Genomic DNA, 72,089 nt, shown 5'->3' on the forward strand with positions numbered 1-72,089 from the left:
CCGACTTGCTTATCAGATCAAGAATTTATGAATCTCCTACATAATACATACCCGCCTAATTATCGATTTTTCCACTCAGGGTTTTAGAAAACTCAAAGTCAGTTATTTAAGTCAGGTATTATTAGTGAGGGTTCATATCCTCATCGGCTCTTTAAACGCATTTTTTTTTCCAAATTAGTTATGTAATAAATATTTGTGTGTCCATGACCATTAGTGACAGGAGTCCCTAATATCAAATGAGGCAATATTGTTTATCTATTCAGAGTTTTAGGATTAAAGCTGAAAAACCAATAAAAGCAACAATGTAAGTAGTTGATCAATTTATTATGTTCTTATAACTAAATCTTTTGTTTTATTGCTTTGTATATTCTTGGTGAAACTGGTTATTTGGTTATATATATATGTCACTAGGTTGATGTTTAGGCCCGATCTGTGTACGAAGTACATTTGATTGGAAGCTAACAATTACAAACGAACATCCCTTGGTATTCTGTGGACCTTACTGACAGAGAAGGATATATAAAGATATATAAACCAGTCCGTAACACCTGGTTTAATGCGTGTTTCTTACACCTCTATCTGTACGTATATTTAACATAATTACTGTTGAATGTTCGGAGTTTTAACACGAACCGTAGAAATAATCAGTGATGATGAGAAAACCTGCAGAAAGCTGATTCTGTGGGAGAGTGTTAATGTAGTAACAGAAACGTTGTGTGGATTGGTGTTAATGTGTTAACAGAGACGTTATGTGGGTTGGTGTTAATGTGTTAACAGAGACGTTATGTGGGTTGGTGTTAATGTGTTAACAGAGACGTTATGTGGATTGGTGTTAATGTGTTAACGGAGACGTTGTGTGGGAGGTTGTTAATGTGTTAACAGAGACGTTATGTGGGTTGGTGTTAATGTGTTAACAGAGACGTTATGTGGGTTGGTGTTAATGTGTTAACAGAGACGTTATGTGGATTGGTGTTAATGTGTTAACGGAGACGTTGTGTGGGAGGTTGTTAATGTGTTAACAGAGACGTTATGTGGATTGATGTTAATGTGTTAACGGAGACGTTGTGTGGGAGGTTGTTAATTTGCTAACAGAGACATTATGTGGGATGGTGTTAATGTGTTAACAGAGACGTTGTGTGGGAGGTTGTTAAGGTAGTAAGACATTATGTGGGAGGTTGCTAAGGTGATAACAGAGACATTATATAGGTTGGTGTTAATGTGGTAATAGAGATGTTATGTGGGAGGGTGTTAAGGTGGTAATAGTAACAGCTTGAAATAAACCTTCTTTATAAATTCTTCGGTGTAATATTTGGTTACTAAACTACTAACCATTTTATCACCTGAAAATTCCCAAAGCAGAAAATAAGTTGACGAAGATACTGTCCATGTCTCGAATGTGATACTAGAACGTGTTGAAACTCGACAAGACATGTATTTAAGTATAGTGTTGTGGTATGTCAAGACATATCCAAAACTAAGAACCGCTACGGTCATGTCGGAAAATTTCCATGCAAACAATGTTATCAGTATTTGTACTTTCAAGGATGTAAATTATAAACGATTTACTGTCCATAACTTGAAAAGAACTACTTAAAGATGACCGAGAGAAAAACTGACTCAGTCCAGTGCGACCTGGACATCTGTTTTTCCACGTTATACCGTTGTTAAGATTGTGTCTTATTTTACTTTATTTGGAGAGTATTTCAACGCTAAGATGTGTGCCAAACAAGATGGTAACATGATGAAATGACAAAACATCACAGGTTCTGAAGGAACAAACGCGCTCTAAACTTTAGAGATGGCGTCAGCTGGTATTAGGTTTGGTCGTTGTATTGATTTTATGTGTGCTTAAACAAAAAACGATATTTTAACTAAATTTATTCACTTAGTTTTCTCAAATGAAAACGTGCGTTAAAAACAAATTCAGGAATAAGTGGTGTGTTTTATATGCTTGCATATATTAACTGCCAGTCACTCAAAGAAATACAAATACTCGTGTGATGTTTTACAATTTAGACGAAAAAAGTCAGTTTTGCTTCGCTTAAACAGAAATGTTTGTAAGAAGTTATGTTTTTGTGAACGAATGAAATTCGGTTATTTTGTTACATCTTGTTTTCTTTTCGGTGCACGAGTGGTCAATAAGTTCCGTCTTCAAAGGAATGTTTTTTCTGCATGGATATCCTCCACCTTTAAAGGACCACAAGTGAAGTGATCTGTCTTCTAGCATAATAAACTGATATGGCCCCATAAAGTAAATATTGAATCTGTAAGAAAAAATTCTTTATGAAGGTTGTGTCGTGCAAAAGGATGAATAGAGTAAAATTGTTAAAGATAAAACTGACATTTCGATTGGCAATAGACGAATGTTAGGTCCCCGAATGACATGCTGGTTTTGTAGTTTCTGTTGGGAATATTAGGTCGGAAAGAAATGAGCTTTTAAACTAAGGTTAGTTATTTTTCCACATATATACATACAGAAAATGCACTTAGCGATATATATATATATTTAAGTCGTATATTTAACTTTAACTATCAGAAATATTGATATTCAGTCAGGCCCGACATGGCCAAGCGTGTTAAGGCGTGCGACTCGTAATCTGAGGGTCGCGGGTTCGCATCCCCGTTCCGCCAAACATGCTCGCCCTTTCAGTCGTGGGGTTATAATGTGACGGTCAATCCCATTATTCCTTGGTAAAAGAGTCGCCCAAGAGTTGGCGGTGGGTGGTGATGACTAGCTGCCTTCCCTCTAGTCTTACACTACTAAATAAGGGACGGTTAGCGCAGATAGCCCTCGAGTAGCTTTGTGCGAAATTCAAAAACAAACAAACAAGATATTCAGTGTCGGTTTTAGCACGGAATTAAGTACCAACCAGTTGTTTTAACAACATCAGCAATGTTTTATACATCGGAAGTACAGGCGAACATTTAATGTAAAAAATGAATAGCGATAACACATTAATGTAGTTCATGATTAATACGGGAACGTCAGTGTTCCAATTACTAGATCACCTCTTGCTAAGTGAAGTTTGCACGACATTCAACCAGTTACCGCAGTAAGACTACCCTCGCTGGGTTGTGTGGCAGTTGTAGTTGCCAAGTGGGCGGAGTGTAAACGTGCAGGATTGTCATTAGGATGTAGGCAGCTTGTTGTAGCACCTAGCGCCAACTCTTGGGCTACTTCAATGAATAAGTACGTTGGAAATTTGAAATAGTGTTAAGGAATTCCTAAAGACTGGTCACATTACGAAGTTACCCTAAAAACGACTACTTCGCTATGAAATAATCAAATTGAATTATCTAAAGAAAAACCAGATAAAAAAAAAGTATTTATAGTCGTGTATTTGTAATTTTTTTTAGATGCTCCTTCAGTGGCAAGTCTGAGGGCTTACAATGTAAACAAACAGACAGCCCAATGTATGGCTTTGTGTTTAACATTAAACAAACTTTATTTATTTAACAAATGTTAAATTAATAAAGCAGCAAACTGGCTTTTAATTACCGATATTCCCTGCTAACTTTAACTAAAAATTAATAGATAAAATGTGTTTGGCATACTTAAGTTGTGGATGTGAGAGACGGTAATCCGGCCAGACAACAGTCTGCTCTTTCACAAATAAATAAATAAACAGGTTAGTACTGTAGTAACAGCACTTCATGGTTTCCATAGCAATCTTCTTTGTCAACAGATAGCAAAATTACAAGTGTTTAATGCACCCCGTTATTTATGATCATATACTGTACTCAGGACCCGTTTTACTTCTATCAATCTGAACGATTACTGGGTACTAGAGACGGAATGTGATCTATAAAGATAAAGCGCCTTCTGGTGGCAGTATGATACTGTCGTTAACAAGAGCAGTAACAAAAATGATTTAGATCTAGTAAGATAGAAGAGGAAGAGGTCTTTAAAGAATGGAAGCAGGGTGGAAGATACAGAGAAATATTTTCAGATAAAAGAAATACGAAACTCACTTGAAGTATTTACCATACCATACCATATTTACCATACGGAAAGACAAGAAATGGACGATACGAACAACAAATATTAAGAGAGAGTTAAAAGATGATATCACACGATATCCAGGATCGTTATGAACGAGATATGTCCAGGATAGAACAAAATGAAAATATTTGACAGAGGTCTAAATTATGCAGCGGATGGATGAAGCCCGGGTGAAAGGTGAAAGCTAGAAAATTAATTTCGTGGTAAAACGTAAGTAGATTCAATAAGGTAGTTTAGAGTACCTAGTTTATATAGCTGTGTAAAAGGAAGTTTTAACATGATGAATGGTTCATATAACATTAATTCTGAGTAGAGAAGGTTCTTAATTTTCTATACCACAATCTCTTAATGTTGAAATCGGAGCTTCATCTAACTGTATGTAAAACTCTTGGTCTCCTACTTGTCTCTGTAGTTTTTAACATAACGATAATGATACTTCTGTCTATAGACATCGACTACTATTCTCATTTTAAAGTCATCCACATTTTTGCTCTGACTCCGTGTCTGGTACGCTATCTACAATTACACTGGGGAACACTCATTTTGTTACATTTAAAAAAAGTCCTTTCTATAGTCAATTTGAGTGTTGATTTCAAATCTGAAGTCGGTTTTTGTCTGCAAGCTACAGATGTTATGCAATTTGACATTTTTATTTATTTTTTAATTTTTCGTTATTATAGGAAATTATAGGAATAGCTTATCAATTTGTTTATGTATTTTATTCAGGTAGGAATTTGCGTTTGTAACTTTTGCGCTTGTACACTTCATCTGGACAATCTCGTTTAATGCTCCAGCAGTAGTCAGCCATCATACTTTTGTCCCAGCGCCCTTGGTAGCGTTCTTCCATGACCTTTAGGTCTTGGTGGAATCGTTCTCCTTGTTCGTCACTCACAGCCCCCAGGTTGTCAGGGAACTTATCAAGGTAACTGTTCAAAAAATGAAGCTTGATGCTCATGTTGCACCCGAGATCACGAAAAGCGAGGAGCATTCTGTTCACAAGTTCACTGTAGTTCTCCGCCTTATTGTTTCCAAGGAAGTTCTGAACGACTGCCACAAAGGATAACCATGCTGCCTTTTCTAAAGCGGTCATCTTAGCAACAAACTGTATATCACGAATTAGAGTTCGAATCTGTGGGCCATCAAACACGCCTGCTTTGATCTTCTCAAATGATAACCCTGGTAAAGCTGTGATGATGTGTTGGAAACACTCACCTTCGGTTTCCAGTGCCTTGACAAATTGCTTCATAAAACCTAATTTGATGTGAAGAGGAGGAAAGATTATCTTATCTCTGCTTACAATTGGGTCTTGTATGATATTTGGCATGCCTGCTTCAAGGGTGTCACGAATAGGCCAGTCCTTTTGGACCCAATACCCAATGTCTGTCTCGTGCTCGGCTGTCCCACATACAGAGGAAACATGGAAACTTGGTGAAACCTTTCTGTTGTCCAAGAAGAAAGTTGACCATCTTTAAGTCTACACAAATGATCCAATTGTGCTCATGATATTTTAATAAGTCCATGACCATTCTCATATCATCATAGTCTTCCCGCAAGTGCACTGAGTGACCGACAGGTACTGCTCCATAAACATTCCCATTATGTAAAAGAACACATTTTAGGCTGCGTTTTGAACTGTCTAAAATGAGTCTCCATTCAGCAGGACTATAGTAAGGTACACCCAGTTCTTTGAGAAGCCCTTGGATGTCATGGCAGTAAACAAACTGTCTGTCTTCTGAAAAGAAGGTCACTAAAAGCTGGTCACGCTTTCTGAAATATGATACTTTAACAGAGTGATCAACAAGATTTCTGCCTTGTAATCTTGATGCCAAAAGCTCTGCTGCTTTCTTTGAAAGACCTAAATCCCGCACTAAATCATTCAGTTCAGCCTGGGGAAGAGGCTTGGGGACGGGGAAAGGTTCAGTGTCTGAAGAACAGTTCTCCGATTGTGAACACTTTTCTGACAATTCACTGTCATAACTGTCTTGTTCGCTTGTATCATGTCCAATGTCTTTATCGTCCAATGAAGGCAAGCCTTTGAAAACTGGAACAGGAACTTCTTCAGAGTGCGGAGCAGGCCGAATAGCTGAGGGAATGTTCGGATACGTAATCTTATGTCGGTTTTTCTTCCCAACACCCGTTGTGTTTACCATGCAGAAATAACAGTCAGTTACATGGTTGGTGGGTTCGCGCCAAATCATTGGAACATCAAAAGGCAGACCATTGCGTTTTCCTTTGGTCCAGTCTTGAAGCATTTTCTCACAATTGTGGCACACAACATGAGGAGCCCATTGCTTGTCTTGATCACCAAGATGAACTTCAAAATATGCCTTGTAGGCACGCTTGACGAACGAGGATATGTTACGTCTCTGACGATTGAGTGTGTAGCATCCACATATGTAGCAGAAGGCATCAGGCTTGTTTCTGCAATGATATCTATTTTTGGAAGCCATGTTTGATCTGAAACAAAAGAAGAATGATCAAAATATTAGAAGCTATCTATATAAATGGACGTGAAAATGCTTATACATGGTTTTCGCAAGTTCACATTTGTACAATTTCATTAACCTCAAATTGCATACAAACTAGAGCGTGTAGAGAAAAACTAATTTCAGATTTGAAATCAGCGCCTAAAACTCCTTCAGAATCAGTAAAATATCCAATGCAACTAAAAGTTACTGAAAAAGTGTTCCCCAGTGAATTATTAGGCTCAAGCAATCGCGTGATACATTAGATGCAAATATTCTATAGACGTTGATGAAAATGCTAATGAAGTGGCCAATCGAGGTATGGAGATCAAGAAACTAATGACTGCATTGTTTGTTGTTTTTAATTAATATTTTACTTAAACAATGAATAAATTAAAAGATAACGAAGGAGGTGTTTTGAGTTTGGTTCCATTTAACATTGATAAATTATAAAAGTTTTGATCATTTTGGACAACATGTCACATTTACATTACTGTACAAAGGTGTTAGGACAAAGTAAAAAAAATAGATTTCAGGCTACTTTCAAAGAATAGTGAAAGGTAAGTCACAGGTGAAACATCAAAAGTTTATCAATATTCATATTTAGTACAACAGAAACTCGGTGGAAGTGCTTGGGGTCAGTAAACTGTGTATTAATTTGGGTGTACCCTTTTGTTTTAATAACTGCAGATAGTCTTTCAGGCATTGTTGTAACATATTTAATCAAAGTATTCTTAAGGATTTTACTTTAAATGTCTCTAGTATACTCCAATGAAGTTTCTTTGGAAGTAAATTTTGATTTCTCTGTTGTTTTTTTATCTACTAAATCCCAGATCTGCTCAATTGGGTTGAAATCAAGGCTCTGTGGAAGCCGTTAGATCATTTGAATGATTCCAGCAGCTTCTTTTTTGGATAAGTAATTTCTACATAAATTGGATGAGTGTTTGGGGTCATTTTATTCTTTGTAGTAGAATTATTTACCATAATTACCAGAAAGCATATAACACCAACAGTACAGTGCCAATTGTATGATAACATTAACACATGTCAATCACGATCGTTGTTTTGATTTCGGCGTTATAAAGACATAAAATAATATATTCAACTCTTGGGCTACTCTTTTACCAAGGAATAGTGGGATTGACCGTCACATTATAACGCCCCCACGGCTGAAAGGGCGAGCATGTTTGGCGCGACTCGTTGAACTATTTCATAAACCATACTTGGGCCTAACCAAACACGATTTTTGATTTTATATAATCGGACGTTAAGTGATGATTTCGTTATACATTATGAAAGTTATTATTTCTTTCATGCTCTCCCTCATAACTGTTTGATACATGACCTTTGACATTCGCACACTTTTTTTTTAATTTAAAATTATTTTTACTAGTTGGAGCACCCATCCCCAGAGGGAAGTTATATAAGTCATGATTAGTGAAAGGTTGCTTTTCTTAAAACAGAAAGACGTCCATAAATACTACAAAATACAAAATGTGAAATCACAATTTTCCAGATATCTTCAGATGGACCCGAAACCTTCATGCCAAGTTTGGTGCAGATCTATCAGTAACAGCCGAAGTAGTGGTAAAAACACAAAAATAACAAACAAACAAAGCCCACAAACACCGCAATACTGAATATTTGTGTCTCCCTATAAACCCAATGAACCTTCACACCAATTTTGGTAAAGGTTCATCCACATCTTATGAAGTAGTTATAGCAATATACAGCAGACAACAAACAGTACTTTTATGTTTGTATAGATATAATATATTTTTTCTCACTAAAGGTTGAAAACGTCACAGATTATGTTTTCAGTTTTACCTTTGGAAAAAAGAAGTTTCTACATATAATTATTAAGTTATTGGTACGCCGTATAATATCGAATAATTTTATTATTCAAACACTTAAAATAACTTAATATACGGTTAGTCAAAGAGGACTTATAAACATCATAAATGTATTTCTGTTCTAATCATTTGACGTAAGTCATCTCATTATGTCCAATCAACTTTTGCTCTGTGAATCCGTAAAGAAAGGAACCAATAATCAATTAAAAATGTTTCTTTCAAATCCAAATAGTTCTTTTATTTTATATTCAAGCAAATACAAAAGATACAAAATATGGGCAAATAAACGACTTTTTCAAAGAACTATGACAATATTAAAAACAAAGCATCCACTATAAGTTAAAACGCGGTAAGACGTTTTGCCGGCGAACCATGGTAATAATTATGTTTATCATAATATAGCTATATTAGGCTTATTGTATTTTTGAAACATATGGGACCGAATAAAGAGTACAGTGTTTAAAAATACAATAAAGCTTAATGTTATTATATTGTGACAATTATAATTGATTTTTAGAAAACGGTAATTTATCCGAAATATTTGTTCACGACGAGTATGAAGATTATTCAAGAATTGCCGTTGTGGTTAGGCCTTAATAAGTTTAATAGCAGCTAGCGAAGTCTTTAAGTTATATTTAATAAAGTCTTATGCATTGGTTCTTCAGGGATATTGAAAAGAAATTTGCTATCAACAAATGGTTTAATATCGACGACTCGCAATAAGAGAATTTTTTAAACAAAAGCATTTGAACATCTAATTCTCCACACTTCTTCAACATCCCAGAAATTAAATAAATATGATGATTTATCTGGAATTTAAAACATTGCCGTTTAACGAAATCTGGAAGAATAAAACTCGTTTATAGATGTGGTGACTAAATGTGACTCCTAAAATTAAAGACCTAGTAAGAAATTCAATAAGAGCACGCGACTTAGATGAGTTATTCAACAAATGTTTTAAAGTCATCTTTAGGTACGTTTGTCGATGCAGAAACTATAGGCTTACTCAACGATAAAAACCAAACAACAACCACGAACATGTTTGTTAGTAGTTAAGATTTTTGTGCATAGCTGAATAACTGCTATGTCTAATTTTGTAAGGACGGACAAGAACGAAGGCAGTTAGTCAACAGCACCTACCACCAACTATCAGGATATTGTCTGAATAGTAGGATTAAGCCGTTCCTTATACACTGTGCCCCCAGATAGAGTTCGTAAAGAGTTTTCGCGAACCATGTATTCTTTGATTCACAGCCTGGGAACCCTACTCCCTAAAGCCTAACATCTATCAGAAGACACGTGTGGGCTCGGCATGGCCAAGCGTGTTAAGGCGTGCGACTCGTAATCTGAGGGTCGCGGGTTCGAATCCCCGTCCCGCCAAACATGCTCGCTCTTTCAGCCGTGGGGGCGTTATAATGTGACGGTCAATCCCACTATTCCTTGGTAAAGAGTAGCTTAAGAGTTGGCGGTGGGTGGTGATGACTATCTACCTTCCCTCTAGTCTTAGACTGCTAAATTAGGGACGGCTAGCACAGATAGCCCTCGAGTAGCTTTGTGCGAAATTCAAAAAACAAACAAACAAACAAGATACGTGTGATGTGGTTACGTTAAACGTCGAGAAAGGGGGTAAGTCAAACTCAGACATCATGTGATACTGGTGTAATTTATGGGTTATCAATAAAACACGAAAATTAGGCTTATCTTTTTATCTGTATAATATGAATCTTGGCCAGATGTTCCCACAATCTTGACTTAATACTCATGAATTTTGAGCTCGAACTATTATAAAAAGTATTAATTTTCGACGAACGCCCTTTTTCGTAAAAAAACGCATAAACTGTAGCGAGAATTGTTGTTATTAACACAAAACTACACAAAACAAAGGGCTATCGCTGCTTTGCTCATCACAGATATCGAAACCCGGTTTCTAGAAGCGTTAAGTCCAAAGAAATACCGTTGTACCACTAGGGGCAGTGAGAATTGAACAAGACTAAATGTTTTACCATCTTCTATTATCTATGGGAATACGCAAAAAGTACATTGTCAACAAATGATAAGAACTATTCCAGAAAAAGATAAAATAACAAGGATTATAAAAAGAAAAGGCTTTGTCGGAGAAAGCTAAACTTCAGTTGTATTACAATAACAGATCCTTCAATCTCAAATTCCAATAAATGTTTATGTAACTATGGTAACAAGCACAAACTTTTATTTTATTTTTTCCATCTAAAACCCATCTTCTGTTATTTAGAATATTGCAATGAAATATGTCTTTATGAGGCACCGGATTTTGTTTGGTGAATAACTAATTAGACTAGAATTTCAGCATTCTTCTCAAGTACTTATAAAATAATATACCAGAGGAAAAATATTAATTTATTAAAACAAGTATACCAAATGTTTTACGAAGACTCTATTTTACTTATTTGTATTACTCACCAATAATATGTCAGGAAATTCAAACTCTCTTACTTTTCACCTTCAGTGCTGTAAAAATATTCCAACGCTGACCGAATTCTTTGGATTCCAAAGTCTGGTGATTAGGGATCTCGATTCGCAGCTTGCCAGTCGCGGGATTGAATCTCCGTCTTCAAACGTGCTCGCCTCTTTCAGCCAGGGGAAGGGGCGTTATAATGTGCGATCAGTTTTAATATTTGTTAGTAAAAGAGTAGCCAAATAGTTGGTGGTGGGCGGTTGAGACTAGCTGCCTTTCCATTACTCTATCACTGCTAAATTTGCTTAATAAAAAATTAGAGGAAATCGAAAATTCTCGCAAACATTCTTGTTTTGAATTAATATGACAGCTAATATTAATAAAAATTGGAAATTTAATTTACTAGCTTAATTTATTGTACATTAAACCTCATTGAATCAAAGGTTATATATGTGTGTTCTGTGTTTATGGCAAAGCTATCAAAAATACTTGCCATCGTTTATTAATAGTTTTCAGCTGTTTGCTAGAATGAATACAGCCAATCAGTACTACCCACTATCCAAAACAAGGGATTGTCTATTCCTTTTATAACGTACACAACACAGTACACGTAAAGAATATCTTGTTGCAACGCACAGAATTGATTTCCATTTCGCCAACTTTCAAATCCAAAGCTCTATCAAAGGCCAAACTTGATACGCAGTATTAATACTTGTAAGTTTTAGGCTTAACATAGCTTTTTTCTTAACGTTTTTGCCGCAACTAATTGAACTTTCAGTGCCAGATATGAAAAAGGAGGAGATTAAAACCATTTTAAAGAAAAGGTCAGTGAGCTTCAATTTAATAGTACTCTGTAGGTGTTGTTTTTTCAGTTTCTCTACATCTACAAATAGGTAATGACAACAGCTAACAGCAGGTGGTGTTCGGCAATATACGTCACGTAACTAATTAAAGTTTGTTAAACAATTCAAAAGACAGAGAGAAGAAAACGAGATTTCTGTTTGTCACGTGATCGTTTGTCGACGTGGTTTCTTAAGATGTAATGGACACACCCTTTTTTATAGAAGTGTATAAAACATAGTTTATGTGAAAAAGAACGAAATTGGTAATTAGAAAATTTCCTGAGAGGTCTGGAGTAGTGACACTCTAGATGGGAAAGAAAAGTATACTTGAGGCCGTTTGTTGGTTAAATTTCTGTCGAGTTGAAAGCTTTTAGAAGTGCAACACAGGAAGTTAAAATTTCGTGAACGCTTCAGGTAATTTATTGGGTTGAGGAATAATTCGTGAGCGTTTTTTCAAGTTAAAAAAATATATTCATAAATGAAACGCTTTCGCGAAATATTTCGTGTCATTTGGTAGATAATTTTTTGCTCTAATAGATGGTGTGTTTGATTTTCATATGTCTTTAATTTTTGCTTTCATTTTCAGCTCATTAAATGGAATGTAAAGTGGACAAAATCGAGCATTTTCGACACCATCTGCTTTTCGCATTTAATTTCTGGCAATTTCGTTTAAAACAATGCATACTATATACCTAGGTATTACATGATATAACGTATCATAATAAATGTTTTGGGTGTAATGTGTTCATGCATTGAAGTATTGTATAGTCTTGCATGTAATGCTTGAATGAAATTATTTAAAAACGCTCACGAATTATTCCTCAACCTAATAAATATTTTAATTAGCCAATATATTTGTTTGTTTTTTGGCGACAAAGTGGATGTTCCTAATATCTGGAACGTTATTACACTACTGTTAGTTTCGGTGGTTTTCAAACTATTATTTAATTACCGAAACGTCTGGATTAATTAGTTATATCAAAGATTGCGTTGAAATATTCTCAACAGAATAGAAATGGGTTGTTAGAAATCTCAACATAAATGGTCGGAAAACCTGGTCTTTTAGGTTTTGGTTTTGTACCAGAACCAAATAACTATAGAAACATTCGCTTTCTGTTGAGAATAAGAATTTTAACAGAGAAAACAACACTCACCGCTAACCCTAGGGCTAGTCGTAGCTCACTAAACAGATGGATTTGCTTATATTTTTACCATGCTAAATGGTGCAAAGTGAGAATTGCAATATATGTGGCCCGGCATGGCTCAGTATGTTAAGGCGTGCGACTCGTAATCTGAGGGTCGCGGGTTCGAATCCCGGTCGCACCAAACATGCTCGCCCTTTCAGCCGTGGGGGCGTTATAATGTGCGGTCAATCCCACTATTCGTTGGTAAAAGAGTAGCTCAAGAGTTGGCGGTGGGTGGTGATGACTAGGTGCCTTCCCTCTAGTCTTACACTGCTAAATTAGGGACGGCTAGCACAGATAGTCCTCGAGTAGCTTTGTGCGAATTTCAAAAAACAAACAAGCAATATATATATATATATATTTGCACAAAGATTTATAGCTGCAAGATTTTCTGCGAGCAGATGTTAGGCCTCGCCTTGCCCCATGGTACTTCTCTTCGACTCATCATGTTCACTGTGTAATGTAACGCGAGAGGCCTGGAGTGGTGATACTCTTGATGGGAAAGAAAACTATACTTGATTCGGTATTTTACTTATATATACAGTACTGTCTTACTTATAGCACTCAAGCTAGCCAGTGAAAAATACAAACTTTATTTATGTACAAAAAATATCAGAGATATAAAGTAAACTATTCCGTGAATATAAGACGTTTGTATATAGAAAGTACAATTCTTAGACCAGCAAGTTGATTTTGAAACACCGTATTTCCCGTAAACTTGAAGTAATATGTTATATATTCTTAAAATTTTATTATTAAACAGGACGTATAGTCTTAGACCTATTACTGATCAAATATTTCAATAATTAGTAATAATCTCCATTTTTTGTTGATTCAAATAATATTTAATAATTACAATAAAATTACAGTCGCCATATCAAGCCTTAGATATTGAGTGTGATCAATAGAAAACGAGATGGCGCTATTGTGGGTTTTAAGTTTGTATACAACGTCATTAAACTAAGTAAAGTTGTAGTTTACGGAGGTCGGTAAAGTAAATCACTGATATAAATATGCTTATTCAGAAGTTTTAAGTTTGTATACAACGTCATTAAACTAAGTAAAGTTGTAGTTTACGGAGGTCGGTAAAGTAAATCACTGATATAAATATGCTTATTCAGAAGTTCTATGTAAACTTTTAATACGTTTTTTTGACCTGAGCTCTTCATATGACACAAATATGGGATTTAAGTGGTTTATTAAAATTTTTTGTTTAGGACTGACTGTTTTGTCCCTTATAACCTTAATTCAGGCCTACCATATTTAGTAGCTTCGCTTCCTGTATAAGCTTGTTATAAATTGCATCTTCAAAAAAAGAATTTAGTGTTGTTTAAGGGGGAGCATTATTAGGATTTTATAGAGGCTCACAAAAAGAAAATACCGTTGTCTCTGTAGCAATATCGAAAAACTTCAGACACAGGATTCGAAAGCTTCTTTCTCATACAACAAATTCTATGTTGACAACTTGTTTTACGATTTCGTTAAGATAAAACAAGTATGTTGAACAAAATATCATTTTATCTGCAGGCCATAATATTGATTGTCACGACACTGAAACACGGATTACCCTGTAGAAGGAAACATGAATTACTCTGTTAAGGTAAAAAAACAACTTAAACTCTATATAAACAAAAAACATTTTTTCATTCATGTATCTCAGTTTGCACTTATTAGGGCGCATGCCATCGTTTATTTTCCCCGTCTGATCTACGGGCCAGTGTTTAAACACACTGCACCATAAAAATACTGATATTAAGATATATTAACTGTTATTTTATAAATGACTTATACAAAGAGTGTTTAAACTAAGACCTGAGGAACTCTAGTATTGAGCAAACATTTAGGTTTATGGTCGAGATACTTAATTGTAGATTTCCTTCACCAAAACGTAAACTCTACTGAATAAAAGATGAAACAGAGGCCTAATCTGTTTTTGTTTTTTTATTTACTACATCTGTTACAAAATTCTAGTTTCTCCGAAACCACACTTCATCAGTCCTGTTTGGAATAGCGAAGCAAATAAAGTAGGCCTCATCTCACGTGCTATATACACACGACATGTTTTGTTATTTTATAGATCAGTACAGCACTGTATGTTTAGATCGATCAAATCGAAATAGTAATGGGTCCATTTTATTTGGTTTGCTGACCCAAGTTACGCTCATGAGCCTTAAGTAGGCGAAAATGCAGTCTATGGAAGAGGGTACAGTCAGAGAGTGCAATTGATTCCTACGTCACAGATTAATTTTTCAATTTCATTTATGGTGGAAAAGACAAGAAGGCAACATATTTAGACAAGTCGCGTTATTATTGTATGTCCTCTTGTCCCGTTTTAATACGTCAGTAAAGAATGATGAATATATATATATGAATTTAGGTCTAAACTTCCTAATCTGGCTGAACAACGTGAGATGTTATTGGGAACTTTTTTATTGTTACTTTAGTATATAGATTTAGGCCTAAACCTACTATTCTGGCTGAACAAGGTAGGATATTATTGAGTAATGTTTGACGTTGCTAATTAGTGTATGGATTTAGGCCTAAACCTACTATTCTGGCTGAACAAGGTAGGATATTATTGAGTAATGTTTGACGTTGCTAATTAGTGTATGGATTTAGGCCTAAACCTCCTAATTTAGCTGAACTGTGTGAGATATTGGGAAACTTTTTTTTATTGCTAGTTTAGTGTATGAACTTAGGCCTAAACCTTCTAATCTGGCTGAACTACGTGAGATATTATTGGAGAATTTTTGCATTGCTAGTTTAGTGTATGAACTTAAGCCTAAACTTACTAATCTGGCTGAACTACGTGAAATATTATTGGATAGTGTTTGGTATTGCTAGTTTAGTGTATGGATTTAGGCCTAACCCTTCTAATCTGGTTGAATTACATGAGATATTGGAATTGGTGCAGAAAGTACCGGTTGTAGAGAAAACACCTACATGATGAATCAAACGTTATAAGTTTACGCTTTTTTTTTTTATCATTTTTTGGTAATATTACATCTAGAGAAGTATATAAAATTAGTTACCTTACTTATGTAATTGTATTTATTTCTGATCAAACAAGTTAGCTTGTTTGATCAGAAGTTACTGATAAAGGTTGTTTTTATACACGAAACCCGATTTATTTTTACAGACTAATAAATAATATTGATTCAGTTTTCAAAACTCCAATGAATCATGTTTGCTCATACAAGTCTTAAACGTTGTGCAGTTAGATACTCTGACTTACAACAAGCTACAAGTTTGTCCTGAAGTATATAAACTAAAGCATTTCTCACAATTAATAATAGCAAGACTTTAGAAACTAAATGAATCTGCAATCTTATACTACTAAAGTTAGTAGTTATGCTACAGCGCAACGCCACACAGTGAGTTATTTATACTAAATGGGGATCGATCCATGGTTGTTAGTAAACGTTTCACTGATTCACTCGGGGGATAAAGATTTCTAGGGAAAGTGACAATTCAGAGGAACCAAAGCTGTGAAACCGGATATTCTTGATGATTTCTTTCTTTCTTTTTCCAAAAACTTAAAGGTAGACATTTAGTAACAGCCATCATTACGAGACATACACGAAGAAGATTGATATATTTTCATTGTCTGCATTGACTTTCTAAACGTTTTCCTTCCATATAAATGTATCAAACTGATTTAAGAATAACTTTTATCGGATGTTTCTAAGCAAGAGCTTGTAAAAACATGTACAAAAATTGTATAAGTACTCCGTTTGTATTACAGAATGTTCTAGAGCATGAACATTTTTGAAAGAGAAATTAATACAAACATTCCTTTACAAAGAAACGGTAAAGCTGGAGTTTATATGATGTGTAGAAAAACCAATAAAAAATGTTTCTTCACTTGGTCTGGTTCGACATGGTTAGGTGGTTAAGGCGTTCGAGTTGTAATCTGAGGGGCGCGGGTTCTAATCCCCCTCACACCAAACATACTCGTCCTTTTCAGCCGTGAGGGTATTATAATGTTACGATTAATTCCACTATTCGTTGGTAAAAGAGTAGTCCAAGAGTTGGCGGTGGGTGGTGATGACTAGAGGGAAAGCAGCTATCTGCGCTAGCCCTTTTATGGCTTTGCGCGAAATTCAAACAAACGCTTGGTCTGTTTTGCAATTACTAAACATCAAAGATAAGGTACGGATATAACGTCTGTTATATTGAAAGTGTTTTATTCTTAACAGTAAGCCAAGGTACAAATACAATGTTAGTGTTATCCAACGTGTTTTAAACCTAAAAGTAAGATAGATATTGGTATTTTTAACTTGAACGGTTCTTTAATGACGCATGGGTAAAAGCAATGAAGTCCAAGGCTCAAGCACAGCAGTCCGTAATTTTGAGCTGTTTATCAGAAGACAATCAGCAGGACCTGCCGTTTTTCAGGATCCCTTTAAATGAATAAAGAGAATTGACTGTCACTTTTATAACGCGCTCACATTTGAAAGCATAGAGCATGTTTTTAAAGATGTATTTCTGGCCCGAATCCAAAGCCTAGATTAAAACTAATTATGTTTTATAATAGAACTCGTTATAAAGTGTAGGGTTTTTCTAAGGGGAATAATGTTTGTTTTTTAACAAAATGGCATAACAGTATTACATTTGACAGTGTAAAGACCTTCAATATGTTTGTTAGTTTTTCGAAAGGTAGGTAGTCAATAGCGCCCACCGCCAACTTTTGGGATACTTTAATCGAATGGTGGAATTAATTATCATCTTAAACCGTATCAGCAGCCCTAGAATGTAACTGGACGCGAAGAAGGGTCTCTAAGACCCATGTTTCAGCATGCTAGCCACCAAGCCACAGTTGGCTCATTTGTTGTCATTGTTTATTATTAAGCACAAAACTACAAAAAGGGCTAGCTATCTGTGCTCACCCCACCACAGCTAACAAAACCGGGTTTCTAGCGGTATAAGTTCCCAGACAGACCGCTGTGCTATTAAATAGCCGGGAGGCTGACTTATTGTATTGTAAAATGAGAATGCAAAAATACGATAAAGATTGAACTATTTCAGAATATTCCAGAAGGATCTCCAGATACATTTAGAGGGAGCAGTAACTGTCAATTTACTTAGAATAATTTAAATTACGTTTCATCCTATAACATAGAAATATGTCCCTTGTCATATAACTAAACAACAAACCAAATTCAAGTCCTCTTACAGCTAGGGTCGATCAAACAAACTAACAAAAACGAAGCCAGAATGTCTAAATCCAAAGTTACAGAAATCATTGTATTAGTAGCACATTCTAATTTTTAAAATAATTCAGTTATTAAACCATAAGGTGACACAGACCCGTGATGGTTTTTATTGTCTTGAAATGTTTACGTGTTTTACAGTAATTCCTGTTCGCTGAATCCGAAAATGATACCCTCATTTCTCCATCATGTACGTATTTTTTCACAATATATCATATATACTTTTACATAAGCGAAGCATATTTATTGAAGCCGGGTTACATTTTGTTAGGCTTAAAATGTTTACAACCACTGGCTATAGATTTCTCTAGACCAATCGCGACGTCAGTCTTAACGATTGTTCTGAAACCCAAACATATCAAACTTATTAATAAAAATGTTCATTGTGGTGAACGAAATAATAATTTGATCTAAGTAAGAGTTTGTTTTTCGTTCCGTTTTGTAAAATAAAATCCTTAGGTGATGCAAAAAAAAAAGTTATTATTTTCAAATTCTGCGAAGCTGAATTATGGAAAATCTTATATTAAAATCAAAACAACTTTTATGAAGTTTCAATTTGCAGGCCTGTGTAATTTGCCTTGAAATATTTCAACCTGCGTCTGCGACGTTGTAGAATGCTAAGGGACACCACAATTACGTAAATAGATGTGTTTGAATGCAAATTTGTAGTCAAAATGTTGATGAAGAATCAAAACACAATACTAAAACTGTGAGCATAATTATGTTAATATTACGTAATTCGCTTTAGAATATTTTCTAGGCACTTTCAATGATGTATTATCTTTACCTTTGACATCATTCCTATAGTAAGTTTATAGGTTTTGCACTTAAGAATATATATTGAGACTTCAAACATTGGTTGTAGTAATTAGCAGTTTATTCTGTATGATGAAATAATTAGTTGAAATAGTATTGTTGGCTAATTTTGTGATATTATCAAGTTCAGATGAAAATATACGTGGAAGATATATTACTCCATAATGCATACAGAAATCAGCACGACTTGTGAAAGTTAGGGTTATTGGTGATTCAAGTTAACTCTGAGATGATACACATATTTACCAAAAGATGACGACACAATCTTTGGTTTTGAGATTAAATAGTATTTCAAAAGTAACTTATCCACAGACTATTACATGAATAATTAAACTTGTCATAAATGAAACTAATTTTACTTTCTTTTTAATATTATTAATTCATATCCAATGAAATGTTGACAAGCTGTACTAATTAGAATAAGTACGTCAAAGAAACTGGTGAACTTTCATATGGTAGGTAGTATTAATACAATTCATGTAATTACATACTACAAGCATAAATTATTAAGTCTCTATGCTGGGTTTTCCAATCATAATAAAGCACTACAATTTACCATACTTTCCTGGATTTAAAAACTGATTTTATTTGACTAAAGGGAATTAATTTTCTTAAGCGACATTCCAATTTATTGGTATTATTGTTGTATCTTTACAATTATTCAGTTAATATATCTATCTACAGTAAGAGTCATTTAAATATTTTATTGGTATTATTGTTGTATCTTTACAATTATTCAGTTAATATATCTATCCACAGTAAGAGTCATTTAAATATTTTATTGGTATTATTGTTGTATCTTTACAATTATTCAGTTAATATATCTATCCACAGTAAGAGTCATTTAAATATTTTATTGGTATTATTGTTGTATCTTTACAATTATTCAGTTAATATATCTATCCACAGTAAGAGTCATTTAAATATTTTATTGGTATTATTGTTGTATCTTTACAATTATTCAGTTAATATATCTATCCACAGTAAGAGTCATTTAAATATTTTATTGGTATTATTGTTGTATCTTTACAATTATTCAGTTAATATATCTATCCACAGTAAGAGTCATTTAAATAATTTATTGGTATTATTGTTGTATCTTTACAATTATTCAGTTAATATATCTATCCACAGTAAGAGTCATTTAAATATTTTATTGGTATTATTGTTGTATCTTTACAATTATTCAGTTAATATATCTATCCACAGTAAGAGTCATTTAAATATTTTATTGGTATTATTGTTGTATCTTTACAATTATTCAGTTGTATATCTATCCACAGTAAGAGTCATTTAAATATTTTATTGGTATTATTGTTGTATCTTTACAATTATTCAGTTAATATATCTATCCACAGTAAGAGTCATTTAAATATTTTATTGGTATTATTGTTGTATCTTTACAATTATTCAGTTAATATATCTATCCACAGTAAGAGTCATTTAAATATTTTATTGGTATTATTGTTGTATCTTTACAATTATTCAGTTAATATATCTATCCACAGTAAGAGTCATTTAAATATTTTATTGGTATTATTGTTGTATCTTTACAATTATTCAGTTAATATATCTATCCACAGTAAGAGTCATTTAAATATTTTATTGGTATTATTGTTGTATCTTTACAATTATTCAGTTAATATATCTATCCACAGTAAGAGTCATTTAAATATTTTATTGGTATTATTGTTGTATCTTTACAATTATTCAGTTAATATATCTATCCACAGTAAGAGTCATTTAAATAATTTATTGGTATTATTGTTGTATCTTTACAATTATTCAGTTAATATATCTATCCACAGTAAGAGTCATTTAAATAATTTATTGGTATTATTGTTGTATCTTTACAATTATTCAGTTAATATATCTATCCACAGTAAGAGTCATTTAAATATTTTATTGGTATTATTGTTGTATCTTTACAATTATTCAGTTAATATATCTATCCACAGTAAGAGTCATTTAAATATCTTATTGGTATTATTGTTGTATCTTTACAATTATTCAGTTAATATATCTATCCACAGTAAGAGTCATTTAAATATTTTATTGGTATTATTGTTGTATCTTCACAATTATTCAGTTGTATATCTATCCACAGTAAGATTCATTTAAATATTTTATTGGTATTATTGTTGTATCTTTACAATTATTCAGTTAATATATCTATCCACAGTAAGAGTCATTTAAATATTTTATTGGTATTATTGTTGTATCTTTACAATTATTCAGTTGTATATCTATCCACAGTAAGAGTCATTTAAATATTTTATTGGTATTATTGTTGTATCTTTACAATTATTCAGTTAATATATCTATCCACAGTAAGAGTCATTTAAATATTTTATGATGTTCTGTGTATAAATGGACAGCTTATCATCATCATCTGTCACTAGATTCGTTAAGGAACGTAGGGCTGCAATCACTGCGGTTTCTGTAACAGGCTGGTTTTTAAGTGAGTAGGTTGTTAGCCCACTGCACCTAGGCGTCCCTAATTTAGTAGTGTAAAACTAGAGGTAAGGCAGCTAGTCATCACCACCCACCGCCAACTCTTGGGCTACTCTTTTACCAACGAATAGTGGGATTGAGCGTCACATTATAACGCCCCCACGGCTGGGAGGGCGAGCATGTTTGGCGCGACGCGGATACGAACCCGCGATCCTCAGATTACGAGTCGCACGCCTTACGCGCTAGGCCATGCCGGGCCGCACAACTTATACGTATTATAGATATTATATTAAAGGTTTATATTTAATTAACCACACAGTTTGATAGCCACTCTTAACAAATTAACACCAAGATTCTGTTACATTTCTTATAAGTTTAAGTAATACATCTTAGGATGAATCAAATAGCGTAGGGCAATCTTAAAGGAGAGTTTGGTTTGGTTTGAATTTCGCGCAAGCCTACACGAGGGCTATCTGCGCTAGCCGCCCCTAATTTAGCAGTGTAAGACTAGAGGGAAGGCAGCTAGTCATCACCGCCCACCGCCAAATCTAGGGCTACTCTTTTACCAAGGAATAGTGGGATTGACTGTCACATTATAACGCCCCCCACGGCTGAAAGAGCGAGCATGTTTGGTGTGACGGGGATTTAAACCCGCGACACTCGGATTACGAATCGAGTGCCTTAACTACCTGGCCATGCCGGACCCTTAAAGAAGAGAGGAACCGACATAGATTCAGTTGCTATCGTGAGTTGAGTGAGAGTGACCTTTTGCTGTCGTAAATTTGAAGAAATGCCTTAAATAAAGCGTTTTCTTAAACAGTATTTACTTGTAATAACTATTAAAATAAGATAGTTTTTTAAAACAAGCCCGAGACTAATCACTATTTAACACTTGTTGAGATATTGTCATAACACAATATGTCGTTTGTTGGTAAATGTACTACAGGACTTTACAGATATAAGGGAGATTAAACTAGTGAAAAGTTTACCTTTTTTACTGCGTGAACTGGTGGGTTGAGGGTGAAGTGCATAATCTACAAACTTTTACAGAGTGCCGTTCAATATTGTATTATGTATATGATGCCACAGTTTTCAACTATTTATTTTATCCTACACAACGCAGCTGTTTATGACAGAGGAGATTACAGTGTACAGTAATACTGGATAAAACAGTAGACACGCATTTAGGACCTTTACAGGTTATAAAAATACAATATATAATCTGAAGGACTATAGTGTTGTTATCCTATCATGGACATCACCTTGAACTTTGACTCGCCAGGGTCAAACTGAGGTCATGAATTCACTGACACATCTTGTGTAGTAATACCTTTGTAACACATCTGATTTTTCTCTATCAACAGATTTGTACATTTTACTAAAACCTTGACGTGTCTCGTGTAGATAATCGTACTAACTTCTGCACTGTTGTCAAGATGTTTTTCGTATTCGTGAGAGGGCTCTGTAGAAAAATAGTTTTAGAGAATTAATTTCTATGAAGTGATTTTGAATAAATTGAAATTTAACGTTTAGCAACTTGGATAAAGTTGTCAACAATTGATAAAACGGGTGAAATTAAACTATATATTAATCTGTTTGACAACTAGCTGGCATCGTATGTAACTGGCTAAACTTCATGCAATCACATATACGTGTTTTTGTACAAAATAACTGATATTTGGACACACAGCTGTCCGGCGGGTTAACAATATCTAACCGATTTATAAATATAGTTTATTTATGTTTGAATAAGGAACATAACATTCAATGGCTATGAATTGTACAAACAATACGAATAAACTATTTTTTTAAAATGAATAATGATATAAATGTAAGATAGTAGATCTATCCTCAATGTAAGGCGTGCGACTCGTTCGCACGCGTCGCGCTAAACATGCTCGCCTTCCCAGCCGTTGGGGCGTATAATGTGACGATCAATCCCACTATTCGTTGGTAAAAGAGTAGCCCAAGAGTTGGCGGTGGGTGGTGATGACCAGTTGCCTTTCCTCTAGTCTTACACTGCTAAATTAGGGACGGCTAGCACAGATAGCCCTCGAGTAGCTTTGTGCGAAGTTCCAAAAACAAACAAACAAACAAACAATCCTCAATGTACTTGTAAAATTTAGTTGGTAATATGAATTATTTGAGTAAATACACACTCACACGCCTTTAACAGGAATAAGCTCTTAGTTCCGTGAAGTTACAAGAAATAGTATACGAAAACAAAGTAAAAAGCAAATACGTTTATTTTTATAACGAGAACCATCAAAATATCTTCAAGGCTGGAATGTTACTATGGGAAAATAGATTCGTATTTACTTCGCTCTCATACGCATGATACACGTCTATCTTGTAATGGTAGAATGGGGAATTTTGAGAGAGGAGGCCTAAGATTAGTAGAGAGATTGGAGTTCTAAAAGTGCGGATGTTTTAAAACAACTTTGTTATTGCCTGCTTGGGGCGAGTCGTCTTTTACGAGCTCTTCAGCGGCACGTGACATATCCCACTCTCCGGTTCGTTAATGATGATGTTAATAAGAGCCACATATCACATGGGCTACAAATGACAATTTATCGAAGCAGTAAACAAAGAAATAGTGTAGAAGTGAGTGTTAGAAATTTTTGCCCTTAGAAATATGTTATTTTATTTTTGTCTTTATTCTGTCCTATGCTTTTGGTTTATCTTTGTTAAACTTGAACTTAAACACAGGATAGCGCTCTAGTGGTAGATTTGCACACTTATAACGCTAAGAACCGAGTTTTGATACCTGTGAAGAGCACAGCTTTTTATTATCAAGATGTAACACTGTCTTTATATACCTAAAAATATCACATTTACCGACACTTGTCTATGATCCAACTTCGTTTTCGCGTTCGGTGGGTTTGTTTACCAGATTGGTATTGGTTTATATTTTGTATTAAGATAAGGGAAGTTTCTTTTAAGAGCTGGTATTGGTTTACACTTTGTCTTAGCTTCATTTGGCATGCTTACCAGGCTGGTATTGGTTTACATTTTCTCGTTGTGTTAGGATCGTTTGTTTACCATACAACAGATAGCCCGGCGTGACTTTGCCATAACAAAAAATACACACACAGGTTTACATACGCTGATATTGGTTCATATTTAGGGTTATCATTAGGAAGGATTGTTTATCAGGCTGATTCTGGATTAAACTTTTCATTAGCTTTACTGTGTAGGGATTTGTTTATGGGCTGGTATTAATTTAAACTTCCTTAAATGCTCGAAGATTTCGTCGAACAGGATGTTAATGATACAAAATTTGTATTACTTTTAGTGGAGTTTGTTTATGAGGATGGTTTTGTACTGGTTTATATTTTGTGTTTATGTCAATATGGTTGGTATATGATAACGGTATTGGTTTACACTATGTGTTAATCATGTCATGATTTGTTTATGAGGATTGTATTGGTTTATAATTTGTGTTAATGTTACTATGGTTTGTTGATAATGATAGTATTGGTTTACACTTTCTGTTAATGTTATTATGGTTAGTTAATAATGATTGTATTGGTTTACACTTTCTGTTAATGTTATTATGGTTTGTTGATAATGATAGTATTGGTTTACACTTTCTGTTAATGTTATTATGGTTTGTTAATAATGATAGTATTGGTTTACACTTTCTGTTAATGTTATTATGGTTTGTTAATAATGATAGTATTGGTTTATACTTTCTGTTAATGTTATTATGGTTTGTTAATAATGATAGTATTGGTTTACACTTTCTGTTAATGTTATTATGGTTTGTTAATAATGATAGTATTGATTTACACTTTCTGTTAATGTTATTATGGTTTGTTAATAATGATAGTATTGATTTACACTTTCTGTTAATGTTACTATGGATTGTTTATGAGGATGGTATTGGTTTACACTTTCTGTTAATGTTATTATGGTTTCTTGATAATGATAGTATTGGTTTACACTTTCTGTTAATGTTATTATGGTTTGTTAATAATGATAGTATTGGTTTACACTTTCTGTTAATGTTATTATGGTTTGTTGATAATGATAGTATTGGTTTACACTTTCTGTTAATGTTATTATGGTTTGTTGATAATGATAGTATTGGTTTACACTTTCTGTTAATGTTATTATGGTTTGTTAATAATGATAGTATTGGTTTACACTTTCTGTTAATGTTATTATGGTTTGTTAATAATGATAGTATTGGTTTACACTTTCTGTTAATGTTATTATGGTTTGTTAATAATGATAGTATTGGTTTACACTTTCTGTTAATGTTATTATGGTTTGTTAATAATGATAGTATTGGTTTACACTTTCTGTTAATGTTATTATGGTTTGTTGATAATGATAGTATTGGTTTACACTTTCTGTTAATGTTATTATGGTTTGTTAATAATGGTAGTATTGGTTTACACTTTCTGTTAATGTTATTATGGTTTGTTGATAATGATAGTATTGGTTTACACTTTCTGTTAATGTTATTATAGTTTGTTAATAATGATAGTATTGGTTTATACTTTCTGTTAATGTTATTATGGTTTGTTGATAATGATAGTATTGGTTTACACTTTCTGTTAATGTTATTATGGTTTGTTAATAATGATAGTATTGGTTTACACTTTCTGTTAATGTTATTATGGTTTGTTAATAATGATAGTATTGGTTTACACTTTCTGTTAATGTTATTATGGTTTGTTGATAATGATAGTATTGGTTTACACTTTCTGTTAATGTTATTATGGTTTGTTAATAATGATAGTATTGGTTTACACTTTCTGTTAATGTTATTATGGTTTGTTGATAATGATAGTATTGGTTTACACTTTCTGTTAATGTTATTATGGTTTGTTAATAATGATAGTATTGGTTTACACTTTCTGTTAATGTTATTATGGTTTGTTGATAATGATAGTATTGGTTTACACTTTCTGTTAATGTTATTATGGTTTGTTGATTATGATAGTATTGGTTTACACTTTCTGTTAATGTTATTATGGTTTGTTAATAATGATAGTATGGGTTTACACTTTCTGTTAATGTTATTTTGGTTTGTTAATAATGATAGTATTGGTTTACACTTTCTGTTAATGTTATTATGGTTTGTTAATAATGATAGTATTGGTTTACACTTTCTGTTAATGTTATTATGGTTTGTTGATAATGATAGTATTGGTTTACACTTTCTGTTAATGTTATTATGGTTTGTTGATAATGATAGTATTGGTGTACACTTTCTGTTAATGTTATTATGGTTTGTTAATAATGATAGTATTGGTTTATACTTTCTGTTAATGTTATTATGGTTTGTTGATAATGATAGTATTGGTTTACACTTTCTGTTAATGTTATTATGGTTTGTTAATAATGATAGTATTGGTTTACACTTTCTGTTAATGTTATTATGTTTTGTTAATAATGATAGTATTGGTTTACACTTTCTGTTAATGTTATTATGGTTTATTGATAATGATAGTATTGGTTTACACTTTCTGTTAATGTTATTATGGTTTCTTGATAATGATAGTATTGGTTTACACTCTCTGTTAATGTTATTATGGTTTGTTAATAATGATAGTATTGGTTTACACATTGAGTTAATGTTATTATGGTTAGTTGATAATGATAGTATTGGTTTACACATTGAGTTAATGTTATTATGGTTAGTTGATAATGATAGTATTGGTTTACACATTGAGTTAATGTTATTATGGTTTGTTAATAATGATAGTATTGGTTTACACTTTCTGTTAATGTTATTATGGTTTGTTAATAATGATAGTATTGGTTTACACTTTCTGTTAATGTTATTATGGTTTGTTAATAATGATAGTATTGGTTTACACTTTCTGTTAATGTTATTATGGTTTGTTAATAATGATAGTATTGGTTTACACTTTCTGTTAATGTTATTATGGTTTGTTAATAATGATAGTATTGATTTACACTTTCTGTTAATGTTATTATGGTTTGTTGATAATGATAGTATTGGTTTACACTTTCTGTTAATGTTATTATGGTTTGTTAATAATGATAGTATTGGTTTACACTTTCTGTTAATGTTATTATGGTTTGTTGATAATGATAGTATTGGTTTACACTTTCTGTTAATGTTATTATGGTTTGTTAATAATGATAGTATTGGTTTACACTTTCTGTTAATGTTATTATGGTTTGTTAATAATGATAGTATTGGTTTACACTTTCTGTTAATGTTATTATGGTTTGTTAATAATGATAGTATTGGTTTTACACTTTCTGTTAATGTTATTATGGTTTGTTGATAATGATAGTATTGGTTTACACTTTCTGTTAATGTTATTATGGTTTGTTAATAATGATAGTATTGGTTTACACTTTCTGTTAATGTTATTATGGCTTGTTGATAATGATAGTATTGGTTTACACTTTCTGTTAATGTTATTATGGTTAGTTAATAATGATAGTATTGGTTTACACTTTCTGTTAATGTTATTATGGTTAGTTAATAATGATAGTATTGGTTTACACTTTCTGTTAATGTTATTATGGTTTGTTGATAATGATAGTATTGGTTTACACTTTCTGTTAATCTTATTATGGTTTGTTGATAATGATAGTATTGGTTTACACTTTCTGTTAATGTTATTATGGTTTGTTGATAATGATAGTATTGGTTTACACTTTCTGTTAATGTTATTATGGTTTGGTGATAATGATAGTATTGGTTTACACTTTCTGTTAATGTTATTATGGTTTGTTGATAATGATAGTATTGGTTTACACTTTCTGTTAATGTTATTATGGTTTGTTGATAATGATAGTATTGGTTTACACTTTCTGTTAATGTTATTATGGTTAGTTAATAATGATAGTATTGGTTTACACTTTCTGTTAATGTTATTATGGTTTGTTAATAATGATAGTATTGGCTTACACTTTCTGTTAATGTTATTATGGTTTGTTAATAATGATAGTATTGGTTTACACTTTCTGTTAATGTTATTATGGTTTGTTGATAATGATAGTATTGGTTTACACTTTCTGTTAATGTTATTATGGTTTGTTGATAATGATAGTATTGGTTTACACTTTCTGTTAATGTTATTATGGTTTGTTAATAATGATAGTATTGGTTTACACTTTCTGTTAATGTTATTATGGTTTGTTAATAATGATAGTATTGGTTTACACTTTCTGTTAATGTTATTATGGTTTGTTAATAATGATAGTATTGGTTTACACTTTCTGTTAATGTTATTATGGTTTGTTAATAATGATAGTATTGGTTTACACTTTCTGTTAATGTTATTATGGTTTGTTGATAATGATAGTATTGGTTTACACTTTCTGTTAATGTTATTATGGTTTGTTAATAATGATAGTATTGGTTTATACTTTCTGTTAATGTTATTATGGTTTGTTAATAATGATAGTATTGGTTTACACTTTCTGTTAATGTTATTATGGTTTGTTAATAATGATAGTATTGGTTTACACTTTCTGTTAATGTTATTATGGTTTGTTAATAATGATAGTATTGGTTTACACTTTCTGTTAATGTTATTATGGTTTGTTAATAATGATAGTATTGGTTTACACTTTCTGTTAATGTTATTATGGTTTGTTAATAATGATAGTATTGGTTTACACTTTCTGTTAATGTTATTATGGTTTGTTAATAATGATAGAAATGGTTTATACTTTCTGTTAATGTTATTATGGTTTGTTAATAATGATAGTATTGGCTTACACTTTCTGTTAATGTTATTATGGTTTGTTAATAATGATAGTATTGATTTACACTTTCTGTTAATGTTATTATGGTTTGTTGATAATGATAGTATTGGTTTACACATTCTGTTAATGTTATTATGGTTTGTTAATAATGATAGTATTGGTTTACACTTTCTGTTAATGTTATTATGGTTTGTTGATAATGATAGTTTTGGTTTACACTTTCTGTTAATGTTATTATGGTTTGTTAATAATGATAGTATTGGTTTACACTTTCTGTTAATGTTATTATGGTTTGTTAATAATGATAGTATTGGTTTACACTTTCTGTTAATGTTATTATGGTTTGTTAATAATGATAGTATTGGTTTACACTTTCTGTTAATGTTATTATGGTTTGTTAATAATGATAGTATTGGTTTACACTTTCTGTTAATGTTATTATGGTTTGTTAATAATGATAGTATTAGTTTACACTTTCTGTTAATGTTATTATGGTTTGTTAATAATGATAGTATTGGTTTACACTTTCTGTTAATGTTATTATGGTTTGTTGATAATGATAGTATTGGTTTACACTTTCTGTTAATGTTATTATGGTTTGTTAATAATGATAGTATTGGTTTACACTTTCTGTTAATGTTATTATGGTTTGTTGATAATGATAGTATTGGTTTACACTTTCTGTTAATGTTATTATGGTTTGTTAATAATGATAGTATTGGTTTACACTTTCTGTTAATGTTATTATGGTTTGTTAATAATGATAGTATTGGTTTACACTTTCTGTTAATGTTATTATGGTTTGTTGATAATGATAGTATTGGTTTACACTTTCTGTTAATGTTATTATGGTTTGTTGATAATGATAGTATTGGTTTACACTTTCTGTTAATGTTATTATGGTTTGTTAATAATGATAGTATTGGTTTACACTTTCTGTTAATGTTATTATGGTTTGTTAATTGATAATAGATAGTTTTGTTTACACTTTCTGTTAATGTTATTATGGTTTGTTAATAATGATAGTATTGGTTTACACTTTCTGTTAATGTTATTATGGTTTGTTAATAATGATAGTATTGGTTTACACTTTCTGTTAATGTTATTATGGTTTGTTAATAATGATAGTATTGGTTTACACTTTCTGTTAATGTTATTATGGTTTGTTAATAATGATAGTATTGGTTTACACTTTCTGTTAATGTTATTATGGTTTGTTAATAATGATAGTATTGGTTTACACTTTCTGTTAATGTTATTATGGTTTGTTAATAATGATAGTATTGGTTTACACTTTCTGTTAATGTTATTATGGTTTGTTGATAATGATAGTATTGGTTTACACTTTCTGTTAATGTTATTATGGTTTGTTAATAATGATAGTATTGGTTTACACTTTCTGTTAATGTTATTATGGTTTGTTGATAATGATAGTATTGGTTTACACTTTCTGTTAATGTTATTATGGTTTGTTAATAATGATAGTATTGGTTTACACTTTCTGTTAATGTTATTATGGTTTGTTAATAATGATAGTATTGGTTTACACTTTCTGTTAATGTTATTATGGTTTGTTGATAATGATAGTATTGGTTTACACTTTCTGTTAATGTTATTATGGTTTGTTAATAATGATAGTATTGGTTTACACTTTCTGTTAATGTTATTATGGTTTGTTGATAATGATAGTATTGGTTTACACTTTCTGTTAATGTTATTATGGTTTGTTAATAATGATAGTATTGGTTTACACTTTCTGTTAATGTTATTATGGTTTGTTGATAATGATAGTATTGGTTTACACTTTCTGTTAATGTTATTATGGTTTGTTGATAATGATAGTATTGGTTTACACTTTCTGTTAATGTTATTATGGTTTGTTGATAATGATAGTATTGGTTTACACTTTCTGTTAATGTTATTATGGTTTGTTGATAATGATAGTATTGGTTTACACTTTCTGTTAATGTTATTATGGTTTGTTGATAATGATAGTATTGGTTTACACTTTCTGTTAATGTTATTATGGTTTGTTGATAATGATAGTATTGGTTTACACTTTCTGTTAATGTTATTATGGTTTGTTAATAATGATAGTATTGGCTTACACTTTCTGTTAATGTTATTATGGTTTGTTGATAATGATAGTATTGGTTTACACATTGAGTTAATGTTATTATGGTTTGTTAATAATGATAGTATTGGTTTACACTTTCTGTTAATGTTATTATAGTTTGTTAATAATGATAGTATTGGTTTACACTTTCTGTTAATGTTATTATGGTTTGTTAATAATGATAGTATTGGTTTACACTTTCTGTTAATGTTATTATGGTTTGTTAATAATGATAGTATTGGCTTACACTTTCTGTTAATGTTATTATGGTTTGTTAATAATGATAGTATTGGTTTACACTTTCTGTTAATGTTATTATGGTTTGTTAATAATGATAGTATTGGTTTACACTTTCTGTTAATGTTATTATGGTTTGTTGATAATGATAGTATTGGTTTACACTTTCTGTTAATGTTATTATGGTTTGTTAATAATGATAGTATTGGTTTACACTTTCTGTTAATGTTATTATGGTTTGTTGATAATGATAGTATTGGTTTACACTTTCTGTTAATGTTATTATGGTTTGTTAATAATGATAGTATTGGTTTACACTTTCTGTTAATGTTATTATGGTTTGTTAATAATGATAGTATTGGTTTACACTTTCTGTTAATGGTATAATGGTTTGTTAATAATGATAGTATTAGTTTACACTTTCTGTTAATGTTATTATGGTTTGTTAATAATGATAGTATTGGTTTACACTTTCTGTTAATGTTATTATGGTTTGTTAATAATGATAGTATTGGTTTACACTTTCTGTTAATGTTATTATGTTTTGTTAATAATGATAGTATTGGTTTACACTTTCTGTTAATGTTATTATGGTTTGTTAATAATGATAGTATTGGTTTATACTTTCTGTTAATGTTATTATGGTTTGTTAATAATGATAGTATTGGTTTACACTTTCTGTTAATGTTATTATGGTTTGTTAATAATGATAGTATTGGTTTACACTTTCTGTTAATGTTATTATGGTTTGTTAATAATGATAGTATTGGTTTACACTTTCTGTTAATGTTATTATGGTTTGTTAATAATGATAGAATTGGTTTATACTTTCTGTTAATGTTATTATGGTTTGTTAATAATGATAGTATTGGCTTACACTTTCTGTTAATGTTATTATGGTTTGTTAATAATGATAGTATTGATTTACACTTTCTGTTAATGTTATTATGGTTTGTTGATAATGATAGTATTGGTTTACACTTTCTGTTAATGTTATTATGGTTTGTTAATAATGATAGTATTGGTTTACACTTTCTGTTAATGTTATTATGGTTTGTTAATAATGATAGTATTGGTTTACACTTTCTGTTAATGTTATTATGGTTTGTTAATAATGATAGTATTGGTTTACACTTTCTGTTAATGTTATTATGGTTTGTTAATAATGATAGTATTGGTTTACACTTTCTGTTAATGTTATTATGGTTTGTTAATAATGATAGTATTAGTTTACACTTTCTGTTAATGTTATTATGGTTTGTTAATAATGATAGTATTGGTTTACACTTTCTGTTAATGTTATTATGGTTTGTTGATAATGATAGTATTGGTTTACACTTTCTGTTAATGTTATTATGGTTTGTTGATAATGATAGTATTGGTTTACACTTTCTGTTAATGTTATTATGGTTTGTTAATAATGATAGTATTGGTTTACACTTTCTGTTAATGTTATTATGGTTTGTTAATAATGATAGTATTGGTTTACACTTTCTGTTAATGATATTATGGTTTGTTAATAATGATAGTATTGGTTTACACTTTCTGTTAATGTTATTATGGTTTGTTGATAATGATAGTATTGGTTTACACTTTCTGTTAATGTTATTATGGTTTGTTAATAATGATAGTATTGGTTTACACTTTCTGTTAATGTTATTATGGTTTGTTGATAATGATAGTATTGGTTTACACTTTCTGTTAATGTTATTATGGTTAGTTAATAATGATAGTATTGGTTTACACTTTCTGTTAATGTTATTATGGTTTGTTTATCAGGATTGTATTGGTTTACAATTTTTGTTAATCTTATTATTAATTGTTTATGAGGATGGTATTGGATTTCACTTTATATTAATGTTATTATGGTTTGTTTATGAGGATGGTATTGGTTTAAAGTTTGCGATAATGTTAATATGGGTTTTTTATGCGGATGGTATTGGTTTACACTTTGTATTAATGTTACTATGGTTTGTTTATGAGGATTGTATTTTTTACACTATGCGTTAACGTTATTATGGTTTGTTTACGAGGATTGCATTTTTTTTACACTTTGTGTTAATGCTATTATATTTGTTTATAAGGATGGTATTAGTTTGTACTTTGTGTTAATATTAATATGGTTTATGTGTATGGTATTGGTTTGCACGTTGTGTTAATGTTATTATAGTTTTTTTATGTGTATGGTATTGGTTACACGTTGTGTTAATATTAATATGGTTTGTTTATGTGTATGGTATTGGTTTACACGTTGTGTTAACATTAATATGGTTTGTTTATGTGTATGGTATTGGTTTACACGTTGTGTTAATATTAATATGGTTTGTTTATGTGTATGGTATTGGTTTACACGTTGTGTTAATATTAATATGGTTTGTTTATGTGTATGGTATTGGTTTACACGTTGTTTTAATATTAATATGGTTTGTTTATGTGTATGGTATTGGTTTACACGTTGTGTTAATATTAATATGGTTTGTTTATGTGTATGGTATTGGTTTACACGTTGTGCTAATGTTATTATGGTTTGTCTATGAGGATTGTATTGGTATACACTTTGTGTGAATGTTATTATTTTTTATGAGTATTGTATTGGTTTACACTTTGTGTGAATGTTATTATTTTTTATCAGTATTGTATTGGTTTACACTTTGTGTTAATGTCACTATGGTTTTTTTATGATGATTCTGTTGGTTCGCTCTTTGTGTTAGTATCACTATGTTTTTCTCAAGAGGACGGTATTGGTTTACACTTCGTCTTTGTGTTAGGAAGGTTTGTTTAGCCAACTGGTATTGGTCCACATTTCGTGTTAGTGTTAAGATAATTTGGTTAATCGGACTTGTATTTATGTGCATGTATGCTTTTAATAATATATTCTGTTTTGTTTTATTCTTATCTTGTTAATATCTTTGATTACACACATTAACATTTTAAAATGATGCTTTTATCCCTAGAACCTTGCAGTGAAATACAATACGTTTTATGTTATAGACTTTGATTATATAACATTACAATTATCTTGGTTGACCTTATCAATAGAACACTCTTTTTATCTTGGTTTATCTTATCTATAGAACATTACAATTATCTTGGTTGACCTGATCAATAGAACACTCTTTTTATCTTGGTTGATCTTATCTATAGAACATTACAATTATCTTGGTTGACCTTATCAATAGAACACTCTTTTTATCTTGGTTTATCTTATCTATAGAACATTATAATTATATTGCTTGACCTTATCAATATAACACTATAATTATCTTATTTGATCCTGTACGTGAAATACTATTTATAAAAATTCGATTTGAAGGGATAGTTCTTGTACTGAACTTTGTGTATTATGGTCAGTTAATAGAGGAAATATTAGAGGAGGTCAGTTCATTAATATATTTCTTTCATTGGAGTTAAGCAGAAAGCTCCACATTGGGCTATCTGAGCTCTGCCCACCACGGGTATCGATACCCAGTTTTTAGAGGTATAAGTTGACTAGGGGAAGGTTCATTAACATAAAAATATTCTATTAACGTATGGTTCGTTAATAACAGAAATTTTGTATTGAGGTATGGCTCATGAACTGTAGAAATATTGTACTGCGGTATGATTCATTCATATAAAATTTTGTATTGAGGTATGGCTCATGAACTGTAGAAATATTGTACTGCGGTATGATTCATTCATATAAAATTTTGTATTGAGGTATGGCTCGTGAACTGTAGAAATATTGTACTGCGGTATGATTCATTCATATAAAATATTGTATTGAAGTATGGTTCATAAACAACATTATACTGAAATGCAGTTTGTTAGCAATATTATGTTGCATTGCGTTTGGTTAAGAATATTATATTGATCTATGGTTTATTAACAATATTATATTGAAATATGGTTTATTAACAATATTATATTGAGATATGGTTCGTTAACAATATTATATTGAGGTATGGTTTATGAAGAGTATTATATTAGGTATGATTTATTAACAGTGTTATATTGAGGTACTATGGTTCACTAACAATGTTATATTGAGGTACGTTTCATTAACAATAATATATTGATGTACGGCTCATTAACAATATTATATTGATGTACGGCTCATTAACAATATTATATTGATGTACGGTTCGTTGAGAATATTATATTGAGGTATGGTTTGTTAACAATATTATATTGAGATATGGTTCGTTAACAATATTATATTGAGGTATGGTTTATGAAGAGTATTATATTAGGTATGATTTATTAACAGTGTTATATTGAGGTACTATGGTTCACTAACAATGTTATATTGAGGTACGTTTCGTTAACAATAATATATTGATGTACGGCTCATTAACAATATAATATTGATGTACGGCTCATTAACAATATTATATTGATGTACGGCTCATTAACAATATTATATTGATGTACGGTTCGTTGAGAATATTATATTGAGGTATGGTTTGTTAACAATATTATATTGAGGTATGGCTCGTTAACAATACTATATTGAAGTACGGTTCATTAACAATATTATATTGATGTACGGTTCGTTGAGAATATTATATTGAGGTATGGTTTGTTAACAATATTATATTGAAGTGCGGTTCATTAACAATATTATATTGATGTACGGTTCGTTGAGAATATTATATTGAGGTATGGTTTGTTAACAATATTATATTGAAGTACGGTTCGTTAACAATATTATATTGAAGTACGGTTCATTAACAATATTATATTGAAGTGCGGTTCATTAACAATATTATATTGATGTACGGTTCGTTGAGAATATTATATTGAGGTATGGTTTGTTAACAATATTATATTGAAGTACGGTTCGTTAACAATATTATATTGAAGTGCGGTTCATTAACAATATTATATTGATGTACGGTTCGTTGAGAATATTATATTGAGGTATGGTTTGTTAACAATATTATATTGAAGTACGGTTCGTTAACAATATTATATTGAAGTACGGTTCGTTAACAATATTATATTGAAGTGCGGTTCATTAACAATATTATATTGATGTACGGTTCGTTGAGAATATTATATTGAGGTATGGTTTGTTAACAATATTATATTGAAGTACGGTTCGTTAACAATATTATATTGAAGTACGGTTCGTTAACAATATTATATTGAAGTGCGGTTCGTTAACAATATTATATTGAAGTGCGGTTCGTTAAAAATATTATATTGAAGTACGGTTCATTAACAATATTATATTGAAGTACGGTTCGTTAACAATATTATATTGAAGTGCGGTTCATTAACAATATTATATTGAAGTGCGGTTCATTAACAATATTATATTGATGTACGGTTCGTTGAGAATATTATATTGAGGTATGGTTTGTTATCAATATTATATTGAGGTATGGTTCATTAACGATATTATATTGAAATATGGTTCCTTAATAGGAAAATATTTTATTGTAATATTTTGTGAGGCAGATGATAGCACTGCCTATGTAGGGATGGCTCGGATTGTTTATGAAAATGGTATTTTAAATATCTCTTTAAGATGTCATCATAACTTTACATTACTATACAGTGTTTCTTGTATAACAATATCTGTGTAATGACCGAGTCACAAGTTCTGTAAATATGATAACAAAAAATTTGAATTTGTTGTTCGTCTTTTTAATTACATGACAAATAAAAAATTTAAACAATGGTGTTAACTAATTTCACTGAGGTGACATAGTTTAAAACGGACTATTCGTTTTTATAAGTGTTACTTGTAACTAATAGTAGTTTTTCAACAAAATCATAATTCTAGTGCAAACGATGTTATAATTACCCCTTGAAGTTAGCGTTCTTACACACATCTGGTGTTTCCTTACTTGAGTTATATGGGAAATACCAGTCTGTAATAGATAAACACTAGATATTACCGTTGGAACGTCATAGTCTATAGAACTTGGTTATAAATACAATCTTCCTATGTTTATTGAAACACTGCATTAATAAAACAATAACAAACGACAAGCAAACGATTAAAAACAAGCTTTACAAAAAAGAATTTAAATGTATGGTGGTTAATGTTAATTCTTCAAAACAATGTAAATTAGATAGTATGAATAACAATCGTATTATTATAACGTAATAGATGAGGCACACAACGCCAATGGACAGAGAAAAATAATATAAATTAAGTTAGCTTTTACTGAATAGTTATAATATCTTGACGTATGTTAATCTTTGCCTTGCTATCATGTAAGGATATGCGAGTGCTATCCCTACTTTCTTGTTTGCATTGTTTTTGAAGGGCTGACATTAGCCATCATTACATCTACTAACGTTTTCAAAATGTTCTTCTTTATTTTTCATAAAATATAATTCACTTTTATACAACAATTTGAATTTAATTTTAAATATTTAGCGTGTCATGTAGATTGCTTAAAAACTGCAGCTAGTTACAGATCTAAGTCAGTAAGCGGTAAGTTTAAGTGTGAATATTCATTATAGATGAAGCTCGGATAGCCTTTTGTGTAGTAACAAAAAACACATTTTACCTTTGTTAAGGAGACCTTTCGTCAGTACCAAATCTCATTTCAAAGAGGCAGTATCGGAAGTCGTCTTATAAATCCTTTCGTTCGTTAATAGATTACGTCTCAGAAGATATTTCGTCCAGTATCAGAGTTTGCCTTGGACCTCAGGATTGTCAAACTACGACAAAATAGTGTTCAGCGTCGCAGTTTCTTTACCAGAGATAAAATATCACTGCATTATATAACAGTGTTTTTATAGTAACATGGACGCACCCTAAACTTCATGAAATATCACTCAGTCCAACGCAGAAAGTTAAAGGTGTACTACGACATGTATAATAACATTGTTTTTGCTATGATAGCATTCATGTGCAGGACATGAATTTATGGTCAGCATTTTACGAGGGGATGTGTAGTTTAAATTATACTTTTGCTGTTTTACAACATTGTTGAAAACTCTCGTTTAATATTAAAACTTTTCACGGCCCTCTAGCGGTGACACTGGATGAAAATCACTGGTGTCATTTGTTACGGATGCTTTGTTCAACCCGTTATTTTCCAGCAGTGGGCTGTGTGCGTTGAGAGTAAAATTTATGCCTATATATATAAGTAAATATTAAAATATAATCTGAATATTTTGTGAGTCAATACAAGACTGTTTAAAATTATATTTTGTGATGTCTATAGTTTCTTGTAAATTAAGAAGTCAAATTACCGACATTAGCTGGAGAATCTCGTACCTATTCTACACTACCTGGCCAAAAGTATGTGGACACCCGACCATCACATCCATATATGCTTGTTGACCATCTCATTCCAAAACCATGGGCATTAATATGAAGTTGGTCCCCCTTTGCTGCTGTAACATCCTTCACTCTTCTGGGAAGGTTTTCACTATATTTTGGAACATGGCTGCTTGGATTTGCTCCTATTCAGCTACAAGAGCATTAGTGAGGTCGGGCGCTGAGTTGAAAGTCACTGAGCTGACCCATTCTACTGTTAATGTTTGTCTATGGAGATTGCATGGTTGTATGCTTGATTTTATGCACCTGTTAGCAATGGATGTGGGTGAAATATCTGAACCCATATACTTTTGGACATGAGGTGTATTTACTGAGTTATTGTTTTGAACCGAATCAAATGCAGTGGCCCTGTTCCCATCTTCTCATTTTTGAAAGACATGCTTGAGTACACTTACTTACTTACAAATACAGCTTCGTTACTAAGTTTGGTAAACTATAAAGGAGTTGTATGATGTTGATATAATATACTTTTCAAAACAAGAAACACAAAAGGGATATTTTTGTTATTTTAAAGAAATATGTGTAATAACGTTACAAGCTCAGAGTATGTGATGTTACACGTGTTAAAGCACTGATTGTCAGACCAAAATGACAATAAAAGTTGTGCACTTTGAAAACGGAGGAAAACATCGAGTTTTAACACTGAGTTTCCATAGCTCAGTGTTAAGCAACCGACATGCAATACAGTTACGCCAAGACTGACTGAAGCACAACGCTACAACGCCATTGGTCGCTTGGAAGCAGGCGAATCTCGATCAGATGTTGCCAGAGCTGTGAATGTTCACCCAAGCACCATCATAAGGCTATGGAATCGTCACCAACAGCATGGATCAACTTGTGACCGTTCACGATCTAGCAGACCTCGTGTGACCACGCCCACACAAGATCGCTACATTCGGTTACGTCACCTTCGGGATAGGACCACCACTGCGACGTCTACTGCCTCAACCTTACCAGGGCTGCGTAGGATTTCCGATCAGACCGTACGCAACCGTCGACGAGAATCTTAGGCCCCATTTGCAACCCATTATTGTAAACGTCAACGACGTTTTTCAACATGACAACGCCCGTCCTCACACAGCCCGACTCACCACTGTCTTCTTGAGACACCACAACATCAACGTTCTTCCCTGGCCAGATCACCATATTTAAACCCCATCGAACATCTTTGGGACGAGTTGGACCGACGTCTTCGACGGCGACAACCTCAACCGCAGACTCTACCTCAGCTTGCAGCAGCTTTGCAGGCTGAGTGGACAGCCATTCCACAGGATGTGATTCGTCATCTCATCGCTTCCATGGGCAGGAGATGCCAAGCAGTTATTGCTGCTCACGGGGGACATACTCGTTATTGACGTTGAGTGACGTTAAACTTCAACTAGTGAGCGTGCACTTCGCCTTTGCAGACTTTGGATGTTCAGCAGTGAATGTGCAAAGTTTCACACATGCCATACAGAATTACCCGGAATAAACTTGTTAACAATATGTCTCAAATTTTGCCTTTTGCGTTTCTTTTTTTGAAGAGTATAGTTTATGAGTTTTGGCTATTTCAAGATGTTTATATAAATAACATTTTAAAAAGGTTTTTTTTTTTTCACATCCTCCGTGTGCGAATTTTGACAAGGTTTAACGACCCACGGAAAGCACCAAAGTACAAAGTTTGTTACTAGAAGATATAATTGTTTTTTATAATTATTTATTTACTGTTCTATGTCTTAAGTGCGTGTGTGTGTTTTTCTTATAGCAAAGTCACATCGGGTTATCTGCTGTGTCCACTGAGGACAGTCAAACCCCTGATTTTAGCGTTGTAAATTTGAAGACTTACTGCTGTACTGCAGGGGACTCTCATGTTTTATGAAAAATAAGTTTAAGAACATATTTGTAACATGAATGCACATAACCACCTTATTACAACTTCAGTAATGTTAGCTAGGTACAGATAAAAGGTTAAAACAATAAAAATAATAAATATATCTATATATATAATGTTAGTAAAATGAAACTATTTTGACTAAACAAGTGTGTCATAATCTGTAGTTATTTTCGAACGTATAAAGCATAATTTATATTTATTTTTTAATTTTTTTATTAAGGTTACTATGTCGTCAAATCGACACTTCGTGGTTACGAACTGGGCGGATTTGACGGAACCCATAAAGGAAAAGCAAGATCATGAGCGACATGGTGACACTTTCGTCGAGTAGGAAGATAAGACTTTCAATACTTTTTAGATATTAATTGTTTTGATTTTTATTCTCACCTTGAGAATTGACCATCTAGCAAAGAAAGAACTAGAACTAATATAGAACGACCGACACGAGACATACAGACTACAGACCAATAGGTTAATGGAACTACCAGATGTGATGATATGTTAAACTTCACATGCTACTCTTCAGTTGCTGAAATGACTCAACAGACATTGGCAGGAATATACACCTAAAATATCCCCTGTTTAGCATAGTTAATAATAAACATTTGGGGTGTCTTTCCATGATTCCACCCACACCTTGTTAGCAACGTCTCTACTCATTCGAATTTCGTACAAAACATTGTTGTGAAGAAACTGATTGATGCTGGTTTAGCCTAAGTTCATAAGGTGATAATTGTTGAACGAAAGTTCATAGCATGTGATCTCTCTTTATCTGCTTCTCGTTACGTGACCAAATGATGATCGTGAAACTGATGCTGATACGAAAGGAACGTTTTGAAATCCTTCATCATCCGGTAGTTGATGAACCTGACAGGATCCTGTAAAGCTCTAATTTGTGAGGGTGATCAAAGGTAGGATGCCCCCCAGACTTACAACACTATAATCCGGGTTTAGATACCCGTGATGGGCAGAGCACAGACAGCGCATTGTGTAGCTTTATGCTTCATTACAAACCAACTAAAAATAGAATAATATTAATTTATTTTGTTGTTGTTGAAGTAACCCAGAGAAGGACTGATGTTGACATATACGTAAACGTTATCGTTTGTTTGTGTGCGTGTAGACTAAATTTAATGAATTACATGGTAGGGGGTGTTTATTTTCTCTGGGTGCTGAGTGTAGTTGCAGTCAGTAGTTTATGACTGGGTGCTGCTGCTCAGAATTAACTTACGTAGGAGGGACTTAACGAGCAAAATCACTATTAGTTGTGATCTAACTAGGAAGGGTGTAAGGGGGAAGGGTATTGGGTGTGATATTACTAGGAAGGGTGTAAGAGAGAAGGTATTGGCTGTGATATAACTAGGAATGGTGTAAAAGAGAAGGGTATTGGGTGTGATATAACTAGGAATGGTGTAAAAGAGAAGGGTATTGGTTGTGATATAATTAGGAAGGGTGTAAAAGAGAAGGGTATTGCTGTGATATAACTAGGAATGGTGTAAAAGAGACGGGTATTAGCTGTGATATAACTAGGAATCGTGTGAGAAGAGTATTGGTTGTGATATAACTAGGAAGGGTGTAAAAGAGAAGGGTATTGGCTGTGATATAACTAGGAAGGGTGTAAAAGAGAAGGGTATTAGTTGTGATATAACTAGGAAGGGTGTAAAAGAGAAGGGTATTACTGTGATATAACCAGGAACGGTGTAAAAGAGAAGGGCATTAGCTGTGATATAACCAGGAAGGGTGTAAGAGAGAAGGGTATTGGCTGTGATATAATTAGGAAGGGTGTAAAAGAGAAGGGTATTAGCTGTGATATAACTAGGAATGGTGTAAAAGAGACGGGTATTGGCTGTGATATAACTAGGAATGGTGTAAAAGAGACGGATATTGGCTGTGATATAACTAGGAAGGGTGTAAAAGAGAAGGGTATTAGCTGTGATATAACTAGGAAGGGTGTAAAAGAGAAGGGTATTGGCTGTGATATAACTAGGAAGGGTGTAAAAGAGAAGGGTATTGGCTGTGATATAACTAGGAAGGGTGTAAAAGGGAAGAGTATTGGTTGTGATATAATTAGGAAGGGTATAAGAGGGAAGGTTACTGATTGTGGTATAACTAGGAAGTATGTAAGAGGGAACGAATATATTATTGTAACTTTATAAAATAATTTTGTCATATTCTGTAAGTGATCATGCGGTCATACTGTACGATTGGTATTGTGTAAAATGTTAGTCAAGGAAGGATGGATACCAGGATTGTAAAAACATATTTTTTTTATTTCATGAACACGAGGGAGTCGCGTGATACAAAAATTCGAAATGTGGAACCAAAATTTAACTGCATTACAAAAACCGAGAGGTGAATAGATGGAATTTCATTTGGTGATTTTTACAGCTTTTATAAAAAACGGTGGCTTGTGTTACGTTTCAGAATAGAACGACGGTTTTGTGTTTTGTTTGAGAATCAGGTTAACTCGTCATTTTTAACATCAGACAGTCATTTATTTTGAGTGATAGTTGGGCTTTGTCAGTAGGAAGTAATGGATCGTGAGCAAAGCTCCAGATGGCGCTTTCGTCTGCTTATTGGGATACGTTTGCGTTCAGGAATAGATTACATGTATTACCCATCTCTATTAAGTCATTTAAGTGTGTTTTAGAATTATGATTAAAATGATTTGATTTACAAAAGAATTAATATTGGGTTTTATTTCGGCGATTAAGTTAATGTATCTGCCTATGTAATTAGTATCGATATTATTAAGTACGGTAGTACTTAATAGTAGGGTTTGACAAGGTTTCCACATAACTCATGCGCTTAAAAACCACCGTATTGAATACCTAAGCAAAAAACACACCATTCAAAGTGTTGGTTACGACACAGTATGCGCACATATATTAAAAATATGATAAAAGGTCGCTAAAATTTCCGATATAACAGCTCAAAAATTTCTAAAATAGAAAATTTTCGTCTACTGTTTCCCTGATCACGTCAGCGGGGCTAACTCCTAGACGGCTCGGACTATTGCTACAGTATTTCCCCAGCCTACTTGACTTGTTTGTGGGTATCTACTTTTGATATTCTGATAAATATATACAGTTTTTTTAAATGAATGGTAAACATATAATGCACATACTTGTCAACCCAACAGATGACGCTGCATATCAATGGATAGACACGCGACAGTTTCTAAAAGTAAAGGATATACTTTATACAGATATAACATACAGGTAAACAAACAAGAGTAGTAAATATATTATTATTAAAATGAAGCAAGGATCATGTTACAAAAGTAATGACACAAGAATGAAAACCACAAATGTATAACATTTGTTCCCTACTTTGATAACTTTACACACTTATCTGTAGGTCAAAATAAGGGTTACATTTTATAAATGTGTGGTTTTAATTCTTGTAAAACTGAATGTTACCAAGGGTATGGCTATACTGAAAGTTTATGGATGTTGTGTCCATTCCAAGGACATATAAAAATGAACAAATAAATAGGAAGATAAATAATTTTTTAACAGAAAATAGGGGTCGTTGGTTATTCGTAGAACTGCTATAAGAAGTATCCAAAATAAAATAAATGTTGTAATAAAAAGTACACAAAGAAATAAAGAGATACCAGTTGGAAAGATTTTAAATACCTACTTTTGTTGGCCTTGTGACCCGTGTAGTTAATCTGAATTTGTGAAATATTAGTACTTAATAATAGGGACCGACAATATTTTAAAATATATCCAACTTTACTTATTTGTGTACTTATTACTGTCGCATTTATTTCATTTTCGATATTTTTGATAGCCATGCTACTAATAAGCAATTTGTTTGTTTGTTTTGAATTTCGCACAAAGCTACTCGAGGGCTATCTACGCTAGCCGTCCCTAATTTAGTAGTGTGAGACTAGAGAGAGGCAGCTAGTCATCACCACCCACCGCTACTCTTTTACCAACGAATAGTGGGATTGACCGTACAATTATAACTTCCCCACGGTGGAAAGGGCAAGCGTGTTTGGTGCGACGTGGATTCGAACCCGCGCCCCTCAACTTACGAGTCGAACGCCTTAACCCACCTGGCCATGCCAGGCCCCTAATAAGCAATGATCCTTACTTTGTGTTAAATTAAACATTTTCCCCTATTTATTTAGACATGGAAGAGAGAGGTGGTCAAAGATTCGCGAGTAGAAATGTTAGCGTTTTGTTTTATGTAACTCAGATTCAACCCTTCTTCTTCTAAAATTATAGGCGTTGGAAAAAGTTCGAATTTGTGTGTGTGTGTAGTAATGTTATTATTTGAGCAATTATTGCTTAGCAATACTTTTGAATTTTTACCATAGTAATTTGGTCTTGTTTATATTACAATAAATGGAGATGATGAATAATTGGCATTTGAACTGTCTTTGTTTATTAACAAGGTTTTTAAAAGAATGCCCCCTCCAAGTGGCACAGCGGTAAATCTTTGAACTTATAACGCTAAAGCCCGAATTTCGATACCGGTATTATGCACAGCGCAGATAATTCATTCTGTTGCTTTGTATTTAACAGAAAATAACAACAACAAACTAGAAATGAGCAATAATATGAACATTACGATTCTGTTGAGATTGATGATATAGTAAATAAACCCAACAACTGGTCGTACTTTAAACATATAAAGTTGGTGATACAGCAAACGTTTTATTTGTTTTAAATTTCGTGCAAAGCTACACGAGGACTATCTGCGCTAGCCGTCCCTAATTTAGCAGTGTAAGACTAAAGGGAAGGCAACTAGTCATCACCACCTACCGCCAACTCTTGGGCTACTCTTTTACCAACGAGTAGTAGGATTGACCGTAATATTATAATATACCCACGGCTGGAAAGGCAAACATTGTTGGTGTGACAGGGATTCGAACCCGTGACCCTCAGATTACGAGTTGAATGCCCTAAATGTTAACTAGTTGGTGCGTTAATAACTTATTCAGCGCTGAACTATCACGTTTAATTATTTATGACTGGTTGTGAGAAAAATGGTTATTTGGCGACATAAGAGTCAAACCTCATTGTTGTAAGCACTGAGGTAAAGTTGTAACCCTAAAAAACATACTACGATAACGAAACCTAAACCCAGAGGGTTGTAGAAAACAAAAACAAAACACAAGCGTTCTCAGTGACAATGGAAAATATTATTATTTTTAAATGCTTGTTAGATTAAGTGATTAATTCAAATAACATAACAGAAAATCGTTTTGAGAGATAATTCTCGACACATTTACTGTTAAAAGTCTATTCACTAATCAGTTCTGTAGCTTAGTATCAGATGGTTATGTCGTCCAACAGCTAAACATGTATTTTAAGATTTGTATGTTTTTAAATGCTTGTTTGTATAAACTAAGGGCTGGGCGTGACCTACATAGATTTATGGGTTGTGATTCATTGACCGAATAATCGCACTTCACGTTTTGGGGCCACGTGAGCTATTGATTTGAAATGCTGACAATATTAAGAACTCACATAAGTTAAAATAATTATCCACGACATTCTAATGTCGCCTGCTGGCCAGTCAAGCTACACAGAGACGCCAACAAAACATACACTGTCTATAGATACAAGTTCTATGTACGTTCACTTTCATTCCTGTTACTGAGAGTTCCTTTGTGGCGCGGAGGTATGTCTGCGGACTCACATAGCTAGAAACTAGGTTTCGATACCCATAATGGACAGAGCACAGATAGCCCATTGTGTAGCTGAGTGTTTGGTAGAAGTTTATTAAACGTACATTAATGGATGAGAGAAGGAATTTGGGTTAATGTTTGTGGCTTAAGACAGGTCTGATCAGCGACGTTAGGACTTATCCGAGAATATAACCAAACATAGGCCTAATGGTAATAATATCAACAGACTCGTTCGCAGAATTACATAATAGATTAAATAATTACAGGTGGCTTCCAGTCCAAAATCCTTGAGCTTTCAGTCACTGTTATTAAGATGAATTATTAGTATGCAGTTGGGGTTGTCCAAAATATTGTGTGTTTGTTAAATAAAAAACCAACTAAAACATCAATGTAACTGTATATACAAATATGTGTGTTTTATTACAGTATATGTGTAATGCCTTTCTATTTTGTAGAATTTAACTATAATATATATGTGATATATCAGTTAAGTTAGATGTTAAAATGTTGCGCACAATACCGATTATGTATTTGTACGTTAAAATGAAGTTAAAGTTATTCTAACACGAAATAGCTGAACTTGGCTGGTATATATTTATCAATCGAACATTTAATGGCGAATGTTGTTGTAGATAAACACGTTCCTGGACTATTCTCGAAACTAAATTAACATAAACCCGCTAGGAGGCTGTATTCTACCTTAAAGCCTCCATAGTGTGCTGAGGAGCACTACAAGTACCTTGTAATCGGTACAGAAATAAACCTTCCTGTTTGTTCTGTTGTACAGAGTGTCATGTTATGTGCTTTTTAAAAGTAATCGTGGATTTCGTACTGTGTCACCTAATACTGGTGCCACTATTGTCTTGTTTCAAGTGTCTCAGTAGCCAGTCTGACGATGTCCGCAGTGGACAAAATACAGATAACCCGTGTTGTATCTTTGTGTTTAGTAAGAAAGAAAAAAAATGTTATATACATAAAATTGTTACGCAATTACACGGTGAATTGCTACACACACTCATACTGTGAATTATTACACACACATTAAATTGTTGCACACTTACGCGGTGAAATCTTACACATGCCTTAAACTGTTACACATTTACACATGTGATTGAAAGGCTTCTTCCTACGTGGACGAAGTTAATTGTTGCACAAACGGCGGGGCCCGGCATGGCCAAGCGTGTTAAGGCGTTCGACTCGTAATTCGAGGGTCGCGGGTTCGAATCCCGGTCGCACCAAACATGCTCGCCCTTTCAGCCGTGGGGGGCATTATAAAGTTACGGTCAATCCCACTATTCTTTTGTAAAAGAGTAGTCCAAGAGTTGGCGGTGGGTGGTGATGACTAGCTGCCATCCCTCTAGTCTTAGACTGCTAAATTAGGGATGGCTAGCGCAGATAGCCCTCAAGTAGCTTTGCACGAAATAAAAAAAAACAACACAAACACAAGCATAGTTTTGTGCCTGTGTTTATTTGGTTTCTTAATATGTTGAGTTTTTGTTTTTTTTCATGTGCTGAGTCCCAGGGAATGTATAGTCCACTATGGGTGATTTTTCTGTGGATTTCCGTTTTGAATTGTGTGTCAGTTCTCGTGATTTTGAGGTTAAGAAATGCTATTTGGTTAGTTTTCTCATGTTCACAGGTGAACTTAATGTTGGGGTGTATCGAGTTGACAAGGTTGGAAAGCTAAGTGTGTGTTTTGTAGAAGTGAATCCAGTAATTGTATCATCAACATATCTGCACCAGTATAGTGGTGGGTGTAATGTTGGATTGATCACTTGAGATTCAATCTGTGTCATAAAAATGTTGGCTAGAACTGGTGACACGGGATTCTCCATACTTAGGCCATTCATATGTAGGTAGTTTTGGTCATTGAACATAGTTAGTTTTGGTAATGAATTCTATAAGGGTTGCTAATTGGTTGCTGTGGGTATGTATCAGTGGGTTGGGGTCTTGGATATAAAGTTTTAAAGCTATCCTGCAGGGTTCGGTAGTTTGGACTTCTGTGAATAGGAGATTACATCGAAACTGGTTGTTATGGCTTTATGGTTTAATTGGTCAAGAATAGATTTAAAGTTTCTCGTGATCACGAATAGAATGTGAAAACCCTCCTTCTTGAAGGGACGTGTTTATATGTCATGCGGCCCCTACTGAAGGGTGCACCGTGCGTTATTAATAAGAGTGATATTTTACCAATTTTTTCATCTTCTGTATTTCACTTTGTGATATTCCAGACTATCCTATATTTGCATTAGATAATCGATTAAGAAATACATCAGACATAAACTCTCAAACTTGAAATGAATTTTCCTATTTTTTCCTTCGCACCAAAAGAACAAAAAGTTTATTTGGTAGAAAACATACTTAACTTTTATGTTTCTTTCTCATATTTCGTACACTTAGAGACATTTACAACCTACAAGCGGTAAGTCTGCGGATTTACAACGCTAAAATCAGGGGTACGATTCCCCTCGGTGGGCTCAGTAGCTAGCCCGATGTGGCTTTGCTATAAGAAAACACATACATACAACCTACAATTATGAGTCTCATTTGGCGTAAATATAAGCCACGTGTGCAAATTTATTCAACTAAAACGCTGAAATTTGACAAATTTTTGCTCACGAAATCACGTGAGCTGTCGACCTAAATTTTTAATATGGTTTTATGTAAGTGTAATAGTAAATCATTATTAATTTTGTTTCCTTTGGATCAAAGGCAGCTGATTGAGAACACTAAAATATAGGGTAAAAGCATGTGCAGCTATATAAGAATTGGTTAGGCCAAACAATTTAAACCAGCAGTTTCTAGTTCAAGTTTTCAAAAGAATCACATGGGTGGATGGCTATTATTCATTACCAATTTTTAAGCAGAAATTTGCAAAATTTTATAAAATTATTCCAATTAAAAAGCGTTTAGCGTCGTGTAATATCAGCTTAAGTAATTATCATAAATAATGATGTCTGATACGCTGTATGGGGTTGATGACGAGAAACAGTTAATTTAAATTCTATGGCGTTACTGTAAAAATAGATAACATTGTTTTAGAGAGGAAAATCTACTACCATATATTTTATAGAATCTGGTTAGTTCTGTTAAGTATAGGTCTATTCCAAATAATTGGGTTGCGATCCTAAGGCTAATGTTGATTTCTACCGAATATCACTTTCTTAGTTACTGTGGTTTGTTGACAAACTTTTATATCTAACCGAAAACATCTGTGATTAATAAAAACAACAGGTGCTGCCAAAGAAGTGTGAGTGTGTGACTTCTGATTTCATTCTTTTAAGGTGACAAAAGGTTGAAATCAATCCTGTAATTGTTAAACCAATATTAACATACCTTGACTGACCTTTGTGTCTAAATGAATGTATCTTTCTTATTCAGACATGGTATTACCTTCGATTACTGTATCAGAAATTTCTGGTCAATTTATAAAAAGTTTTCATTGTTTTTTTTTTCAACCAGCTTTCACAATTCCATACTAATACAGATTATTTTAATAGGACTCAAATTTCTAACTAGTAAGGTTTATGTTGGAAATAGTCTTTGGTATAAAAGTACTAATTGAAAACCTTCAAAACGAGCAGGCCCGGCATGGTAGGTGGGTTAAGGCGTGCGACTCGTAACCTGAGAGTCGCGGGTTCGCATCCCCGTCGCACCAATCATGCTCGCCCTTTCAGCCGTGGGGGCGTTATAATGTGACGGTCAAACCACTACTCGTTTGTAAAAGAATAACCCAAGAGTTGGCGGTGGGTGGTGATGACTATCTCTAGTCTTACACTGCTTAATTATGGACGGCTAGCGCAGAATTCCCCTGTACCCTAAACAGAGTTCTCACATTGAGTGTACGTTGAATAGCTCAACTAAGTGAGTGTGTTATGTGTATCAACAGCTATATGTTAGAAAAAACCATTACCGTAATGAAACCTAACTCTCTCTGTAAGAATTAGGAAAGGATTCCACAATACAATAATGTGACGCTGTACAAAACGTCTTCCACTTTTGATCTTTGTTCACAGATGTGCTGGAAGTAAAATCCTTTTTGCTCACAAAGTAGAAGACAGATAAGTCTTTTCCTGCTATAACTAAGAATTTTTTTTCCAAAGAATATTTGAAAGCTGAGCCTATTGTGGCGTCTCTCAAGATACCATTCATGGTTCCCATTCTTTAATGATTTCTTTTTTCACGATTTCGTTCCCCGGATATAAAATGTAGCCTTTTACTTCAACCATGATAAAATCTTCCAGGATTTAACTCGAAGAAAACATGATCCGGGCGTACACCATTCTCAATTAATGTTCCGTTCGTTTCATAAGTATATCATAAGCGGTGTATCAAAAAGAGGGGGAAACGTACACGTGGCTAAATAACGAATAACTATATATGGTCATTCTAGGAGTTTAACCCCCGAGTGATGTTTGTGAACAAAGAGAAGCGAAGGCGAATAAAGAGAAATTGGTTAATTTCCTAAATAGTTTCATAATCTCAACTGATTGTCTGTTCTATTCTTGTTTAAATTTTATTTTGAAAAAAAGTTTCAAGGGAAAACCTCCTTTGTAAGTGTGTATTATACGTAAAGGGTGTTGCGACTTACACATCGTAAGTCAATTACGTTAAAATGTAAAAACAGCAAAACAAAATTCGAAATGTTAAGAATAGCACATTGTATTGTATAATAGTATGATTTTTTCTTTAAAATCCAGAATATAAAACCAAGTAATTTGTAATATTGTTTTTTATCTTTTGTAAAAAAAAACAAAAAACTGAAACCAAGTAATGTGTAATACTGTGGACTTTTCTAAAGAGAGGAGAAAAGAGTTCTATAACTAACTGAAAGGTTGTGTTTTGAACGAAGATAGCAGTATGTGATATCAAACTGTCAATATTGAATAAGACGTTAACTTATTTATATTAATATTTATGTGTTAGCATAATTTGAGCCTAAAGTTAGTTTTCATTCGCAGATTAAGTGACATTAATATATATCTTATGGTTATTCCAAACAGTATTATGTGGGTGGGTCTTATTGTTGATGTTTCATTACATAGTTTACGATCCGTCCGCATACGAGGGACCTACTGTGAGGAGAGGGTTGACTGGTAACAGACCAAACTATAAAGAAAGAGAGATGACTGGAGAACGTTCCTAGTAAGTTTTAGGAATAAAATTACAGGAAATTGTCTCTGAAGTAACACTTTAGTGGAGATAATATTACAATGACTTTTAATAAAAGAATTAACACATAAAACTCGGTAGTCTGTGATGACGTCTTTACGTCCAAGTTGAAGGTAACTTATTTGTCCAGTTCTTCAAAACAAATCTTCCTAGATACCAAACCTCACGACAAGCACTAATTTGAAGTAATAATCTTTATTCTCCTAGGAAATAAACACTTCCTTTTTCATCATTACAACTAATGAACGCATCTCAGTCATCTATACTGAACTCCTTACGTACGTATATTTTCTCCAGTTAAAGGTCATGTTTCTAAACCATTAATAAAGTTCTCATTTAATAAAGCTGTACAAAATGTATTAGAACCAATCTATTAACATATGGTATGTTGATACTGTATGAGTTATTTAACACGAATGTTGGTTTTTGGATTCTTTGACGATTAAACAAATAGTATGTTGACAGTGTAAGAGTTATTTAATATGAATATGGGTTTTTAGATTCTTTGACGGTTAAACAAATGCTGTGTTGAAATAAGGTTTTAACGAAGTATTTTTGTTGTTGTTTATTATCGACAATTAAAAGCAAAACGCTTCAGAATTTACTGCTAAACATGGTTCAAGTTGATCAAATTATCAATTTATTTATGACCGCTCACTAAGTCAGGAGAAAAACAAACATAAGCGTTTTGAACTTCATTTTTTTTTTGTAATATTCTTCATCCAGTAGCTTTTCACTTATTCGACTTCTCCAGAACTGGGTGTAACATTGTCACGTGAGTAACATGTACGTGAAGAACAAGATATTTACTTCGCTCCCAACCAAAACAAGATAAAAACAAAACCAAAACCAAAACCTGTAAGTCTGAGGTCAACAGAAAGCCGCGCTACCTTTTCTTTTTATTTTATACATTTATCAGAATTATTTTAAAATGTTTCTTTTTTTATACGATGCATTTTTCAGCCGTATACGTAACTTATCTAACAATTCATCGATCCAAAACAGGGACCATTTAGAAGTTAGTGGCAGTAGCTAAAGATATGATAAATCTGTCAATTAACAAATATTTATGTTGGTGAAATAATGCATTTTCTCTTTGTATCAAGTTTTTTTTTATACAACGGTTTGCTGGTTATGTTGACCTCACGTTTCAGACAGCGAAACGAAATTGGTTGACTCTTCACACATAATGTATCCACATCCCAGTAGTTCTCGATGTATCTTATATTATGTTTTTGTTTAGATTCTCTGATATACACGATTTTTTTCGTTCACATACCTGTATACAACACCATTCTTACCTGAGGCTGTATTGTCATCTAGGTCAATATACTATGTGATAAGATTGGTTAGTATCAGTTTAACTGGACGTAACTGTTTCTGTAGTCTACCGTGTTTCTCCGATAATAAGACCTACCCATAAAATAAGACCTAGTGTGATTTTTGGGGATAGTTTTAATATAAGCCCTACCCTTAAAATAAGCCCTAGTTAAGAGTGGCAGGAAGAGGAAAGAAATAAAAAAAAATAATTTATTAATTAGTTTAATAGTTAGTTAATTAGTTTGGTTAAGTATTGATCAAATTGAGTTTCTGAATGTTTTCGTAATTTCTATTTATTTAGGGTCTTATAATTTTACTTTGTAACTTCATTTTTTAATATATCAAAATAAGACATCCCCCGAAAATAAGCCCTAGTGTCATATTTTGGAGTGAAAATTAATATAAGGCCTGTCTTATTTTCGGAGAAACACGGTAGGTAGCGAAGTTTAAAAGATTTTATTGTCGTTCTTTTAATGTTAAGATTTTACTTTGTTACAGCAATGAAGAGAGATATATTTTTTTATAAAACTCACTATTTTATCTGAAACAAATAAGTATGAGACGTGGGTGGTGAAAGTTATAGATCTTACTGATAAACAGACTCATCAACATTCTTGTTCGTTTGACATTATGTTAGTAATATGGCTAACGTCTGATGTTGTGTAACGTCGCTTGAAAATCAACTCCAATATTATAATCCCGTCTACCATTGTAATTGGTTGTCTGAAATGACAACAGTCCTTATTCGACCTATTTAAATCCAGCTTTCCACTTTTGATAACAGATTTTAATGTGTAGGCTAGATCAGTAGGTTGTAAAGTAGGTTAATACTAGCTTTGCAATGGTTTAAAATTTGCCAGTAAAAATGCCTTAAGTCTTTGTTTCTTTTGAAATTCATGCAAAGCTACATGAGGGCTATCCGTCCCTAATTTAGTAGTGTAAGATAACAGGGAAAGCAGCTAGTCTTCACCACCTACCGCCAACTCTTGGGCAACTCTTTTACCCAAGAATAGTGGGATTGACCGCACATCATAATGTTCCCACGGCTCAAAGGGCGAGCATATTTAGTGTGACGGGGATTCGAATCCGCAACCCTCAGGTTACGAGTCGCGTAACCACCTGGCCAAGCCGGGCCTAAGGGTTTGGGATTACAATTCTAATTGACTGTTTTGCATGTACTGTGTTGAGACAAATTCATGCTACAGCGATCGAATTATAATCTTTATAGATCAAATTATACCAAGTTTGTGGAAGATTTGTGCTTCAATAGAGAAGGAACATTAATATCCATGAAGAAGTTAATGAAGGACATTTCGTACTTATTGTGTTCTATTCTTATCATTAACAATATGGATAAATTACACCGCGCTCAAAGAAAACTGAACACTAAGAAAGTATAGTCTAGATAGTGTTAACTTGGGGAGTACATTTCCATAAATAGGGGGTTCAGAATAAAACCTTCGAGCTTTTCCAGATTATCTAGAAACATATTATTTACAAAATTACTGTCGTATTAATACTGGATCGAACACTTTTCTTGAAGAAAATAACTACAAATGTGTATATTTTACGTAAAGGACGTTGCGCTCTCAGACAGGTGTATATAAAGGCTGTTTTCCCTTTAGTATCATTGTCCACTAAGTAGGACACGTTTCGGACTTAATATAACTAATTGTAAATAAATTGTTATACTGTTTTCCTACACATTAAACATACTTTTTATGTATGACAGGAGGACTGAGAAGTATTTTTGCAAATAAGGGAATCTGAGGTAAACGTTTTACATCGTCACTAATTACTGTAAGAAAATAAGAAATGATTAGATAAAGAAAGGCACGACCTTAAAACAAGTTTTCTTTCTGTTCAATTACGAGTCTCGTCTCAGTCCGCTCTCCAGATGGCTTTATGTTATCTCTACTTTCGAACCATTGACGGTATAGGTAAACATTTTTGCTTTGTGTGATTCGTGATGACGAGAAAACCCATTTGTAGAGAAAAGTATATATTTAAAAACAGCTGGTATGGGAAGAGAAAGCACTACGTAGAGGAGCGAACAACATTTCGACCTTCTTCTGTCGTCGTCAGGTTCACTTTTGCTTTGTACTTTATTACCATCATTTTGAACCATGGTAGTGGTATGAATCAGCAGACATATCACCGTGCCACTGGAGATGGGAAAATGGCAATATTTATTGTTATTCAACATATGTGATTATCTAAATCAATGGAGGTCTTCACTCTACTGTTAGAGTTATGTATTTATACAAATCAATGGAGGCCTTCACTCTACTGTTAGAGTTATGTATTTATACGAATCAATGGAGGTCTTAACTCTATTGCTAGAGTTATGTATTTATACGAATCAATGGAGGTCTTCATTCTATTGCTAGAGTTATGTATTTATACGAATCAATGGAGGTCTTCATTCTATTGCTAGAGTTATGTATTTATACGAATCAATGGAGGTCTTAACTCTATTGCTAGAGTTATGTATTTATACGAATCAATGGAGGTATTCATTCTATTGCTAGAGTTATGTATTTATACGAATCAATGGAGGTCTTCACTCTACTGTTAGAGTAATGTAAATATCAGAATCAACGGAGGTCTTCACTTACTGTTAGAGTTATGCATTTATCTCAATCAATGGAGGTCTTCACTTACTGTTAGAGTTATGCATTTATCTCAATCAATGGAGGTCTTCACTCTACTGTTAGAGTTATGTTGATAAATATAGGTTTTTCTTTTTTTATTAAGAAAATGAAAAATATTTTAGGGCGTTTTAAAGTTTGGGTTCACAAAGATAAATGTTTAACATTTCAACGGTATAAATTATCTTCTAAACACGTATGGATCTTACGTTGTCTAAACAGTAACCCGTTGACCAACGTTGAGCTGGAAAACTTATTACTCTCTGATTGGTATTAGGTTACACGATTTAAGTACAGCGCCTCTGTTTCATTATTTAGCCTTGCGCTAACAAAGAAACGTTAACGAAAAATATATTACATTATAAGGAAGAGAAGAAATAATACCTGAATAGTCTGTAATCGTAGCCGAAGGTAGAGAATCAGAAAATATTCCATTAAATAATTGCGGTTCATTTCTACGGTGAGCAAAGTAAACCGACTTAACCTCTGCTTAATAAATTACGGCACTCAAAATATAGATGTTTATATAAAAACATGCATTTATATTAACACAAAAATGTTGATACGTTACACTTTTAAATTTGTTTTAATCAATAAAGATGTTTTATTTAATGAATATATTATATTAAAACTACAAAGTTTTAACGTTATATCCACTGTTAACTTGTTAATATCCTTAAATACGCCGTATAATTTTTAATTTTAAGTGTCTTAGATGTTATATTACCTATTGTCGCAAACAACCAAATAAATTTTTTCTCGCTACAGTTAATTTAATGTAAAAATCATAATTATAGGAAAGAAACTCCTTACTTTTAGTGACTTCACCTGCACTATAACGAAGTCTCTGTCAAACTCCTTACTTTTAGTGACTTCACCTGCACTATAACGAAGTCTCTGTCAAACTCCTTACTTTTAGTGACTTCACCTGCACTATAACGAAGTCTCTGTCAAACTCCTTACTTTTAGTGACTTCACCTGCACTATAACGAAGTCTCTGTTTTAGTTACATTTTATTATTATGATTGTCTTCTGTGTTTCACTGTTTTGTAGGAACACGATTATTTCTCCCTCCTACGAAGAAAGTATGTTTCATAATGTTTGCTTGTTTCGTGTTCTGGTTTTAGTTACCAAAATGATGCTGGCTAAAAGTGAGCGTAAATGGGTTGAATCATTTTTACTTCTATGTGTTCCATAAACTTAAGAACAAAGTGAACAAACGTAAAGTAGGAGGTAGAAAAGCCTACATTTGATATATTCCGTATGGACGAGGTATTTTGTCCAATAGATCTATCTATCTAGTATATAACAGTCAAAATGGTGTGTTTATGATTTATATCAAAACATTGGATGTTATTATATGTACTAGAGTAAGTTGGTAAACTTTAATTTTCATTAATTTTAGATGAGTAGTTTGTAAACCACACTTAGGTTAAAGATTAATAAATTATTATTGTTTTTGTATTTTAACAGCAATTATATGTGTAGCAGTAGTAGTAGGATGTAGCACGTGCAGATCCTTCGTGATTTGTCAGTGTAATTATTTTAGTTTTAGTAGACTCGACTTAGGGGTTTCTAACTATGTTCCTAATACTTTATATCGGTCTTTCTACAACAAATCTGGTAGAATAGACCGCCACTCCTTCTTTAAAGCAGCTCCAAATGTAGTTAGATATTGAGAGTGGTATGAATATCCACTAAAGTTGCATTCAATAACTTGGATACTTATACCACCAAAGTTGCACTCAATAACTTGGATACTTATACCACCAAAGTTGCACTCAATAACTTGGATACTTATACCACTAAAGTTGCACTCAATAACTTGGATACTTATACCACTAAAGTTGCACCCAATAACTTGGATACTTATACCACTAAAGTTGCATCCAATAACCAATCAGGAGCTTCTTTCCTTGTTACATCTTCACTTAATCTGGTTCACTATTGCAGCTACAAATTTCAGTCCCATTCCGCAGTAAACCTATTTATTAAAATTTAAATATTGAATCAGATTATAAACTTAATAGTAAGCTAATCTCGGAAGGAATTACAGCTAAGAGTTCACTAGTGAACTAATTTCACTATAGAATTAGGACTATAAAGTTCTGTGATAAACAAGTTGAAAAACGAAAGTTTACAAATAAGTCAGTATTAAAATAGATATATTGAAGAACTAGGAACATACTGGAAAACTAATTTTAATGTAGCATGAGACTGAAAACACACCAAGTTATTTTAAATGTAGAATAGAACTAAACAATCATTTGGTGATGACGAGAAAACCCACTTGTAGAGAAATATATATATGTAAAAACGGCTAAACAAAAACTCAACGTACTAAGAAACCAAATAAACACAGCCATAAAACTATGCTCACCAGATAAAATTAACGATGAATTAGACAAAATAAAACAATACTTCATCAACATCAATAAGTTTCCTCCACAAACCGTAGAAAACATTATACGCACACACCTAGACAAAAAGCAAAATCAACCAACAAAAGTAAATATATCTCACGAATCAAAAAACCACGAAACCATATACTGCTGCATACCATATATTCCCGACATCAGCAGAAAAATAACCAACATTTGGCAAAAACTAGTAACAAAATATGACATTCCAGTTAATACCAAATTTATTCAAAAACCAGGCACAAAACTGAGGTCTAGACTATGTAAAAACTACACTGACAAACACTACACCAACATTATTTATAAAATACAATGTGATAACTGCCACGACTTCTGTATTAAAGAAACAAGTAGAAAAATGGAAACCAGATTCAAAGAACATAAAAAGTCACCTTCACACGTTTTCGAATACTGCAAATCAAATAACCACAATATTACAATAGAAAACACCCAAATACTAAATAAAGAAACAAATGTAAACAAACGCAAAATTAAAGAAGCCTTACTTATACAACAACTCAACCCCAAAATAAACTAATACAAAGGAACACCTTTATACCTATATTAATAAATATAATCAAACATCTAAACACGCCCTCTACATTTCTACACTCAGTGATGTCGAGAAAACCCTCTTGTAGAGAAAAATATATATGTAGAAACGAGCCATTTTTACATATACATTTCTACACTTAGTTACACAACCCCCTTCAAACATGTGGTCAGCTATCGGTCAGTTACCTCTTTCTTTCTTTGTGAACCTGACGATGACCGAAGAAGGTCGAAACGTTGTTCGCTCCTCTACATAAAAATATTTTCTCAAACCAAACCGCCGTTTTCACATATATATATATTTCTAAACTATCATTTGTAAGTTTATTTCAAAGCGTAATAACGCAGTAAGTCAGCTAGCTAGTTGTTAGAACGTTTTTGCGTGGTACGTCATCAGAGGGTGATAAGTGTGTAGACATTTGGCACTATGAAATGGGTGCTGATGATGACGTCATAGTTCCGTGAGAGTTTGTTGCTAGGGGAAACGTTGTAGTCTCATGAAGAACCAGAAGAGGCGTGTCTTTGCTATCATCACAGGCGAATCAGTGATGTCGAAAAACCCACTTATAGAGAAAAATATTTATGTAAAAACGGCTCGTTTGGGTTGAGAAAATTTTTACGTAGAGGAGCGAACGTTTCGACCTTCTTCGGTGAACCTGATGATGAACGAAGAAGGTCGAAACGTTGTTCGCTCCTCTACCTAAATTTTTTTTTCAACCCAAACGAGCCGTTTTTACATAAATAAAAATGACAGGCGAATGTTTTCATGCCACCTTGACGATGGAAGTCGCCTGTTATTGTAGAATGTGTTCCTAGGCGTGATATCATAGTTCGGGTATTATACAGCAGATGGCGAATTGGTATGTTGAGAGTGCTGATGTATATTAACATGACAATAAATTTATAGTAACAAATAAAGTTTGAAAATTAATAATTTAGTCTAACTTCTGTTCACAGTTTCTCTTTAAAAGCAAAACATTAAATATATTTTACAATGGTAGACTGTGTTTCTATAGGTGGATTATTGCTAACAGTTTTCATTTTGTCTCGTCTTATGTTTACACTTTTCGTTTATACATTTAACTGTATTACGTGTATTTCTACGTGTGTTACTAAGGTTCATAGATGTATAATGCTACTATGGTTCCATACGTAAATGGTCTTACTAAGGCTATTGTGCGTGTGTTTAATAACAAAGGTAGACAGAGTTGATACTCTTCATAGGATTGCACACAGATTTCAAATTGTTTCAACTTACGTTTATGGTTCCCATTTATATATTTAGGTCTATTAAATGCGTTTTACAAAAGAATGGTGTTACTAAGTTTATTGTGTTGCAAAGACAGATGGTCTTGTCTGGTATATGTTTTACAAAGGCGGATAGTCCCGTAGGATTGAATACAAATTTCAACTTGTCTCATCTTATGTGTATAATTACCATTAATATATCTAATTGTTTTAGATGTGTTTTACAAAGGCGGATGGTGTTTCTACAAACAGACAGTGTTATTATATTTCCCCACACACAGATTTCAACTATTATAATACTGTTATAAATGTCAGTTTCTGTCGAAATGTTTCTCATAGAATTTTACCTTAGGTGCCATTTCTAGAAACGTTTCTTCCTTATATTCTTCTTCTCGGGATTCGAACCATGCTATGGACCAGTAGGGTCACATTCAGCGTTGACCTCTTCCTCCCTCTCAGGAATTGTTTATTTTTTTGTACTCTTCCCTAATCCTAGGTACTAACCATTGTTACACTACTTACACTATGTTACGTGTTGTCCATTGTCTAACTTTTCGTGCCATTCATGAGGTAAAATTAACTTCAGTATTTTAAGTGCTTCACAAACAGTTGTGGTTTATGAATGTGTATTTTATGGTGAGTATTTTCAAAATGTACAATCAAATCTCTCAATGGTTACTTACACTCGGACCTTGAAGCGATAAAAAATATACAATGAGGATTGGTTCTGAACATAGTGAAGACGAGAAATATTCATCTTCTGAAGAAAAACGATTTGATGCTTTGGTGAAATAATAAAATATTATAGTGTACTAAAAATAAAGTTTTGAAAGACACAAATAAAATTTCTGGTTTGTCTCTTAGCTTTGTGGAAACGACAGCATTACTTGTTTTAGTCCTAACATCACTACCTGTTAACTACAGGTATAAAGGTCAGGGTCACACTACCTTGTAACTATAGGTATTAAGGTAATGTTTCAGGGTCACACTACATAGTAAGTTTAGATAAAGAGGTCATTTTCCGGGGTCATACTACCTGATAACTATAGGTATAAAGGTAATGTTTCACGGTTACACTATATAGTAAGTATAGATAAAGAGGTCATTTTCCGGGGTCACACTACCTGGTAACTATAGGTATAAAGGTAATGTTTTAAGGTCACACTACATAGTAAGTATAGATAAAGAGGTCATTTTCCGGGGTCACACTACCTGATAACTATAGGTATAAAGGTAATGTTTTCAGGGTTACACTACATAGTAAGTATAGATAAAGAGGTCATTTTCCGGGGTCACACTACCTGATAACTATAGGTATAAAGGTAATGTTTTCAGGGTCACACTACATAGTAAGTATAGATAAAGAGGTCATGTTCCGGGGTCACAACACCTGGTAACTAAAGGCAAAAAGGTAGTGGTAGTCCAGGATCATGTTACTTAGTAGCTGTAAGTGTAAAACTCATATTCGAGGAGTGTATAACAAGGCCTTTCAAAGTGTGTTGCCTTCCAGTGTGTGAGAAGTCCTTTTAAAGTGCGTGTTGCCTTCCAGTGTGGTACATATTCATACTGGTGTTTGTATATTAATATTGGTGCACATTAATACTGGTGTTATATTCATACTGGTGTTGTTATATTAACACTGGTGATGTTATATTAACACTGGTGTTGTTATATTAGTACTGGTGATGTTATATTAATACTGGTGTTGTTATATTAGTACTGGTGACGTTATATTAGTACTGGTGACGTTATATTAATACTGGTGTTGTTATATTAGTACTGGTGACGTTTTATTAGTACTGGTGACGTTACATTAATACTGGTGTTGTTATATTAACACTGGTGATGTTATATTAACACTGGTGTTGTTATATTAATACAGGTGTTGTTATATTAATACTGGTGTTGTTATATTAACACTGGTGATGTTATATTAACACTGGTGTTGTTATATTAATACAGGTGTTGTTATATTAATACTGGTGTTGTTATATTAACACTGGTGATGTTATATTAACACTGGTGTTGTTATATTAATACAGGTGTTGTTATATTAATACTGGTGTTGTTTTATTCATAATGGTGTTGTGTTATATTGTCATGTTTCTGTTCTGTCTAAGTCTTTAACTTGTGTTTTCTGTCTTTATCCCCCCAGCTCCACTCAAAGAAAAACAAATCATTGAGGGGATAAATTAGCAATTACAGTTTTAGATGAAGTTATTAAAAGTAATTTAATACAATTTTAATTGTATACAGGTACCTATTGCTATAGTTTTTCTAGGGACAAGATTATGTATATCGTAAATTTGAGCTCTAACATATTAAATGTAACATATACTGACAAGGACACAATGTAATCTGAACCGATTAATTGTTAAGTACTTAATAGTAGGCATTGTCGAGAAACAAAATTGCGTTCATAAAAATAATCCGTTTCAAACTATCTTTAAAATATCTGTCAGACAACAGTGACTATTTCTCAGTATTCTTTAAATAAAACAAAAGGTCTTGTTCTTATAAAGCTGTCTAAATCTCTGTATACGTGTTCATGGAGTGAATCAAAATTAACTGTGTTTCAACCAGTTTTAATCTAAGTAAGTAAGTAAGTAAGTAAGTGACTTTTCTAGACAAGTGTAAAAAAAAAATGACTAATCTTATCGTTCTAATTCTTTCAAATAACTCTTCCGTTAGGGGTCACAGTAATACCCGTCTTGTACCGAAAAGGATACTAGTGTATATATATATATAAGGACTATATGCTACTTTGAGCATATAATTAGATTTGAGGGTAGGTTGGTAGAAATCCTGATGAGCAATAAAATCAGATCGGCTGTACGTGTTTCTGACGTCAGGTGTGGGATCGCTATATATATAAATATATATATACACACACACACACACACACACACACACACACATAACCTGTGCCAGTCATAGTCAGGTGGTTAAGGCACTCGACTCGTATTCTGACGGTCGTGGGTTCGACTTCCCGTCATAACAAACATGCTCGCGTTATAATATGACGGTCAATCCCACTATCCGTTGGTAAAAGAGTAACCCAAGAGTTGGCGGTGGATGGTGATGACTAGCTGCCTTTCCTCTAGTCTTACACTGTTGCATTAGAGACGGTTAGCGTAGATAGCCCTCGTGTAGCTTTGCGCGAAATTCAAAAACAAACAAAGAGACGGGTCTTGGGAAGTAACAGTGCTTACTTTTATTACAGAAGACATTAGATAAATACGTGACATAATTAAGTATTCGCACGTAGCCTTCAAACGCGTATTTTAGTTGGAGGAAACCCATTTTCGGTGAATCAATATCTTTTCGGAGACATAATTGATGATTTTCAGTGTCATCAGTTCTCGGTATAAATTATCAGTGAGAAGTAGTAATAATGAATTATTTAAGTGCACTCACTCTTCACATGATGTTTTCTATACATCATTATTCCATTAGGAAATCTTAGTTGTTGTTGTTTTTAACTTGAATAAAAAACATTTTGCGATAATTTAAACAAATGAAGTTACAGAAAATGTATGACATTTTTCATCTCTAGTGTGTGAGAAAGGAAAAAGAGAAATCCAAAGAACCTTTTGAAACAAAAGTTTAATACATAATTTATGACTTGCTAGATATGATGATTAAAATGCATGATACATCAGTTAAAGATGTGAAATCATCTTGAGGGAGCATTGATTGAAATCAACAGATGATATTTACCAAGGAAGATATAATGGGAACACTACCACGTTGGAAGCAAGAACAAAAATATAGACAGAAGCAAATAAATACAAATAAGGCCGCGTTCACTGGGTGGAAAAATATCTTACAAACGTTCTTAAAATTATATTTAAATCTTCCACCGTGTACTTCTCTAAGTAACAACAATTAGTCTTTTCAACTTTGAAAATTCACAGATCTGGACATAACAACCATGATTACGCATTGACCAAAATTCCTCGAAAGTTAATCTGACAAAATGTTCATGAGAAAATTGCAATTATTTGAGCATCATGCTATTTATACCGTAGAAAAAATATTTAACGTAATTTTGTAGAGCTGATTGATGTTTGATTTATAGTAAGTAATGTAGCACTGATACAAGTTTGATTAATTGTACATATTGTAGGGCTGATCCAAGTTTTATTAATAGAACGTATTGTAGGAGTAACACAAGCTTAATTTATAATAAGTATTGTGAACTGATAGAAGTTAGACTTATAGTAAATATTGTACGACTGATGCAAGTATGATTTATAGTGAGTATTGTAAAACTGATTCAAATTTGATTTATAGTGAGTATTGTAGGACTGATACAAGGTTGATTAATAGTGAGTATTGTAGGACTGATACTAGTTTGATTTATAGTGAGTATTGTAGGACTGATACAAGGTTGATTAATAGTGAGTATTGTAGGACTGATACAAGTTTGATTTATAGTGAGTATTGTAGGACTGATACTAGTTTGATTTATAGTGAGTATTGTAGGACTGATACAAGGTTGATTAATAGTGAGTATTGTAGGACTGATACTAGTTTGATTTATAGTGAGTATTGTAGGACTGATACAAGTTTGATTTATGGTGAGTATTGTAGGACTGATACAAGTTTGATTTATAGTGAGTATTGTAGGACTGATACAAGGTTGATTAATAGTGAGTATTGTAGGACTGATACAAGTTTGATTTATAGTGAGTATTGTAGGACTGATACTAAGTTTGATTTATAGTGAGTAAGTTGTTTGATACAAGGTTGATTAATAGTGAGTATTGTAGGACTGATACTAGATTGATTTATAGTGAGTATTGTAGGACTGATACAAGGTTTATTAATAGTGAGTATTGTAGGACTGATACAAGTTTGATTTATCATGAGTATTGTAGGACTAATACAAGTTTGATTTATAGTGCGTATTGTAGGACTGATACAAGTTTGATTTATCATGAGTATTGTAGAACTGATACAAGTTTGATTAATAGTGAGTATTGTAGGACTGATACTAGTTTGATTTATAGTGAGTATTGTAGGACTGATACTAGTTTGATTTATAGTGAGTATTGTAGGACTGATACTAGTTTGATTTATCATGAGTATTGTAGAACTGATACAAGGATGATTAATAGTGAGTATTGTAGGACTGATACTAGTTTGATTTATAGTGAGTATTGTAGGACTGATACTAGTTTGATTTATAGTGAGTATTGTAGGACTGATACCAGTTTGATTTATAGTGAGTATTGTAGGACTGATACAAGGTTGATTAATAGTGAGTATTGTAGGACTGATACAAGTTTGATTTATAGTGAGTATTGTAGGACTGATACAAGTTTGATTTATAGTGAGTATTGTAGGACTGATACAAGGTTGATTAATAGTGAGTATTGTAGGACTGATACAAATGTGATTAATAGTGAGTAATGTAGGACAGATACTAGTTTGATTAATAGTGAGTATTGTAGGACTGATAAAAGTTTGATTTATAGTGAGTATTGTAGGACTGATACAAGTTTGATTTATAGTGAGTATTGTAGGACTGATACAAGTTTGATTTATAGTGAGTATTGTAGGACTGATACAAGTTTGATTTATAGTGAGTATTGTAGGACTGATACAAGGTTGATTAATAGTGAGTATTGTAGGACTGATACAAGTTTGATTTATAGTGAGTATTGTAGGACTGATACAAGTTTGATTTATCATGAGTATTGTAGGACTGATACAAGGTTGATTTATAGTGAGTATTGTAGGACTGATACAAGTTTGATTTATAGTGAGTATTGTAGGACTGATACAAGGTTGATTAATAGTGAGTATTGTAGGACTGATACAAGTTTGATTTATAGTGAGTATTGTAGGACTGATACAAGTTTGATTTATCATGAGTATTGTAGGACTGATACAAGGTTGATTAATAGTGAGTATTGTAGGACTGATACAAGTTTGATTAATAGTGAGTATTGTAGGACTGATACAAGTTTGATTAATAGTGAGTATTGTAGGACTGATACAAGTTTGATTTATAGTGAGTATTGTAGGACTGATACAAGTTTGATTTATAGTGAGTATTGTAGGACTGATACAAGTTTGATTTATAGTGAGTATTGTAGGACTGATACAAGTTTGATTTATAGTGAGTATTGTAGGACTGATACAAGGTTGATTAATAGTGAGTATTGTAGGACTGATACAAGTTTGATTTATAGTGAGTATTGTAGGACTGATACAAGTTTGATTTATAGTGAGTATTGTAGGACTGATACAAGTTTGATTTATAGTGAGTATTGTAGGACTGATACAAGGTTGATTAATAGTGAGTATTGTAGGACTGATACAAGTTTGATTTATAGTGAGTATTGTAGGACTGATACAAGGTTGATTAATAGTGAGTATTGTAGGACTGATACAAGTTTGATTTATAGTGAGTATTGTAGGACTGATACAAGGTTGATTAATAGTGAGTATTGTAGGACTGATACAAGTTTGATTTATAGTGAGTATTGTAGGACTGATACAAGGTTGATTTATAGTGAGTATTGTAGGACTGATACAAGGTTGATTAATAGTGAGTATTGTAGGACTGATACAAGTTTGATTTATAGTGAGTATTGTAGGACTGATACAAGGTTGATTAATAGTGAGTATTGTAGGACTGATACAAGTTTGATTTATAGTGAGTATTGTAGGACTGATACAAGTTTGATTAATAGTGAGTATTGTAGGACTGATACAAGTTTGATTTATAGTGAGTATTGTAGGACTGATACAAGTTTGATTTATAGTGAGTATTGTAGGACTGATACAAGGTTGATTAATAGTGAGTATTGTAGGACTGATACAAGTTTGATTTATAGTGAGTATTGTAGGACTGATACAAGGTTGATTAATAATGAGTATTGTAGGACTGATACAAGTTTGATTTATAGTGAGTATTGTAGGACTGATACAAGTTTGATTTATAGTGAGTATTGTAGGACTGATACAAGGTTGATTAATAGTGAGTATTGTAGGACTGATACAAGATTGATTTATAGTGAGTATTGTAGGACTGATACAAGGTTGATTAATAGTGAGTATTGTAGGACTGATACAAGTTTGATTTATCATGAGTATTGTAGGACTGATACAAGTTTGATTTATCATGAGTATTGTAGGACTGATACAAGGTTGATTAATAGTGAGTATTGTAGGACTGATACAAGTTTGATTTATAGTGAGTATTGTAGGACTGATACAAGTTTGATTTATCATGAGTATTGTAGGACTGATACAAGTTTGATTTATCATGAGTATTGTAGGACTGATACAAGGTTGATTAATAGTGAGTATTGTAGGACTGATACAAGTTTGATTTATAGTGAGTATTGTAGGACTGATTCAAATTTGATTAATAGTGAGTTTTGTAGCACTGATTCAAATTTGATTAATAGTGAGTATTGTAGGACTGATACAAGTTTGATTTATAGTGAGTATTGTAGGACTGATACAAGTTTGATTTATAGTGAGTATTGTAGGACTGATACAAGTTTGATTTATAGTGAGTATTGTAGGACTGATTCAAATTTGATTTATAGTGAGTATTGTAGGACTGATACTGGTTTGATTTATCATGAGTATTGTAGGACTGATACAAGTTTGATTTATCATGAGTATTGTAGGACTGATACAAGGTTGATTAATAGTGAGTATTGTAGGACTGATACAAGTTTGATTTATAGTGAGTATTGTAGGACTGATACAAGTTTGATTAATAGTGAGTATTGTAGGACTGATACAAGTTTGATTTATAGTGAGTATTGTAGCACTGATACAAGTTTGATTAATAGTACTTATTGTAGAGTTGATTCAAGTTTGATCAATAGTAAGTATTTTAACACAGATTAGAGGTTAAGTTATAATATGTATTGTAGGACTGATTTAAGTTTGATTTATAGTGAGTATTGTAGGACTGATACAAGTTTGATTTATAGTGAGTATTGTAGGACTGATACAAGTTTGATTAATAGTGAGTATTGTAGGACTGATACAAGTTTGATTAATAGTGAGTATTGTAGGATTGATACAAGTTTGATTAATAGTACATATTGTAGAGTTGATTCAAGTTTGATCAATAGTAAGTATTTTAACACTGATTAGAAGTTAAGTTATAATATGTATTTTAGGATTGATTTAAGTTTGATTTATAGTGAGTATTGTCGGACTGATTCAATTTTGATTTATCATGAGTATTGTAGGACTGATACAAGTTTGATTTATCATGAGTATTGTAGGACTGATACAAATGTGATTTATAGTGAGTATTGTAGGACTGATACTAGTTTGATTTATAGTGAGTATTGTAGAACTGATACTGGTTTGATTTATCATGAGTATTGTAGGACTGATACAAGGTTGATTTATAGTGAGTATTGTAGGACTGATACAAGTTTGATTTATCATGAGTATTGTAGGACTGATACAAGGTTGATTTATAGTGAGTATTGTAGGACTGATACAAGTTTGATTAATAGTGAGTATTGTAGGACTGATTCAAATTTGATTTATAGTGAGTATTGTAGGACTGATACTGGTTTGATTTATCATGAGTATTGTAGGACTGATACAAGTTTGATTTATCATGAGTATTGTAGGACTGATACAAGGTTGATTAATAGTGAGTATTGTAGCACTGATACAACTTTGATTTATAGTGAGTATTGTAGGACTGATTCAAATTTGATTTATAGTGAGTATTGTAGGACTGATACTGGTTTGATTTATCATGAGTATTGTAGGACTGATACAAGTTTGATTTATCATGAGTATTGTAGGACTGATACAAGGTTGATTAATAGTGAGTATTGTAGGACTGATACAAGTTTGATTTATAGTGAGTATTGTAGGACTGATACAAGTTTGATTAATAGTGAGTATTGTAGCACTGATACAAGTTTAATTTATAGTGAGTATTGTAGCACTGATACAAGTTTGATTAATAGTACTTATTGTAGAGTTGATTCAAGTTTGATCAATAGTAAGTATTTTAACACTGATTAGAAGTTAAGTTATAATATGTATTTTAGGATTGATTTAAGTTTGATCAATAGTAAGTATTTTAACACTGATTAGAAGTTAAGTTATAATATGTATTTTAGGATTGATTTAAGTTTGATTTATAGTGAGTATTGTCGGACTGATTCAATTTTGATTTATCATGAGTATTGTAGGACTGATACAAGTTTGATTTATCATGAGTATTGTAGGACTGATACAAATGTGATTTATAGTGAGTATTGTAGGACTGATACTAGTTTGATTTATAGTGAGTATTGTAGAACTGATACTGGTTTGATTTATCATGAGTATTGTAGGATTGATGCAAGGTTGATTTATAGTGAGTATTGTAGGACTGATACAAGTTTGATTTATCATGAGTATTGTAGGACTGATACAAGGTTGATTTATAGTGAGTATTGTAGGACTGATACAAGTTTGATTAATAGTGAGTATTGTAGGACTGATTCAAATTTGATTTATAGTGAGTATTGTAGGACTGATACTGGTTTGATTTATCATGAGTATTGTAGGACTGATACAAGTTTGATTTATCATGAGTATTGTAGGACTGATACAAGGTTGATTAATAGTGAGTATTGTAGCACTGATACAACTTTGATTTATAGTGAGTATTGTAGGACTGATTCAAATTTGATTTATAGTGAGTATTGTAGGACTGATACAAGTTTGATTTATCATGAGTATTGTAGGACTGATACAAGTTTGATTTATCATGAGTATTGTAGGACTGATACAAGGTTGATTAATAGTGAGTATTGTAGGACTGATACAAGTTTGATTTATAGTGAGTATTGTAGGACTGATACAAGTTTGATTAATAGTGAGTATTGTAGGACTGATACAAGTTTGATTTATAGTGAGTATTGTAGGACTGATACAAGTTTGATTAATAGTACTTATTGTAGAGTTGATTCAAGTTTGATCAATAGTAAGTATTTTAACACTGATTAGAAGTTGATTATAATATGTATTTTAGGATTGATTTAAGTTTGATCAATAGTAAGTATTTTAACACTGATTAGAAGTTAAGTTATAATATGTATTTTAGGATTGATTTAAGTTTGATTTATAGTGAGTATTGTAGGACTGATACAAGTTTGATTTATCATGAGTATTGTAGGACTGATACAAGTTTGATTTATCATGAGTATTGTAGGACTGATACAAATGTGATTTATAGTGAGTATTGTAGGACTGATACTAGTTTGATTTATAGTGAGTATTGTAGAACTGATACTGGTTTGATTTATCATGAGTATTGTAGGATTGATGCAAGGTTGATTTATAGTGAGTATTGTAGGACTGATACAAGTTTGATTTATCATGAGTATTGTAGGACTGATACAAGGTTGATTTATAGTGAGTATTGTAGGACTGATACAAGTTTGATTTATAGTGAGTATTGTAGGACTGATACAAATTTGATTTATAGTGAGTATTGTAGGACTGATACTGGTTTGATTTATCATGAGTATTGTAGGACTGATACAAGTTTGATTTATCATGAGTATTGTAGGACTGATACAAGGTTGATTAATAGTGAGTATTGTAGCACTGATACAACTTTGATTTATAGTGAGTATTGTAGGACTGATTCAAATTTGATTTATAGTGAGTATTGTAGGACTGATACTGGTTTGATTTATCATGAGTATTGTAGGACTGATACAAGTTTGATTTATCATGAGTATTGTAGGACTGATACAAGGTTGATTAATAGTGAGTATTGTAGGACTGATACAAGTTTGATTTATAGTGAGTATTGTAGGACTGATACAAGTTTGATTAATAGTGAGTATTGTAGGACTGATACAAGTTTGATTTATAGTGAGTATTGTAGGACTGATACAAGTTTGATTAATAGTACTTATTGTAGAGTTGATTCAAGTTTGATCAATAGTAAGTATTTTAACACAGATTAGAGGTTAAGTTATAATATGTATTGTAGGACTGATTTAAGTTTGATTTATAGTGAGTATTGTAGGACTGATACAAGTTTGATTTATAGTGAGTATTGTAGGACTGATACAAGTTTGATTAATAGTGAGTATTGTAGGACTGATACAAGTTTGATTAATAGTGAGTATTGTAGGACTGATACAAGTTTGATTTATAGTGAGTATTGTAGGACTGATACAAGTTTGATTTATAGTGAGTATTGTAGGACTGATACAAGGTTGATTAATAGTGAGTATTGTAGGACTGATACTAGTTTGATTTATAGTGAGTATTGTAGGACTGATACTAGTTTGATTTTTTGTGAGTATTGTAGGACTGATACTAGTTTGATTTATAGTGAGTATTGTAGGACTGATACAAGGTTGATTAATAGTGAGTATTGTAGGACTGATACAAGTTTGATTTATAGTGAGTATTGTAGGACTGATACAAGGTTGATTAATAGTGAGTATTGTAGGACTGATACAAGTTTGATTTATAGTGAGTATTGTAGGACTGATACAAGTTTGATTTATCATGAGTATTGTAGGACTGATACAAGGTTGATTAATAGTGAGTATTGTAGGACTGATACAAGGTTGATTTATAGTGAGTATTGTAGGACTGATACAAGTTTGATTTATAGTGAGTATTGTAGGACTGATACAAATTTGATTTATAGTGAGTATTGTAGGACTGATACAAGTTTGATTTATCATGAGTATTGTAGGACTGATACAAGTTTGATTTATCATGAGTATTGTAGGACTGATACAAGGTTGATTAATAGTGAGTATTGTAGGACTGATACAAGTTTGATTTATCATGAGTATTGTAGGACTGATACAAGTTTGATTTATAGTGAGTATTGTAGGACTGATACAAGTTTGATTTATCATGAGTATTGTAGGACTGATACAAGGTTGATTAATAGTGAGTATTGTAGGACTGATACAAGTTTGATTTATAGTGAGTATTGTAGGACTGATTCAAATTTGATTTATAATGAGTATTGTAGGACTGATACAAGTTTGATTTATCATGAGTATTGTAGGACTGATACAAGTTTGATTTATCATGAGTATTGTAGGACTGATACAAGGTTGATTAATAGTGAGTATTGTAGGACTGATACAAGTTTGATTTATAGTGAGTATTGTAGGACTGATACAAGTTTGATTAATAGTGAGTATTGTAGGACTGATACAAGTTTGATTTATAGTGAGTATTGTAGGACTGATACAAGTTTGATTAATAGTACTTATTGTAGAGTTGATACAAGTTTGATCAATAGTAAGTATTTTACTACAGATTAGAGGTTGAGTTATAATATGTATTGTAGGATTGATTCAAGTTTGATTTATAGTGAGTATTGTAGGACTGATACAAGTTTGATTTATAGTGAGTATTGTAGGACTGATACAAGTTTGATTAATAGTGAGTATTGTAGGACTGATACAAGTTTGATTAATAGTGAGTATTGTAGGACTGATACAAGTTTGATTTATAGTGAGTATTGTAGGACTGATACAAGTTTGATTTATAGTGAGTATTGTAGGACTGATACAAGGTTGATTAATAGTGAGTATTGTAGGACTGATA

General features: G+C 32.5%; 1 long non-coding RNA gene across 1 annotated transcript; it reads left to right on the top strand.

The window, feature by feature from the left end:
* Positions 1-23,703: 23,703 nt before the first annotated feature.
* LOC143241007 (uncharacterized) lies at positions 23,704-51,534 on the top strand. The gene is made up of 3 exons (XR_013022138.1): positions 23,704-23,868; positions 40,706-40,812; positions 51,178-51,534. It is a non-coding gene; the product is annotated as an uncharacterized LOC143241007 (long non-coding RNA).
* The last annotated feature ends 20,555 nt before the right edge of the window (positions 51,535-72,089 follow it).

This window comes from Tachypleus tridentatus, chromosome 13 (assembly GCF_004210375.1).
Source record: "Tachypleus tridentatus isolate NWPU-2018 chromosome 13, ASM421037v1, whole genome shotgun sequence".
Lineage (NCBI taxonomy): Eukaryota > Metazoa > Arthropoda > Merostomata > Xiphosura > Limulidae > Tachypleus > Tachypleus tridentatus.